Here is a 72089-nt window from a genome sequence, read left to right on the forward strand (position 1 = left end):
AAGCCATTAGTGTGTGCCTTTCAGAGGCACAGGTGGAGAAAAAAAAGGGGCCATTATCCTCGCTATTGACATTCTTTTGTAGAAAGCATCGCAAATACGACACACTCAAACTTGAAAACATATGATAACACTGTGGAGCTCTTAATTTATGATGTTTACTGAAATGCCTAATGAAATGACGAGAGTGACGTTTCACACCTTGCTTTGAATATTTGGTTTAATATCTAGTTTGTAGCTGCATTACAGCATTGGTTAAAATAAAATTTTATAGATGTACTAATATAAATATTTTCTGTCCACAGATCCAGTAAATAATAATTTTGTGATATACTTCCAAAAAAAATGAGGGAGCACAAAGAGACATTTCCCTTCACAGGAACTGCATACATAATTTTCTTTTCAAGTACTTGGTAATTTATTTCATAGAATAAGTTTTTGTGGTGCACCACTTTAATTACATAGACATTAAGACGTGAATAGACATTTCCCTTATCTGCATTGTTGTCTTTAGTGTAATATTTTTCTGCTTGAGCTTTGTCATGTTTAGGTATAAGTTATTGCATTTGCTGCTGCTGCTTGCCAGGCATAGTGCTACTAAAATCGACTTTGTATTACTCTGTTAAGCCAGTTTTACTAATGATTTATTTTTATTGTTTGCTGCACATTGCCTTATATTAGTTGTAATATTGCAATTGCTCTGCTGATTTAGACTTAATGCTGCTAGATTTGCCAATTTGCATTTTTTATCATTGCTGTTTGTGTTAATTGTTTTGCGCTGCTGCATTACCTCGTCCCTTAGTTTAGCATCTGAGCTCAGTAGATTTAAGTTAGCTTAAGGTGGGGTAGGATAAGAGAACGAGTTGTGATGAATGGAAAGAAATGAATTGAGAAGCTATAAGAAAATGGTTTGGCAAAAAAAGTATTTTGAAAGAGGATATGAAAAAAATAGGGTTTAGGGACAACAGGTTTAGGTAGGATTTTCTTGGAAATAAATATTGAGGTAAGAAATATGTGAACACGTAAATACAGAAAGCATGCTCGGATAGGATTTTTTTGGTGGAAACAAATGTTGAAATAAGACGAAAGATCTATGGAATGAAGTTTTGGGGTGAACTGCAGTACCAAATGTCACACTGAAAACAAACCCTGTCCTGTATTTTTGTGTTATTACACTATGTGAATTTGTCTTTTTCCTGTCTTTAAATGTTTAGCTAATAAGATTTATGTTGTAGAATTTTTCTAGTACTAAGCTACATTCACTATGATGAGGAATACTGTTATCCTCAAATATAATTTGCATTTATAATATCTTATTTTCTTTGTAAAGATGTTTAGACATTATTTATTCTGTTCTGTTTTAATGCTCATGTGTAAAGTTGATGTTTCAAAAGTTATTCTGATCTTTTATGTATTTACTTATGTCATAATTCCTGTAACACTGATGTATATGTTAGTTCGATTCTTTTGTAAAGCCCGTATTACTACAAATGTTATCTGTATTGTTATGTTCTTTAATGATATATATTGTACCTTTGTTATTGTATTCTCATGTTATAATATTGTAATTGACACCAGTTCAGCAAATTAAGTAACTTGTAAGTATTCATTTAACTGCACACATTTCTGTTGGTCATAGTATATGCACAATATGAAAAAAAAGAGGACTGTTAGTGCTCCCACGTGTGTTGATAAGTCAGCAAGGGACTGGTTTACAGCATTGCTGGTTCTAAGGACAATTCCAAAAACTTTGTGAGTACACAAGTGGCGGTTTATGGACTTGCTATATTCTCCGCAATACTCTTCGATGGTGATTGTGCACCTGCACAGTCGCAACAGTTGGCTGCTGGCCATCTCTACAAGGACTACAGTGGGTCTACATCTTTGATGACTCATCAAGACCATTATTTCTACAAGGACTACAGTGGGTCTACATCTTTGATGACTCACCAATACCATTATATCTACAAGGACTGCAGTGGGTCTGTACCTCTGGTGGCCCACCAATACCGTAATCTCTAAGAGGACTACAGTGGTCTGCTCTGTGATGACCTACCTACCAATATTCTTCAAAACTTCGACTGACTCTGCTGTGGGTTTGCTCTGTTGTGGCCCATTACCTGTGTGCATGTCAATAGTCAGCACTGTCTTTCCGTTGCAAGGACAACACTACTTCTTCAAGACTTCATGGAAATCCACTACTTCCATATGCATTTTCTTTTACTGCTCAGACTTTGAGGAAAAAGAAAACACTGCAATTTTACTGTGATGAATGATCAGGACTGTCTTTATGGCCTGTGAGAAAATTTTAGCTTCTGACCAACATTGTAACAATAAGTGTGTGCATTTGATTTCTTTGTTATTGTAATTGTGAAAAAAATTTTAACAAATATGTATTGGCCAGTGCCCAAAAAAATTTGTAAAATTTTTTGTGGAAAGCATGGGGGCTATGTAAGTAGGCTGTTTAGGTTTTCTTATTGGTAGCGCCACGTAGCGCTCTGTATGAAAATCACTGGCTGTGCTGTGTGCAGTCTGTGGCTAGTTTGCATTGTTGTCTGCCATTGTAGTGTTGGGCAGCTGGATGTTAACAGCGCATAGCGTTCGGCAGTTGGAGGTGAGCCGCCAGCAGTGGTGGATGTGGGGAGAGAGATGGCGGAATTTTGAAATTTGTAAGACTGGATGTCATGAACTGCTATATATATTATGACTTTTGAACACTATGGAGGTAAATACATTGTTTGTTCTCTATCAAAATCTTTCATTTGCTAACTATGCCTATCAGTACGTAGTGCCTTCAGTAGTTTGAATCTTTTATTTAGCTGGCAGTAGTGGCGCTCGCTGTATTGCAGTAGTTCGTGTAACGAAGATTTTTGTGAGGTAAGTGATTTGTGAAAGGTATAGGTTAATGTTAGTCAGGGCCATTCTTTTGTAGGGATTTTTGAAAGTCAGATTGCGTTGCGCTAAAAATATTGTGTGTCAGTTTAAGCACAGTCATGTACATTTGTTCAAAGGGGACGTTTCACACTCCGTCCATATCCTCCTCCTCTGTCCGTATACCTACTTCCCCCCCCCCCCCACTCTTTCTCCACCTCCTCCAACCACTGTATCTGTTCATTTGCTCCATGCTTCTCTCTCTGGCCGTCTGCTCCTCTCCCTCTCTCTGTTCATCTGCTCCTCCCCCCTCTCCCATATGCTTCTTCCCCCTCTTGCATCTCCTACTCATCATCAATCTCCTCCTCCCTCTCTCTCTGTTGATCTCCTGGTCGCCCATCTGTCTCTCCATCTGCTCTTCCCCACTGTCTCGGTCCATCTCCATCTCTTCGACTGTCAGTTCGAATGTTTGATCAAAAATCTAAATTTAATTTAATCACAACTTCCTCTTTGTGAGGAGTCTCGACATGTTGGAATCATGGGTTCTCCTGGCCCCTTGTATGTCAGAGAAAAGTCACGACTTCAAGGTAATCAAAGTAATGACAAACATACTATCAAACATTTTTAAATTCATCGATATACAGTAGACTCAGTAGTGTAACTGGAACATCAGTTGTGAGAAGCTGAAATGATTTTGAGTTCTGAATAAGTACACTACTGGCCATTAAACTTGCTACACCAAGAAGAAATGCAGATGATAAACGGGTATTCATTGGACAAATATATTATATTATCACGCAATTTGGGTGCATAGATTCTGAGAAATCAGTACCCAGAACAACCACCTCTGGCCGTACTAACGGCCTTGATACGCCTGGGCATTGAGTCAAACAGAGCTTGGATGGCGTGTACAGGTACAGCTGCCCATGCAGCTTCAACACGATACCACAGTTCATCAAGAGTAGTGACACGCATATTGTGACGAGCCAGTATCTCGGCCACCATTGACCAGACGTTTTCAATTGGTGAGAGGTCTGGAGAATGTTTAACCATACCATCACGCTGGGTGATACGCCAGTATGGTGATGACGACTACACGCTTCGAATGTGCGTTCACCGTGATGTCGCCAAACAGAAATGTGACCATCATGATGCTGTAAACAGAACCTGGATTCTCCGAAAAAATGACGTTTTGTCATTCGTGCACCCAGGTTCGTCGTTGAGTACACCTTCGCAGGTGTAGCACGTCTGCGATGCAGCGTCAAGGGTAACCGCAGCCATGGTCTCCGAGCTGATAGTCCATGCTGCTGCAAACGTAGTCGAACTGTTCGTGCAGATGGTTGTTATCTTGCAAACGTCCCCATTTGTTAGGGATCGAGGCATGGTTGCAAGATCCGTTAGAGCCATGCGGATAAGATGCCTGTCATCTCGACTGCTAGTGATACGAGGCCGTTGGGATCCAGCACGGCGTTCCGTATTACTCTCCTGAACCCACCGATTCCTTATTCTGCGAACAGTAATTGGATCTCGACCAACGCGAGCAGCAATGTCGCGATACGATAAACCGCAATCGCTATAGGCTACAATCCGACCCTTATCAAAGTCGGAAACGTAATGGTACGCATTTCTCCTCCTTACGCGAGGCATCAAAACAACGTTTCACCAGGCAATGCCGGTCAACTGCTGTTTGTGTATGAGAAATCGGTTGAAAACTTTCCTCATGTCAGCACGTTGTAGGTGTCGCCACCGGCGCCTACCTTGTGTGAATGATGTGAAAAGCTAATCATTTGCATATCACGGCATCTTCTTCCTGTCGGTTTAATTTCGCGTCTGTAGCACGTCATCTTCGTGGTGTAGCAATTTTAATGGCCAGTAGTTTAAAAAGATGTTACTGAGCGATAAGGAACTCTATGAAAGGCAACGTATCACCTGGTCTGAAAATAAAACTTTGTGTAACCGCTGCATGATGCCTATTTATTGCGTATGTACCTCGACCATACCTAACAAAGATGTTCACTATCTCCTTCCACACGAACACAGTCATCTTTTCCTCTTTTATTGCTATTTAATAACGAGTGAACATGCGCATTATTAAAACAGTGAACTGTATATTGGAGGACTGTGTTTCAAAGCTGTTTGAGGCAAATGCTGGTATGGTTCCTTTAAAAGTACAAGGCCGAGTTCCTTTCCCATAATTTACCAGTTCTGTCTTGCATTCAGTTTCCAAAGAAATCGTCGGCTGGTCGTTTAACGCTTCCATTTCCATTATTTCAGCTAAAAAATCGATTATAATTGAACTCTCACTCTCCGTCCCCCGTGGAAACACGTCATCGTTGCAATGAAACTTTGTGAAAACATTTAGAGGATAACGTTTGTGATTTGCGTACCATGTTTTCGTTCCAGGTTCCAAACGTTGTTCAAAGTTACGACTGTCTGCAACCACGACAACCGCTGTAGAGATACCGCTTTTCGAATGGTATGGACCATGCAATTTTCAACTGTCGTTACACAGCTCATGTGTTGGTTGAAGATCGCACATAGCATCCAGCATTCTCAGGCATGGCAACAGTAATTTGTGGCGCAAATTGGCCTTCGGCGTCTCCGAGGAGGAACTCTCAAATCGCTAGGTAATTCGAATCTGTGTATCATGTTCTTCAATCCCGGTGTGGAAAGAGGACCTCTCTGTGTTCCTTCAATGCTTCGACACTAGCGAAGAGCAGCAGCAGTATCGCTGTTGTTTGAAAAACAGTTTTACAAGTAAAGCCACGCTCACCTTGTCCAGACCCACGTTACTTTCTGCAGCTGTAATGCAAAAATGGTTCAAATGGCTCTGAGCACTATGGGACTCAACTGCTGAGGTCATTAGTCCCCTAGAACTTAGAACTAGTTAAACCTAACTAACCTAAGGACATCACACACATCCATGCCCGAGGCAGGATTCGAACCTGCGACCGTAGCAGTCTCGCGGTTCCAGACTGCAGCGCCAGAACCGCGCGGCCACTTCGGCCGGCCCTGTAATGCATACTAATGTGTTTCGACACTTTGTCGCCGTACCAGTACCGGTGCCTAAGCGCAAGTCATGTCGTTGACACTACTAACAACGCAAATCCAAACCATGCGGAAAATTGTTTCCTGTCTGCTCTGGCTTAAGCAATGAAATTTTAATTATAACCACCCAGTATATTGGACAAACAGGGAGAAGGTTTTCAATCGCATACAAGGAACATACAGGGTGTTACAAAAAGGTACGGCCAAACTTTCAGGAAACATTCCTCACACACAAAGAAAGAAAATATGTTATGTGGACATGTGTCCGGAAACGCTTACTTTCCATGTTAGAGCTTAGGCGTTTCCGGGTACATGTCCCCATAACATATCTTCTTTATTTGTGTGTGAGGAATGTTTCCTGAAAGTTTGGCCGTACCTTTTTGTAACACCCTGTAGAAATGCGTTCAGATTAACTAACGACGACAAATCAGCTTTTGTGGACCGAGTATACAAATGAAGCAATCCCCTTAAAGGAATAGGACTTAGGAATCTTGCACATAAAAAGGAAAGCCAGAAATCTCGTTTTGGTGCAAGATTTTGTTATCGCCATTAATGAAAAAAAACACACACACACACAAAGAAATCACGTGATGGCAGTATTCTGAACATGCAAGTGAAAGACAACGGAATGTGATTTCCTAACAGCTTTGACGAAGTAACTTCTAGCTGACGATTGCGAACTTGGTCAATTAGAAGAAGAAGACATCCAGTAGAATAGCATTATGGGTGAGCTAATAGCTGCGTTTACACAGCAATATCTCAGACATGACAGCTCATAGCAACTCTCGGATCTATGGAGAGGCGCCAACTTAACACTCTTGGAACCAATGGCAATCAGCAGAACATGAACAGGTGCAGAGTGCATAGTGATATGGGGTGGGTGCTGACAGACGTCAATGATTTTAATGAAAGTTAAGGACACACAGTTCAATGTGTTTCTATTCTGAAACTTCCTGGCAGATTAAAACTGTGTGCCCGACCGAGACTCGAACTAGGGACCTTTGCCTTTCGCGGGCAAATTTCATCTTACGACTTTTCAGTGTTTTAACCTCGTGAGCTAAGTTTTATAACCTGATGACGAGGGCATAGCCTTTCGAAACTCATAGTTGTTCAGTGTGAAGAACAGGAGTACAGTAGAATTCTACCAATTACAACTGTTAAAATATAACAACCGTTACCTGACCTCCTTCAGATGCACTATATTAAATCTTTGGCGTTGTTGGCCAGGAGGCTCCGCCCGGGGAAGTTCGGTCGCCGAGTGCAAGTCTTATTTCAGTCGAAGCCACTTTGGGCGTCTTGCTTGCCGGTGAGGAAGATGAAATGATGATGAGAACAACACAACATCCAGTCCACCAGCGGAGAAAACCTCCAACCCGGCTGGGAATCAAACTCGAGTCCACTGCATGGGAAGCAAGCACGCTACCATTTAACTAAGAGGGCGGACAGTGTAATCATGTAAAATCTATTATGTGATGATCATCCCCATGATGTCTGATAAATACCGGACCGGTCATTCATTGCGTGGCACTTCTATCTCCCTCTGACCAGTGAGTAGTTGACACATTTCCCAACATTATCGGGTTAGGAGTTTAACGTTTAGAGGTTATTCTGTTAAAATTCAATCTGATGTATCAAAAACAGTTTACTGGTATATTTTACGTGTATGTGTGAGGGTGGGTATCATTTTGCATTTTTTCTGGGAGTACTGATGATGAAGATGATGATGACGATATTTGGTTTGTGGGCGCTCAACTAACTGCGCGGTTATCAACATCTGTACTAAATCCCAATATTAGGGAATGTACAGTCTCGCCAATTTCCCTAATGATGATGAAATGATGACGACAACACAAACACCCAGCCCCGTCCGGAGAAAATTTCCGACCCAGCGGGGAATCAAACCCGGGACCCCACGATCCAGAGGTACCTATGCTAGCCACTATATCTGGCAGCACTGTTTTGTTGCCTTAGATGTTACAACATATGACGTACTGTGTAGAAACCCATTTCACAATTATTACAATCATTGAAATAAGTGGTACTTAATGTACGTGTGTGTTAAGTTTTGATAATTATCAAATACCTATTCTCCTCCTGTTTAAACTGCGCCATAATCCTGTTTGGTTTATTCATAAAAATGGTTCAAATGGCTCTGAGCACTATGTGGCTTAACATCTGAGGTCATCAGTCCCCTAGAATTTAGAATTACTTAAGTCTAACTAACCTAAGGACACCACACACATCCATGCCCGAGGCAGGATTCAAACCTGCGACCGTAGCGGTCGCGCGGTTCCAGACTGAAGCGCCTAGAACCACTCGGCCACAACGGCCGGCCTGTATTCATAACTTTAGCCTCTTACATTGGTATACTATGTAAAACACAGTTGAATGTTTGTTGGCCATGTTGTTGTTGTTGTTGTGGTCTTCAGTCCTGAGACTGGTTTGATGCAGCTCTCCATGCTACTCTGTCCTGTGCAAGCTTCTTCATCTCCCAGTACCTACTGCAACCTACATCCTTCTGAATCTGTTTAGTGTATTCATCTCTTGGTCTCCCTCTACGATTTTTACCCTCCACGCTGCCCTCCAATGCTAAATTTGTGATCCCTTGATGCCTCAAAACATGTCCTACCAACCGATCCCTTCTTTTAGTCAAGTTGTGCCACAAACTTCTCTTCTCCCCAATCCTATTCAATACCTCCTCATTAGTTACGTGATATACCCACCTTATCTTCAGCATTCTTCTGTAGCACCACATTTCGAAAGCTTCAATTCTCTTCTTGTCCATACTAGTTATCGTCCATGTTCCACTTCCATACATGGCTACACTCCATACAAATACTTTCAGAAACGACTTCCTGACACTTAAATCTACACTCGATGTAACAAATTTCTCTTCTTCAGAAACGATTTCCTTGCCATTGCCAGTCTACATTTTATATCCTCTCTACTTCGACCATCATCAGTTATTTTACTCCCTAAATAGCAAAACTCCCTTACTACTTTCAGTGTCTCATTTCCTAATCTAATTCCCTCAGCTTCACCCGATTTAATTTGACTACATTCCATTATCCTCGTTTTGCTTTTGTTGATGTTCATCTTATATCCTCCTTTCAAGACACTGTCCATTCCGTTCAACTGCTCTTCCAAGTCCTTTGCTGTCTCTGATAGAATTACAATGTCATCGGCGAACCTCAAAGTTTTTATTTCTTCTCCCTGGATGTTAATACCTAATCCGAATTTTTCTTTTGTTTCCTTTACTGCTTGCTCAATATACACATTGAATAACATCGGGGAGAGGCTACAACCCTGTCTCACTCCCTTCCTAACCACTGCTTCACCTTCATGCCCCTCGACTCTTATAACTGCCATCTGGTTTCTGTACAAATTGTAAATAGCCTTTCGCTCCCTGTATTTTACCCCTGCCACCTTTAGAATGTGAAAGAGAGTGTTCCAGTCAACATTGTCAAAAGCTTTCTCTAAGTCTACAAATGCTAGAAACGTAGGTTTGCCTTTTCTTAATCTTTATTCTAAGATAAGTCGTAAGGTTAGTATTGCCTCACGTGTTCCAATATTTCTGCGGAATCCAAACTGATCTTCCCCGAGGTCGGCTTCTACCAGTTTTTCCATTCGTCTGTAAAGAATTCGCGTTAGTATTTTGCAGCTGTGACTTATTGAACTGATAGTTCGGTAATTTTCACATCTGTCAACACCTGCTTTCTTTGGGATTGGAATTATTATATTCTTCTTGAAGTCTGAGGGTATTTCACCTGTCTCATACATCTTGCTCACCAGATGGTAGAGTTTTGTCAGGACTGGCTCTCCCAAGGCCGTCAGTAGTTCCAATGGAATGTTGTCTACTCCGGGGGCCTTGTTTCGACTCAGGTCTTTCAGTGCTCTGTCAAACTCTTCACGCAGTATCGTAGCTCCCATTTCATCTTCATCTACATCCTCTTCCATTTCCATAATTTTGTCGTCAAGTACATCGCCTTTGTATAAACCCTCTATATACTCCTTCCACCTTTCTGCTTTCCCTTCTTTGCTTAGAACCTGGTTGCCATCAGAGCTCTTGATATTCATACAAGTGGTTCTCTTCTCTCCAAAGGTCTCTTTAATTTTCCTGTAGGCAGTATCTATCTTACCCCTAGTGAGACAAGCCTCTACATCCTTACATTTGTCCTCTAGCCATCCCTGCTTAGCCATTTTGCACTTCCTGTCGATCTCATTTTTGAGACGTTTGTATTCCTTTTTGCCTGCTTCATTTACTGCATTTTTATATTTTCTCCTTTCATCAATTAAATTCAATATTTCTTCTGTTACCCAAGGATTTCTATTAGCCCTCGTCTTTTTACCTACTTGATCGTTTGCTGCTTTCACTACTTCATCCCTCAGAGCTTCCCATTATTCTTCTACTTGTTGGCCATAACATTTAAATAACAGTAATGAGAAGCGACACTCTGGCCTAACACCTACCAAAGAGAAATTTGTCTTCCTTGACTGTCCAGTTTCATTCCTTTCGGCTGTCTCATTTGCATATTGTAAATTATTTTCGTGTATTTTTACTGTATCGCTGCTTTTCTTGTATTATGAATACTCTGTCCATCTCATATTGCCGAAGATTTTCTCTTGGACCTTTACTTTGTTACAAAGTAAATAAATTAAAGCTATCGAATTGAATAACAAATTTTACGTATCATTTGTGAAACGTGAAGCAAAATATTGAAAAATCTAAGACTGGCCTGTGTTATCATCTTCAGATAAGGTCAAAAGCCCAACAGAAGACGCTTGAGCACGGTGTTAGACGCAGCTTTATATTACCTATATGTAGTCAAAGCAATGACAAACACATCTTCAAAACTGCTTAAATTATTCAATAAAACTTTGGGCTCGTTAGCACAACTGAGGTATTTCTTAGATTTGAGTAATATAAAAGCAGGTTTTGATCCATATAACGATCTGTATGAAACGCGACATGCCACAGTGTTTGCCACTACACGAAGGTCTATACCTCGGTCACATCTAACAATAAAATTCATTGTTTCTTTCCTTATGAGCAACAGAATCATTTCCTGTTTTATTCAGATTTCATACTGAGAGCGCAGGCGTAGTAGTAAAACAACTAGTCATGAATTCGGGAGAGCGGTGGCCTACATCCGGCTGGCCATCCAGATGTAGTGATTCCATGCTTTCCCAGAAACGCTCGAATCAAATGCTGGAATGGTGCTTTTAAAAGGGCGAGGCCGATTTCCTTCTCCATTCTTCACCAACCCGAGTTTGTGATCATTCTCCAATAACGTGGTCAAGGACTGGAGGCTAAAAACCTTCCAGTCCCCTTTCCAAATATAATATCACCAGTGATCGTCCAAGACCGTGCTGCAGCAGAATCTAAATTGCGTTGTCGGCTTCCTTACTTCTGACACTCCCCCACCCCGATATTTCGATTTCATCACACTGACTAACCTCTGTATTTTCGTCATTATACCGGGCGATTATAAGTGAGCTGCAGCTACCCACAGAGATCCATTGTGGATTGTAATCACTGTATCACAGTGAAACTTGGTAGACATTCTGATGCGTTAATGCGGAACCGAATTGCACTGGAAAACAGTTCTGCTGTTGACCACTAGATGAACATCTGTAGCCATGAATGCGAGATAGACATTTAGAAATATTTCCGTATGTAATGGATTAGGACCGTGACATGGACAGGAAAAGTCAAATTAGTGAGAAAGGTATAATGTTTATTTTACTACTAACTGCCGCTTATACAATTTGTTCAGTACGAGCACCGGAGACGTCGATGAGATGTGATCAACAGTTGCTCACAGCGGTTCCGATGAAATCTGATCAACTTGTTCCTGTGTACTGGCCTTCAGAGCAGATAGAGACTGAATGTGTCCCTGGTAAACGCGTACTTTTAGATATCCACAGAGGAAAAGTAATATGGATTCAGATCAAGTGGTCGTGCAGGCCGCGTATCGGGAAAACCTCAGGAGATAATACGTTCGTGGAAGGTTGCGTTAAGCAGAGTTTTCACTGGGCGACCGACATGAGGTACTGTCCCATCTTACATGAAAACGGGGGTTTCCTCACACTTACGCTCTTCCAAACCATGAAGCACGTGCTGTACAAGGATGTCTGCATGACGTGTAGACGTCACGGTATACTTCGCAGGCCCTCTAGGTGTATTCTCTTCAAAGAGATGACGATTGCAGTGGCTATTCGTGCACAGCAGGTGTTTTAACAGTACCCCAAATTCGGCAGTTATGTGCATTCACTGCCTCTTTAGTGTAAAATGTGCCTCGTCACTCCACAGAATATTGTCCGACCACAGGTTATCAGCCCGCCCGGCTAGCCGCGCGATCTTACGCGCTGCTTCCCGAGCGGGAAGGCGTGCCGGTCCCCGCCACGAATTAGTGTCGGGGTCCGGTGTGCCGGCCAGCCTGTGGATGGTTTTTAAGGCGGTTTTCCATCTGCCTCGGCGAATGCGAGCCCTTTCCCCTTATCCCGCCTCAGTTACACTATTTCGGCGATTGCTGCTCAAACACTGTCTCCACGTACGCGTACACCATAATTATTCTACCACGTAGATATATGGTATTACACTCGTCTATAACCATGGGTTCGGTGTGGGACGGCGGTGGGGTCGGTGGACTGCTGTGGTCTGCTGTGGGGCTGTCAACCACTGTGGGCTACGGCGGGACGAAGCCGCTCCGTCTTTTCTAGGTCCCCGGTACAATGCAGAATACACAGGTTATCAACTTACATTCATGTCAGAAAGTGAAGAGCAATTTCAGTATGTTGCTCGAATCATGAGGTTTCAGTTGTGGTACCGTCTAAATCTTGTATAGGAAACAGTGTAAAAATACCCTAAAACTTTCCGTACTATTGTCCACGTGATGGACAATTTTCCCGATACTGTACGAAAACTAGCACTATCCGGGCGACGTGCATGGTCAGTTACAGCAGTATCAGTCTCGTCAGTAACTTCCACTGGGATAGGACGCCACCTTCGTACAGGTTCGACACCAAGCTCACACTATTTTCGAATTTCACTCTTCTCCTTTAAATCATTTAATGATATCGGGCCTCTCCTCAGATTTTTCAGTCGGCGATACGCTCTTAATGCAGCAACGTGTTTGCTGCCGTTCACATAAAACAGTTTCACTAACAGCGCACGGTTTCTCTTCTCGATATCCATGCTGTTCGCTCACGTTATGGTTCGTTAAATAACTACATGAAAGTCATGATGTTATACAAAAAATGTACAGATTTGCACCTGGCGGCCACAATTAGAACTAATTTGTATTCCTGAGTAAATTGGTTCCTCATTAACGCATTAGAACATCTGCCATGATTCACTGCCATACGATAATTACAGATGACATTGGACCTCTGTAAGTAACTGGACTTCAGTTACAATCACCCGGTACCATATTAGTGCGTACCAGTACTTATTTGGTGAACTGTTTTGCCCTTTATATTAATATATGTTTAATTTTTAATAATTCCATTGGTATGCACATTGTTTGGGCGTGTTTCAATATCAGTATATGCAAAGTTTTGTGCACCTTTTTATAGTGAAACATGAACACATCAGCTAAACAAAGGATTTAGGGAGGCATTTGTGCTCATTTTTAGAGCCTTAGACATTCAGTAAATCATCATATATTATTTATTGTTTGAACCCAAGTCAGGTTGAACAATTGCAATGTTTGTGTTTTTCATGCACATGTACAACATTTAAAAGTCACATGTCTTCGGAAGTAGTAGTCTCTACACAGCTAGAAGCTCTTGATAATGCTGTACAGACTACCTTTCCAGTCTTAAGTTGTCTGATGATAGTCTAGAAAGCTAAAAACCGTCCACAACATAATATACAATTAATATTTTGTTAAACATTAATAAGTATACCGTAGTTTTTAAAATCTCCGTTATCCCGCCATTTTGTGGACAATGTTTATGGCTCTCTAAGCATTTACAGACCACAAGTAACACCGGATACTATGCAACGCGTTCCAGTATATTAAGGATAAACATGTGGTCTTGAAAATTGTGGAGTAGGTATTTAGAAAGCAGTGTTTTAACAAGTACGAGGGTATCAACATACTCTCTCCAGAGTAGGTGCAGCACGACACGGGTGGAAATATATTTCAGAAAATAATTGTGACAAGGGCAAAATAGTAATAAGCAGTCAGTATTCTTTCTTTCTCCAAATTTTCAGTGAAAACGAATTCACCCTTTGGAGATGAAAGGTTATTGCTGCAGCTGCTTCTGATGTAGATGAACCGACGCTTGTGAACGTAACAGCTATAGGGAATTAGCATAAATTCTGATGCATACGTAGAAACCCTAGAGAAATAAGACGCTCTCTTCTGAACTGTGTTAGATTACCTCTGCAGAAGCAGACGTTTCTATTCTATGCATAAATGTTCTCGGCCAAGGGGCCGAAGACATGATCAAAAAACATGGAAAATGAATGCTGCGGCGTGCTTCTTGCAGATGTAAAGCAATGTGGTGCGATTACCTTCACCTCGGTAAACTTAACGAATCTCTTTAAGTAATGGCGTGTAACATATGCCATATTTACCATATGTAGTAAGAAGAAAAACGAACACAGAGAATGCTGTTTATTGCAATAGTTTTTTCATTCGAAAAGTGCGAATGAGGAGTTTCAATGTAGGGATTAAAACAACGAAATGAGCACGTGGTCAAGAACTGGATAATGTGGCAGCCATGGATTTTGATATCGCTCTACTGAATGTGGGTCGATCATAAATGATGTAGCACGTCGACTCGTTGCACTTGTCCATTGCACATACAGTTACTCGTATTCCATTCTGCTGTATCTTAATCACTTAACTGAAACACCAAATTTGAGCTTGTTGGAGGAATAACTGAAAAATATATTACCAGGGTGAAACTTCTGTATTGGGAAATACTATATGACTGCAAGTATGAGCACGCATTCTTTCAAGCAAATATTTAGCTTATTACCAAACAACTCCTCTGAATACGCCGGCAATAGCTGTCTGTTACATTGTTCTGTTTCTCCAGCGAATTGCAACTGTATAGTCTTTAGATTCATTAGCATTCAAACATTTATTACTCAGTTGCTTAGCTTAACAGCGAAATGATCTTTCATGGTAGTAGAAAAGACATATCTCTTGTTTGTAATATGTTTTAAGGTATAAGATTCGAAACGAGTTAGTAGACTATGTTTCACCAGGGGAAGGGGCAGCTTTCCTCCTTCTGCAGGAGGTTGAAAGATAGGTTTGCAGCACATCATTCGTAAAAAACCAACGAAATGTAAATTTTCTCAACATATCCTCGGAAATGGACTGTCGAAAGTGTAAACGCAGATTGGCAAGAAAACGGACATATAACGGTGTACAAAAAGAAGAACGAGCCCAAGATGGAGTAAACCTAGCAGTTAAAACTAAATATAGAAAATGTAGAAAATCCTGGTACCGAATCAATCACAGACTTCTTGAAATTTTTATCGATGTGAAACGTCGTTGTTCGGTAATCACAGCAGCATATGCCCCATCGGATGATACCGTAATTGCTGCACGCTCGAGTTTTTATGTTAGTGTACCAACTACAGTTCTCTCATCTTGTTTGCGTAATAAAGTTTTTCTGACCGCTACGCGTTCACGAAGACGGCTTTGCACAGTTGAGACAGAGATTGGAGCTGCTCACATATTATTTACTTCCTTGCGAATTTCAGGTATAGTACGAGACCTCTAACGTTTAGCCTGTAGAAATATGAACTGATCCGTCCTGTTTGGTGTTATTCGTGGACTTCCGGATGGCAAAACACTTGCGTTTGCATTAGCTTGCTTGGAATTCCACTAGAATAGCTTTCTTGATCCAGACGACCAGTTGCAGCCCATTTTTCATCCCCTGCTTCCCTCCCATTAGGAGATAATATGAATCTGATCAGGTATACAAGCACACTGCTAGATACACAGATTGTGCTTTAAACTTTAAATATTTGTATTTATTTCAATGTCAGAACGGGGACATGATACAATATTCAATAGGAAATGCCCGTTTTAACCACAAGTCCACTGTTGTGATAAGCGTTCGAAAAATTCTGACCGGTAGTGAATAAATACTACAGAAAAGGTAACAGCCTCAAGAAATGCTTTCAGCGGTACCAGTATGCAAGTGCGTACTGAATGGTTGTAGTTCAAAGTTGTGGACGTGTCTGAAAAGATACAGACACTAGATTCTTAGGTAGTGAGAAATAAGCTCTGATAGCGTGAAGATATGCAGAATGCCATGTATAACGCACAGGAGAATAAAGTTAGCAAAAAAGAGATCTGACTCGAAAGTTGTATAAAATAATCAGGCTGCATATACCGTAGTAAATTCGCTGTAGTAAATGAATGAATTATTTCGTAAATGGTAGTGAGCACTTTGAACATGTGTTAACATTCTGCCTGTAGAGTCCAGGTGTGTAACGGGCCCTTCTTCCCAGCTGTGTGATCATAAATACGAAACACAAAAAATTGGTAACTAACAGGACAATGATTTAACGAATCGATGACTTCCAGTCGAACATTTTTTTTTTGTCGCGGTTAGGTGTGACAGCGCAGCCACATATCTCATAACTGTATTCAGCGACACTGCATCTGTAGTCACACCCTAATCGGTCTCTGTAAGCTAACCAGCAGGCAAACAATTTCTGTTTACAACCAGTGCGCCTCAGTCATGGCTCAGTACCTGTAGATTATATCATCAGAGTGGCTATCACTTCAGCAGTTACTTAATATCAGACCAAACAAATAAATGGCTGTCATCCACAATGAATGATGGGTTTCTACGTAAAATAAAATCGTGAGAACTGAGTTTAACCAACACTATAGTATTAATAGCATACGGAAGTAAATTTACAAACCCGAAAGGATTTCAAACAAAGATTCTACTGGGTTCACAAGCAGATGCAACATCATTAATTAAGTATGTAGTTTCAATGGTATGAGAAGATTAGTCTTCTGAAGACGTAACAGCTTGAATTTATGATAACACGAAGTGAATTACGAGATATGTATATTACACTGACCAAGTTTTAAGCACTTTTGAATTAGCCACCTATCTGATCCTATTTCACAGAGCGGAATCGCACGTGACTAGACTTACACAGATTGATAACCATAACCATTTCTGAGCTAATCTCAAGCGCCAGACTTAAGTTCGTCGCAGGATATAAATAGGATTGCTCTTACCAGCTTCTTGTGCATGGCAATGTCTGCTCAGCAGTATGTATCTCCATTAGGCAAAGTAATATTCCTTCAGAACAGTTCATATAACTCTGCAACACAGATCAAAAAATGGTTCAAATGTCTCTGAGCACTATGGGACTTAACATCTATGGTCATCAGTCCCATAGAGCTTAGAACTACTTAAACCTAACTAACCTAAGGACAGCACACAACACTCAGTCATCACGAGGCAGAGAAAATCCCTGACCCCGCCGGGAATCGAACCCGGGAACCCGGGCGTGGGAAGCGAGAAACACAGATCAAACACTACATCAGACCAGCGTGAAGGAAATAGTAGGACAGAAATGGCTAACTCTCTTAGAACAAAGAAGTCACATCACTGCAATATGCGAAGGAGAGGGAAAAGACTCACCATAATATTTCATATTTACACAGTGGCTAAAGAGTTTGCAAAATAGCTATACTCGATAGTGAAAACAATCGATAGTGAAACTGGTTCGAGCGAGATCTCATTGATTACAATCAAATGAGTATCGTGATTCACAAAAAAGTTACGAGAAAATGAAAGTTCTGAGAAACGGCCACATTCCACAGTTTTGGTGCAGCCTTTCAGATGTCGCTCAAGAGGCGTGTTTGTGCGGCTTCTGTTTTGACCTTGTAGGGAATAATTATGCTGTGTTTAGAGATGAACAGTATTACCAATATTCACTGTAAGGTACAACCAAGGTCCACCACTCCCCTTCCTCCCTCCTTCCTCTACTCCTGCTGAACAATTTCACCCATTTGATCGTGGTCACATTGTGGGCTTCCTTCAGCTGGATGGGCGTGCAGGAGGCACGCCGCACATATTTGGCACAGTCTATCGGTGGTTTCTTGTTGCTTTCAGGAGTGGTCTGTAGGACACTTTCACACTCGTGAAAAAGATTCTGGACATAGTACACATGAACCTCAAGATCAATGCATTGTTTGAGCAGCGGTATCCGAGCGAACGTCATCCAGGGAAATAATCCAGGCACGTGTTCCACGTACTGTGTCGCACTGAGTACCGTGTGCTTCCAGCAGAACTAAGACCGAGTATGCCTCTGGCCATGATAACGCTGGTACCAGCTCTGTTACTGTCGTGTCTCCCACATTTAAAACAAGGTGCAGGTGGCGACTGAGGACAGTGCGCACTAGGGCTCACGAAACTATATTGCGTACATCTGACTGGGTGTATACCTGCATACATATCTCTAGCGTTCCCTCTGAAATTGCTCAAATCTCTACCAGCGTCACTTTTCACAAACTGCATCTTCAGTTCAATTCCCCAGTCTAACTAGCCAGATATATCGGCCCATTCGAACAACAAACTGACAAAACCTTCCGTCGCCAATCACCATGCCGTGGCACTGACGCCGTATGATGATCCGTGAAACTGCTCGTGGGCACTGGCTTTCTTGACAGCAGCTATTACTGCTGCCACACTTCTGGTAGCAGTTATTATGACAGCCTCATGAACCTGTGGATGGTCCAAGTGACACCGCTACATTTCAGGATGACGAACCAAGCTTGTCTTCGGGGTAATGGGTGCAAAGCAACAGTTCTCTAGTGGCCTGCTAACTGCTGAACGCAACGACACTCCACTGATACAATGAGCCATGATATAAATACCATTACTTACGAAGAATCGTACAGTAGCGGTTAACGGAGCCTACTATGTGCATCGACCGCCCGCGGCTTTCTCTATTTCGGCGTAACACGAGACTGTGTTGGCATCTTACGGATGCCAGGAGGCAACGAGATAGCCTTGGCAAAGAAACTGCACCTGCAAAGGAACGAGCGCGTTGCTATGCCTAGCTTTCCACCAAGAGCAAGCGCCAGACAGGGAACAACTCCCACCAGTAGGTGGAGGATGAAGTCAGATGTGGGCTGAGAACCAGATAACCCTCGGAGACATTGATAACAGCCAGGAGGAGATCCCAGCCACCTGGCACCCGCTCAGGAACTAGCCCATAAACCAACAGCTGTCAGATGCGGTTGCTCGTTGTGGATTGGGCTAGGGGTATCGTGGAGTAGTTCTCGGTGTAGGCAGCGACAGACGACAGATACTGCTAGGCCGGAGCAGCTAGTGTTTATACTTGCTCGCCCCGATTTTATTACGACAAGGTACCGCTTTTGGACATGTAAAGGCGCCGAGACAGCGCGTGGTGAGGTAAGTCGGCTCGCCGGTGCTGCTCTGGTTGAGTGTCTTAGGCCACGTCGCCTCGGCAGCATTCCGGGCCTGGCAGCCGTAGTTTTCCAGGAAACATTCGGGTTCTGACGTCTGTCACGGTAGGTGTGTACACTACACTAGTATTAAGTCATTCTTGCTTCGTCCGTCAAACATAGCAAGGTAGCTGAATCCCTTCATTTCATCTACTTAGTGGTCATACCTTCCAAGTAATCTCATGTCAGCTACTCTTAATTTCTTTCATCTTCTTTGGGTTTACTCTCAGTCCATAGTGAGTGTTCTCTTCTACATGACCCGCAGTTCTTCCTCACTTTTACTGAGGATACCGAAGTCATCAGAGAATATTATCGTTAATATTAGTTCATAATAAATTACAGTCCCACTCGTAAATCTATATTTTATTTGCGTCATTGCTTCGTCGATGAACAGATTTCCATCTGTTAGAAAGACTTCATCGAAGAGCAGCTGAGCGCTTCGTCCTCGGACTTACAATCTTCTTGTTACTTCTTGAGTCTTATACACATTGTATATTACTCTTCTTTTCCTATGGCCTACATCTTTTTCGTTTGAATTTCGAATACAATGCGTACTTCACATTGTCTTGTGAAGATTTGTTTTAATTATGTCTGCCTCCATTATCGAGCGCTACATGGCAGCTGCCTCCCTGGTGCATTTATCTTTTCAGAAGTTAAACTTGGTTGTATACCCTTCCGGCCAAATATCACAATAAGTGAATAACAATAGAGCCAAACGTTACCTAAGAGACTTTCAGTTTTCTTTCCTATTCTTCGGGATATTTTTATTCTCAGCAGCTCGGTTGATGAACTCTTAGGCTGATTGTGCGATGATTCTCGCTTTTATCTACCCTTGCTTTCTTTCTTCTGAATTGCATAGGTGACATTTTTCAGAAAGTGTGATGGTATGTCTGTAGTCAAATATATTCTCCCTGCCAAGACGAAAAGTTGTTTGATCGCTTTTTAACCCGACAGTTTCAGAAATTCCGGGTGAAATTTATCGATGTCTTCCGTCTTATTTGATGGCAAGTCTTCTAATCTCTGACAGACTCTAATGCTGGATCCTTCATCTTTCACGTCAGAAGACTGTTCCTCCCCCTAGTAGAGAATTTCAGTGCTTTCTTTTCACCTACCTACTCTCTCTCTCTTCTGTGGGCTTTATGGCGGAATTTCTACTTTCTCTTAATGTGGTCGTACGTGATTTCGCTTTTAATTTCACAGAAGGATTTTTGACTTTTCCTAATGATGACTCTGTCGTTTCGACGACATTTTACGACCTTTTATTTTTCGACATCTTCATTGTTTTCTTGTAGCTATTTCGCCTTAGCTACTGTACAGTTCCTACTTCTTTCATTACTGAGTAACTAATACTGTTGTATTACTATCTTTTATACTGTCTTTTTTCGTTGAGCAGTTGAAGTATTCCTTCGGTTGCCAAAGGTTTTTTTTTCAGTTACCTTCGTTCTAGCTACATTTGTCTATTTCCGTAATGACTATTCTACTGTGCCTTTATCCTCAGGCAAAGGATACCATTCATCTGTGATTTTTGTTTTGTAAAGGTACTCCGGTAAGAAATACCTCCCCTGGCAATTACCTCCCCTGCGAATTACCTCCCCTGCATTCGTGAAAGTTAACTATGAATCGAAGATTAAAGAATGACTCAAATAAGTAGGGATTCATTCTAGAATATCAGGTACCTCTTGGACATAAATCTGTCTCTAGGCAGCATGCAGTGCAATCGATCCGTATTAGTACTGGAAATTAAGGTAAACACCCGTATTTTTAACGAAGAGAGACACCCTCTAGATTCCTTGGTATTTTCACATGGGCGAGCTTTGTTCTGTGATAAGTAGGTTGAATTACTTTATGATGCTTCATATTTTATTTGTGCACTGCCGTTGTTTGCAGTTTTATTTTATATTATGAGCAGATTTGTGTTATTGTACATTTTTCCTTTTTATTATATGCGAGGATCTAAAGATGAAACTGTTTACCCCAGTAAACAGATCGAATGACGAATACGGTGTCATTCTTCCTTATAATTGCAAGTGCTCATGGCTTCGCGAAAAGTTATGTCCATAAATGTGGCATCAATATTTATGAGTAGTTGAAAGTTTGTGCCTCATACTATGACACAAATCCGGTTCATACCTATGCATGGAGAGACTCAAAACTTTTACTTGTCCTTTATTTCTCTCCACGCCTCAAAAGTTACAAAGAGGCTGTCCTCCTATGCTGAAAGATCAACACCTCAGAGAACTAACCACAATATCAAGGGTTTCCTGAGGTAACTCTATCGTTAGTGTAATTTGCGGTGAACATTAGTACATGTTAGGACCAAAACTTGTACCCCATCGCTCCCTTAGACAGAGATTACGTTAGCCATTCTGTACCACTACAATACCCTGCAGAAGTTTACAAAAAAATGGCTCTGAGCACTATGGGACTCAACGTCTGAGGTCATTAGTCCCCTAGAATTTAGAACAAGTTAAACCTAACTAACCTAAGGATATGACACACATCCATGCCCGAGGCAGGATTCGAACCTGCGACCGTAGCGGTCTCGCGGTTCCAGACTGCAGCGCCTAGAACCGCACGGCCACTTCGGCCGGCGCAGAAGTTTACAGTTTGTCACAAATATTCGCCGCAGCATATAGGAAAGAGAAGAAATATACACGCCTCAAGTTATTCATCCACATTCTGCCAAAAGCCTCATGAAACGAGGACGGAAGAATGAACAGAATTAAGAGCACCCTCTTGCTATTAGGGGTGGGAAAATTCGCCTAAAATTGGAAGTATCATCAACGATTGACTGCATGAGAATTCAGAAGGTGATGGAGACCGCTGCATTAACAATACGTCAGTTTTACTCAAATATAATCTGACGATGACTACAGCCTCTGGAAAATATTCAAGAGGCAAACAAGTCCCCAGTTACAACCTCCGGATGGGGACAGAGAGAGGGTTATCAGAAGGACGAAGAATAGGGCAAAATTCTATCAATCGGAGCGTATTGCGTTAGACACCTGAAAATTGTAGAGAAACTGAATCTGGAAGGAGAGGTGATCACTATCATGTTAAATTTGCTAGGGATTAGTGAAATGAGGTAGAAAGAGTACAAAAATTTGTGATCGTATATCATATAAGATATTAACGACAGCGTCAGTGAATGGCGAAACACTTGTAGGAACCGTTCTGAATAAAAAGCTAGGTAACAGGATGAGTTACTCCGGGGAATATAATGATTAAATTATTGATCAGAAGATTGAAACTAAGCAAACACCAACAACCATTATAGAATCTGCAGTCCCACATCACAACCTCACGATGAGAAAATAGATTATGTGAAGAAATAGAGGAACTGGTTAAATATGTGAAACAGGGAGGGGAGTTTATAGTTCTTAGTGTGTGGAACTCTACTGTAGGAGAGGGAATGAAAGGTGGAGGCTACAGGAGCATATGAGCTGGAAAAAACGAACAAAAAGGTAAAGTCCTGCCGTAGATTTAAACTGATTGTTTGCAAATACAATCAACCCAAATCATATTTTGAAAAGATCGTGGCACACAGAGAGATATCAAGAGAATTACAGAATTGTCAGACAAAAATTTTGAAATGAAATTCTGCACGTGGAAACCATATCCAACTGCAGACATAGAATCGTTCTGCATCCCAGTAGTGATGAACAGAAGGTTTAAATTCAAGAGGATAAAGCATAGGAGTACGTAATGAAGTGAAGATAATGATGGAGCTTGTGAATGGAAGAATATTAAGAATCTTAAGAATTAGATAACAATGGTTCAAATGGTTCAAATGGCTCTGAGCAGTATGGGACTTAACATCTATGGTCATCAGTCCCCTAGAACTTAGAACTACTTAAATCTAACTAACCTAAGGACATCACACAACACCCAGTCATCACGAGATAACAATGAATTTATAAGGATTGCTAAGGAACAAAATTAAAGGGAAATCGAAATATCAGAATGGAAGACAGGAGCATGTTAAGATCTAGAGAATGGTATGATAATACGAAGCAGTATGTAAAGATAGTAGCCAGCAAGATGCTGATAGGTAACCTCTCTTAAACGAAGAAGTTAGGCGTTACATCAGAAATCTATGCGGTGTAGAAGAACTGTCAGCAAGTGTGATAGAATAGGAGGAGCAAGTTGATATGAAATATGATTACAACTTCGACATACCTCCAAATGATGTGAGCTGAAAGAAGGCAGAAATATGCGACTTCAAAGTTACTGAAGTCTGTGGGAGTTGAGGGTATGCTAGGTTAATGGCGTTGGTGGGATTGTGTCATAATACCCCTTCGCCCCTCACCCGCAGGCCACCATGTTGTAAACAGCTCGCCCCAGACTTCTCCGGTCGCAGCAACTGGCGCCGTCTTTTAGAGAGGAAATTTTCAGCAGTAAAGAGTTTATTTTTTGTAAGTTACTCTACCTGGACAGTGGATGCCAGTAGACTTCATCACTACTTACAAGTGGTGGTAATTCTTTAAGAGTCAGGGAAAGTGGAAAGGAAGTTCAACATTAATAAAGCTGATTAAAGATTATCAACGATATATATTCTATAAGAAATCGCCAACAAAGAGCGGAAAGCAGCCTTCACTGACATTCTAATATTATTCACATAAAAGGAAGTCAAAGGCAGAGGCAAAGTTGAATGTATATGACAATCTTATGTACACAGACTGAAGTGGTGAGTGGAAATTTGTACCATGCCGGGAATCGAATCCGAGTCTCCTACTAAGAGCCATGCCGACTCAAGTGCCGTGGCCAGCTGCGCTAGGATTCTTGGCTGAGTATCCATGGCACGAATAGCCCTATCGAGGTGGTTCCACATATTCTCGTTCGGGTTTACATTCAGGGAGTTTGGTGGCCAGGGGAGTAAATTGATCCTAGTGCTCTTCGAACCTCGCAAGCAGCCAATTATTATTATTATTATTATTATTATTATTATTATTACTTATACTTTAATGCGTGTGATGCAATTGTTTCTTTATTTTCTGTACGGACTGTTAGTTTTTATTCTGTGAAATTACAAATATACTCTATAAATTCACTACTTTCAAATAAACGAAACGAAATCGGACTGCCAGTAGAACATCGTTATAGACTCCGAACAGTCATTTCACATGTAAGAACATGTCTCTTATCACAGTTTCATACCTAGTGTAGTACAAAAACTGAAAACAACGGAGCCGGCCGCGGTGGCCGAGCGGCTCAAAGCGCTTCAGTCCGGAACCGCGCGACTACTACGGTCGCAGGTTCGAATCCTGCCTCGGGCATGGATGTGTGTGATGTCCTTAGGTTAGTTAAGTTTCTGTAGTTCTAAGTTCGAGGGGACTGATGACCTCAGATGTTAAGTTCCATAGTGCTCAGAGCCATTTGAACCACTTTTTTGAAAACACCGGAGCTCGAACCCAGGTCCCTTGGTACGCCAACTAACGCTATACCAGCTTACCCACTCTTTAGATATATTTATTTTTTTTTATTCCCTCGTGAAAAAAAGAATCTTTTCCTCTGGACATTATAGGGAAATTTAACTTATCTGCACGAAAGAAGTTTTTTGTTTTTCTAGGGAAATAAAACTTAACATTTTTTTAAAAGAAGTTTCTTTGGTCCGTGTACTAGTCTCACACCTGTATCACTTACATGAAACAGTTGTAGCATTGTAAGAGATTCACCTGTAGTGTCTGCTTTCGCAACGCGTCGATATCTTTTGACTGGCGTAATGGAGAGCACTGGCGGAGATTCAGTGCTCATGATATGCAGTGTGTTTCCAAATATTTTCCGATGATTGTCATCCTGCCCAGTTAGAAAATATTTCCATTTAATGTAGGCAAATATTCGGAGCAAGTAGCATCGTCGTTTTCAGTAACGTAGGCGGCTGTATGTCCGATCATTCGTAGCGCTGCATTTTGATTCGTAACTGGGTATCGCAAGCGGTCATGCCACATCAGTTCACGAACGTTCAGATAGGGGCACGTTCGTCCTGTGAATCATGGCTAGTGAGAAAAAAAAAACTAGGAAACATGGAAATTATAGCAGAACCTTCAACGAAAATACTTTAAGTAATCCTGCTACTTTATAGTACTTGGTAACTGATGGAGGGAAAGTCTTCGAAGAATGACCCAACACTGTGTTTCAAGAATCGTGCTACACAGTACTTCAAATTAAGTCGGTGCAAAGGATGCAACACTACAAAACCATCATCAAATATAACCGTTAAAGCTGTTCAGCATAGATAACTGAGATTGGTGTAGGAAAATACGAGGTTGTTCAATAAATAATGCAACACTTTTTCTCCATGGCCACTTTCGGTTGAAAAAATGCAGAATCTGGTATGGGACATTGACGAATATTCCCGCTTCAGCCGCTATAGTTTGGTATAGTTTCGATAAGTAATGGCGACGGTGTTCTTGGACTCTGAAGGGGTTATTTTGTTTTACATCCTCCCTCAATGGTTCAACGATGGTCTGTGAATTATGTTGTGCTGTTGTGCTACCTTTAGAAAACTGAACAAACGACTTCAGCGTATTCGTCGCCACAAAAATAAAAACGAACTTCTCCTTTCTCATGACAACGCAAGGCCTGACTCAAGTCTGCGGTCTCGAGAGTAGCTTATAAAATTTCAGTGGACTGTTTTTCCTCATCCATCCTGCAGCCTGGATCTCGCATCTTCCGACTTCCGTCTGTTTTGCCCAACGAAGGAAGCATCCCGCAGATGATGGTGAAGTTATTGATGCGGCAAGACTCTGGCTCCGACGTCGACCAATGGTACCATGCGTGCATACAGGCCCTCCTAGTGCGATGCGTAAGGCTGTCGCATTGATGGAAAAATTATTTCCAGTTTCCTTACGTTAACAGGGCCCTCTGAATGGAACCATTTACATACGGTGATCATAGTGACATTCTCGTTTTGGCCGCCATAGCCGTCTGCAGTGTTTTGAAGCCAATAGCCTGGGGAATACAATGGTATTTTCGAATCCTGAATAAAACCAAGCTACTTCCAGAAAAAAGTGTGTTGCATTTCTTATTGAAAGCCCTACGTGTATAACAAGGAAAGGCAAAACTGTATCAGATATCAGACCACCTCCCGCAAAAGCAAATCATATGAAACTGAATCTAAAAAAAAGTGTCAGAGGGCGGAAAGTTGTTGATAATACATTTTGTCAGTAATTGGAGGCATACTGACAATCTGTAGTGCTGTCTTTCCCGAAGGGGTCTGATGATGCTTAAAGTGATAAATACTGCTATTCTGAGAATACAAAAGCTATCCCACTGTTGATAGTATAATTAAAGGGGGCATGTCAGCCTGCAAATAAGCCAAAAAAAGGAATTCTGTATTCCTTTCATTGTTGTCCAAAGGTTATGTAACGAATTTCAAAATCCTCCATTTCCACCTGCCCAGCAGAAAGTGGGATTCAAAACCCCTTACGCCAATAAGTGAGGTTCAAAACTTTCCACGTGCACATTTCATAGTAATGTAGTTGGTGTTACACTGCTATTTTAAGCATTTCTGTTACGTTTCCTTCTGCGTAAGACCTCTGTGTATGTTCCTGACATTACTAGCATGAAGTTCTGTTAATGGAAGCCATATAAAACAAAAACATTTTTTTTCCAACAATTTATGAAAATTGCTTATAAAGCCTTTCTGAATCTAGAGGTTGCAATTAAGCTGTTCCACCTTCAACAATTACACACTTAAGGCATCAAAAATAGCAAAAACTGGTTTTTTAAACATAAAAGTAAACATAGATGCGGAAAATAAGTAACAATATTTTTTGAGTATTAGTAAAAGAAGGAACTTCTAATCTCTAATTAAATTTTTGTTTACAAAAAATGTTTACGAACAGAATCGCAAGGTCACTGATTTTGGAGATACAATTTTTTTTTCAATGAGTGAAAATGGTGGTAACAACATCTCTATAGGCTGCACTTACTTTGTTAATTCCTACATCTACGGACTTCGCTAAACACAGTCCCTAGTTAGTCTACCACACTCTGTAAGGTATCCAAGTTACGTTTTTCCTAGTGTCTAAGTAAACTATTCGTACGTGTAACACCTCTTTCAGAGCCATGAGAACTTTCTTCGCGCCAGCCAGCAATGCACACACAATGTTCCAACATCGGAAAGCTTACGGCGAGCGACGGAGGACACGTATTTCTGCTTGGATGACCTACCAACACCGTGCCGTGCAAGTGCCGCCCTAGATGCGTATGCAGTTGGTGGAAGGACATTTTCACCGAGCACCCGTGCGGTGCGACCCCTGGAACCAATGCCGTGCCGGCGCCTCATAACATTTAACTGGAAGTCGGAATTGCGTGTCGAGATAAATTCTGAAAATAACACGAGCCAAACAACAGGAAACAGTTACGGTGCCCGCGGCAGATAGTGCGCCCGTGTAGGGCGAAAGGCCGGCGTATTATGCAAAAGCACAGAGCTCTGCGTCGCCTGAAAAAGCGACACAGCACGGAGGCACGGGCGTGATGGCGTGCGCGCCCCACGGACCGCGCGCTGCTATGTGCCATGCTCAGAGTGTATTGTGTGGAACGAATTCTTGCAAGCCTCTTTTGGCAACATGACACTCCCTGTAAACGTTTCCACTTCACAAGTACATAACGCTGAGGCCAAAACAAGTTTCTTGCCTTCAAAGGTACACTGCGACAGAGTGACCTTCTCGGAATGGGGCAATACTGCGTTTGAAATGCTCCCGTAATGAGAAAATATTGCGTTCGAAATGTAATTCGAAGAATTCCACCGTTTGTTCTTTCAACGAGATGACATTTAGGCAAATAAAGTCTCATGCCGCGTTTATCTGTACGTATGCGAAGTCTGATCTCAGAAATTACTGTAAGGATTTTGATAGGGGTTCGCTAATAGACTGATTTACGAGGAAATTTTGTGTATATAATTCATTACTGCTACGGAAGACATGTCGTCCGACAGCAGACGCTTACAATGGGGCCCGTATTCGTCACAACCGGTATCGTTCAAATATACACTTGAAACATCCTCTTAGAAAAATTAATGAATTACTGTGCTGATAAACCTCTTACGTTATTTTATTTTCAAATAGCTGAGCAAAACTGAACGTACTCGGACATACCTCTCTTTACGTATTCTGATCATTACTAAACTGACACTTAATATTTTTAGCGCAACGCAATCTGACTCTCAATAATCCCTACTAAAGAATCGCCCTGACTAACAATAACCTATACCTTTCATGAATCACTTACCTCACAAAAAGCTTCGTTACTGGAACTACTGAAATACAACGAGCGCCAATACTGCCAGCTAAATAAAAGATTCTAACTACTGAAGGCACTAACTATTGATCAGCATAGTTAGCAAATGAAAGATTTTTATAAAGGACAAAAATGTATTTACCTTAATAATGTACAAAAGTCATCATGATATCCAGTATTACAAATATACTTTATCTGATGGACACACGTCCAGATCGTCCGCTCTCAAAATTCTGCCATCTCTCTCCCCACATCCACCACTGCAGGCGGCTCACCTCCAATTGCGCACTGCTACGCGCTGTTCACATCCAACTGCTCAACACTACAATAGCGAATATTCCAACAATGCAAACAATCCACATACTGCACACAGCACAGTCAGTGATTTTCATACAGAGCGCTACGTGGCGTTACCAACATAAAAACCTAAACAGCCTACTTACACACTGTGGTGGCCAAGTCATTGGTTAGTGATATGCACATATGCCGGCAATGTCGCGTACATAAGTTATAAAACGGTAGTACAATCAACTATACTCAGATGACTCATATGAAAAGGTTCTCTGTATGATAATGGCCTCACGATGGGATTTAACAGAGTTTGATCGCGGTATGGTAGCTGAAGCTAGACGCATGGAACTGGTACTTGGAGCTACACGTATTTCGTATTTCGGAAATCGTTAGCGACTTCAATATTACGAGATCCACAGTCTCAAGAATTGCCAAGAATACCGACTTTCAGGCTTTACCTCTGCCCGCGGACAACATAGCGGCTGATGGCCTTCACGTAACGACTGAGAGCAGCGGCCTATGCGTAGTGTTGTCAGTGATAACAGACAAGTAACACTGCATCAAATAACCGCATAAATCAATGTAGGTCACACAACGAATGTATCTCTTACGATAGTGCGGCTAAATCTGGCGTTAGTGGACTGTGGCAGCAGGCGAACGAAGCCAAGTGCCTTTGCTAACATCACGACATCGCCTGCAGCGCGCAGAGCCTCTGATGGTAACGTGACCATATCGGTTGAACCCTAGACGACTGGGAAACCGTGGCCTGGTCAAATGAGTACCGATTTAAGTTGGTAAGTGCTGATGGTAGGGTTCGAGTGTGGCGCATCCCTTACCAAACCATGGACCCAAGTTGTCAACAAGGTACTGCGCAAGCATGACTCCATAATGGCGTGGGCTGTGTTTACGTGGGTCAATGACTGTAACGATTATGTTCGGCTACATGTAGTCTATTTGCAGCCATTCATGGACATCATGTTTCGAAACAACGATGGAATTCTTATGGATGATAATGCACCATGTTACTGCGCCACAATTGTTCAAGAATGCTTTGAAGATCATTCTGGACACTCCAAGCGGCAGATGTCGCCACCCAGATCACGTGCCATGAGTCGGGTTACTCCTATACACCGGAGAAAAGGACGTATGTAGAAGTGAAAGTTTCAGATGGACAACCGTTTAGGAAAAGTAGCATTTTTGGAACGACTCGGGTACGGCGTCAGTTGTTCATGTTTAGGACAGTTTACAATCAGCGGTTGTCGCTGCAGAATCTTTTGCAGTGGTAGTTGGTTCAAATGGCTCTGAGCACTATGGGACTCAACTGCTAAGGTCATAAGTCCCCTAGAACTTAGAACTACTTAAACCTAACTAACCTAAGGACAACACACACATCCATGCCCGAGGCAGGATTCGAACCTGCAACCGTAGCGGTCGCGCGGTTCCAGACTGTAGCGCCAGAACCGCTCGGCCACCAGCGGCCGGCTTGCAGTGGTAGTGTAATGGTTCTAGAGTCGAGTTCTATGAAGAAAGTTATTTTCTTATTACCAAATTTACTTGACACTATAAATAATGCTCTATATATTTTATTTGTCAATATTTTCATAAAAGTTGTGGAAAGGAAAGGGGAAGGAGAAGGAAAATTTGGGATTCCAAATAAACCACCAGAAAGACACTGTAAGTTATACACGGGAACTTCATACGTTAAGTTAGATTCTTTTATCATTTACACTGGCCGGCCCCGGTGGTCTCGCGGTTCTAGGCGCGCAGTCCGGAACCGTGCGACTGCTACGGTCGCAGGTTCGAATCCTGCCTCGGGCATGGATGTGTGTGATGTCCTTAGGTTAGTTAGGTTTAAGTAGTTCTAAGTTCTAGGGGACTGATGACCACAGCAGTTGAGTCCCATAGTGCTCAGAGCCATTTGAACCATTTGAATCATTGACACTGAATGATGTGCACGTGGTGGGGTTATTTTCATCGTAAAACCAGAGCAATCAATAATTTTCCCGGCATCTAGCACAAACTGAAAACTACGCAATTTTACAAATACTTGGTTTGCTGTAAAGTTTCTATAGAAAAACGAACATGGTTTACATTAGTAAGAGGTTCTCTTTCATCTCACAGTTTGGCCGTAGACTGTGGGTGACATCATTTCTCCAAACGTTGGTGACGATAGCTATTGGCGGCCGCGGTGGTCTAGCGGTTCTAGGCGCTCATTCAGGAACCGCGCGACTGCTACGGTCGCAGGTTCGAATCCTGCCTCGGGCATGGATGTGAGTGATGTCCTTAGGTTAGTTAGGTTTAAGTAGTTCTAAGTTCTAGGGGACTTATGACCACAGATGTTGAGTCCCATAGTGCTCAGAGCCATTTGAACCATTTGACGATAGCTATTGATGTATTTCGTTGTAGTCTTTTCAGAATAATGCGATTCCTTTTTTACTCTCTACCTTTTTTTCTCTCTATGAGATTGAAGCATTTTGATTACGTCCTTTACCTGACGATAAAGTAGACTTCACAGGGTAGTACTAGCGGAGTATATTTCGCTGAAATCACTTTAATAGCGCTCGGAGGCAATTCTTCTTCGTCTTGAAAAATCTCGTCGTGAAGTTATGGATTTGTTTGCACTCGCTACGAGCCAGTTAACACAATATTTTTTCCCCCTATAAGTAGGGCTTCACCACGTCAGTCACTGAATTTTTGTATGAGGCTGTTGTAAGTTTTCCATGAGCATGGAGATGAAGTAATTACGTATAAGTAGTGGCATACCTATTTTTCGTCGTACTCGTCCACCGATTGTTTGAATCCTCCGTCCAAAAATTTCCTTCGCCTTTCCTTTTCGTGCCTTCTATGAAAATATTAATAAATGCGGTATATTGGGTACTTTTCGGTTAGTTTGCAGGCTAAATAAGGAAAAATTGAAAACAGGAAAAGTTCCCGCATAGCGAGTCGCCCCCAAAACTCTGTGATTTTAGTCCTGCACTCTTTCCGCTACGCCGAACGCTGTCGGTGAACTGCACTAACATAAATGTCTCATATCTCACTCGACCCGCGCCAAAAATGTTACTTTTTGTAAACGCCTAGCCATCTAGAGATCCCACTCCTGTCACCTTCAATTTTGCGCATTTCCTGCGTATCCCACAAATTTGGAGGAAATCGATGATGGTGAGTAGGCGCAGTTCAAATCAAATGGTTCAAATGGCTATGATCACTATGGGACTTAACTTCTGAGGTCATCAGTCTCCTAGAACGTGGAACTACTTGAACCTAACCAACCTAAGAGCGTCACACACATCCATGCCCGAGGCAGGATTCGAACCTGCGACCGTAACGGTCGCGCGGTTCCAGACTGTAGCACCTAGAACCGCTCGTGCGTAGGCACGGTACCTTTCTTAGTGCTACGCCTGTGAATCCGGGGCAGGTTGTTAATCCTATACATACATTTCCTGTAAATAAAGCTAATTCCTTTTCTTCCTAGCCCCTCGTATCTTAAAACATGAAAATTAATCCTGCTCATAAAAGGAAAAGCAGGAAAATATTTTCTTCTTGCGATCGTCGATTTTCTACTAATGTGCAGATTGCCTCAGAGTTATGCCGAAGGTATTCTGAGATAAGGAGCCAAAAGTTAGAAATAAATATCCCTGGCAGGTGGAAACTCTAAATGAATAATGCGTGTGACATGTTAGCTAACTGCTTACATTTCATGATAACCATTAACTACCCACTTCAAAGTTGATGGAGCTACTTCAAATAATAACTTTAAAAAAACCGTATGTAAATGTCTTTAATGGGCGTGCAGTAGATAATGTTCATGTAGCAGATAAAACATGAGTCACGATAAAAGAAAGTGAAGAATGTTCTAACAAGCTGTTCAGCAGGTGCAGAGGATATGAGTTTATAGCTCCATAATGTATCTGAAATAAATGCTTATATATAAGAGTATTCCAAATGGTTTTATAGATACTTATTACATTTGATTTACGATAATAAGAAAGAGCAAGGACAATGCATTATATAATATCATATCTGTAATTACAATACTATTTTCAGTCGACGCCATTCAGCTGCGTGCGAAGACAGTGATGTTCTCACTTGAAAGGCAATTCAGCCCGTGGGAGATCTCACACATTATTTTATGATGTAAGACCAACCACGAGTCCAATGCCTCCCCGTGCACTCAGTAGCTCTGAAGTGTCACTCGTTGATTGTTGTCAGCATACAGCAAGTAAGAAATTCTACAGTACTTACGAAAAACAGGTTCCTATCAGTTGGTCTTGTTCTTAGCGTAAATTGTAGCCACAGATTGGACGTTTCGCTATGAAGGATTGGCAGACGTTCATGCAATGTATGATTCATCATTATGTACCACCCCGAAAACTAAAAGACTGTTCAGAGAAAAGATTCGAAACGGGTTCCGTAGAAACCAAAATAGAATGAAATTTTTACCTTGCGGAGGAGTATGCACTGATACGAAACTTCCTGGCGGATTAAGACTGCTTGACGGATCCGAGTTCGAGTCTTGGTCCGGCATATAGTTACATTGTGCCAGGAAGCACCATATCACCGCACACTTCGTTGCCGGGTGAAAATCTTTATCTGGAAACATTCCTCAGACCGTGGCTAAGCCATGTATCCATTCTTCCCAGAATGCTAGTCCCGCAAGTTTCGCAGCAGAAGTTACGTGAAATTAGAAAGGTAAGAAATGAGGTACTGGCGGAAATAAAGCTCTGAGAACGGGTCGTGAACCTTGTATGGGTAGCATAGTTGAGTGAACACTTCCTCAGGCAAGGGTGCCGATTTCGAGTCTCGGTCTAGCACGTGTTTCAGTCTGCCATCAACTTATGAATTAATCGCAGTGCATACAAACGTTATCCTTAAAGTCGCAGAGAGAGACTGTCAAGGTTCTCGAGAAAAAGAACTGTTTGCATGGTAGCTCCTTTTTTAAAAGCTGTTCGCCACAACTTACCGTCTTGAGTTCATCCTGGCGTGGAATAGCAGGCGGTTTCATTTCTGAAAACCTAGCTTTTTTTTTTTTTTAAATGGAAATGCAGGGTAGTATCGTACAGACGATTCCTTCGGACAAGAGCTGCTACAAAACTCGAGCGTTAGCGGAAACGCCTAACGCTCCACAGCAGTGAGAACTACGGAGGGAAAAGACCCCTCATCTGATCTGTAATCAAAACAACAATTCGTTTCAGAGGAGCAACAAGTAATCTTTTTCTTGTGAGTTTTTCAGTGTACAGATGTGGACTGTTGTGTTTTGTTTGCAACTAAGTAATACAATATTTTTATTGTGTTTCAGATGCAGCTGATATTACTTGCTACATTTTAGGCTGTGACAATATCTAGGCCAAGTAATAACGATGGGGACGTCAAACTACCACAGTGGTACGCTCATATTGTATCGCGCAAGTAATCTGACATTGCATCGGATCAGACAGACACCATTAAATTTTTAACGATTTGTTCTTTTCGACAGGGAATGATGGAGAAGTTATGACAGAAATGTGGTGAAACTAATTTGCAGGAAGCTGTAGAAAAAGTCAGACTTCTCAAAACAACGATCAGGGACGTTAGGCAGAATCATTCAATTTCAAGAAGTACATAAGGTTACTTAAGGCGTTACGGACCAGCAAAGAGGTGGCCATGAAACTCGTTTCAGGAAATAACACGTTTTCTTTCCGACAACACTCAATGGTGAGTGGGGAACTATATTGTACTATCAATGTAACGTTAGAAGAAGACTGATTTCAGAACCACGTTTGTCAGATGAGAATTGTGTCCATGTACAGCTGAACAAACCTTAGTATACGTATAATAAAGATTTAGCTAAAACCTTGGCATAGACCTCTTCTGCTCATAACTCTAAATTATTAACATTATTATGAATTTTCGCTTATTTGGGTATATTTCCCTCGACATGGAATCTCAGTAAGCGACAGTGTTGTACCTTCGGACACTTTTAAACCTCTAGCAAGCCCTGGAGAACAATTTTAATGCATTTCCTTTTTCCGTTTTGAAATTATAGTATTCATTTTAAGTGTGCTGTAGCATTTTTCTGAAATTGCAAAAATTACTACGGAAATGTGAAAACTGTTCCAAGATACAACAGTGTCATCTTGTCCGAAGACTGGATTTATGCAGATCCCTATGCTACTCTATCCTTTTCAAGCCTCTTCATCTACGAATAACTACTGCAAACTACAACCTTATGCCTCTGCTTACAGTCTTCATCTCTTGGTCTCCATCGGCGACTTTTACCTCGTCCCCCACCCCCCATATAAATTTCCCTTCAGTACTAAACTGGTGATCCTTGCATGTCTCGGAATGTGTCCTGTCACCTGATATCTTCTTTTAGTCAAGTTGTGCCACAAATGTTTTGTGTCCCCAATTCTATTAAGTACGTCCTCATCAGTTATGTGAACTACCCATCCAGTTTTCAGCATTGTTCTGTAGCAACACATTTCAAAGGCTTCTACTCTCTTTTTATCTAAACTGATTATCGTCCGTGTTTCATTTCCATACATAGTTACACTCCATACAAATACTTCCAGGAAAGACTTCCTAACTCTTCGATGTTAACTAATTTCCTATCTTCAGGAATGTTTTTCTTGCCATTGCCAGTCTACATTTTACATTCTTTCTACTTCGGACATCGTCAGTAATTTTGTTGCCAAAGTAGCAAAACTCACCCACTGCTGTAAGTGTTTTGTTTCCTAACCTAATTCCCTCAGCATCACCTAATTTATTTAGACTACATTCCATTATCCTTGTTCCGCTTTGTTGATCTTCATCTTATATCCTCCTTTCCAGAGACGAGACGTTCCGCTTCCAGGTACAAAACGGTTCACAGCTGACGAGTTATGGCTTAACTGTCTACGCGTAATGTAACTAGTTTCAAAAAATATGCGCAGATTTACTCACCACAATACACTGTACCTGAGGAATTAACAATCTCCTCGAAATAAAAATATATTTTTCCGTAATTAAATGTGGAGGACTCGTAAAATATTTACAAAAGCTAAACTGCTTATGATCGCTTATACTGCACGTTCCTCCATGGTATTCTAAGCCGGGAAACATTATGTGTTCCATGATACACTATCATCCAGGTACAACACTCTCCCCTACGTACTGGAAGATGTATAACGTGTACTTACTTAGTTGAATGTTTACAACCGTTTATGGTTCTTTGTAATAAAAATGACTTTTTCACACGTTCAACTTTCATGTCCGATAGAAATCTTTAAAAATTTCAACTACCAAAATGCAAGGGATTGAAAAGTGTATTGTCCGCGTTGGCTGTATTGTCTGCACAAATTTTTGCTGTTTCTCTGTAACATAATTTTTATACGGTTCGTACATTGCAACACCTAAGATTTCACACTAATTAAAGCCACAGAAGCATAGTCTTTTCCAAATATACTTCTGAACAAAAAGCAGTTGTGATTGCTTGTGTTGTGAATTGGCAGGAGCCAATTCACGGGGTTTGGAGGAAGCCGAAAGGCACGAGTTAAGCTCACGCAGACTGGCGTGAGGTCTGGAACAGTTAAGGGAATTTTTAGTAGCAAATAAAGTACGTAGTTGATGTAATACTTAACTTTAATCCATAATTGTAGAACATCGGTCTGATGGTACAGGCATCACAAGTTAAATATCTATTGATAATGGCGCCTTGCTAGGTCGTAGCAAATGACGTAGCTGAAGGCTATGCTAACTATCGTCTCGGCAAATGAGAGCGTAATTTGTCAGTGAACCATGGGTAGCAACGTCGGCTGTACAACTGGGGCGAGTGCTAGAAAGTCTCTCTAGACCTGCCGTGTGGTGGCGCTCGGTCTGCAATCACTGACAGTGGCGACACGCGGGTCCGACGTATACTAACGGACCGCGGCCGATTTGAAGGCTACCACCTAGCAAGTGTGGTGTCTGGCGGTGACACCACAGCTTGTGTCCAAGGTTTTTGTTAATCATGCCTTCTACGTTCTTGTGATGACATTTCCATACAAATTTCATCCGCTAACGCATATTCCTTTATATCTAATCGAGAAGTGAATTACCAATTTTCGTAGCTTCAAAATTTTTTTAGTACAACTAAATATTTCCTTAAAAATTTTCTTCCTCTACTTCACCCCCTTGGGGTTTGAATTTCGAAAAATAGTGAAATACGTTTTTTTCTTATTTCCAACAGAGAAGACAAATACAAATGCTCATAGATTTAGTTTGAGAAAACATTTTCATAATTAAATAATTTTATAGAACAATTGACCCCCTATTTAACTCCCTTAGAACACTAAAATTCAAAAAACACAGAACTTTGTATCTTGTTTATTTCTAACTTGCAAAGTCAAATATAATTTCAGAGATGTAGCTTACAAAATGCTTTAGTAGCTCTTTAATAATGATTTATTTTATAAAATACTTCAGTCATATTTCAGCCTCTTAGTGGTTCCATTTAAAAACAAGTGAAACGTAATTGTTTTGTTTTTAACAGAGCGCCAAGTTCAAATTTTCATGTATTCCGCTTAAAAAATGCTTGCATAGTCAAATATTTCCATAAAAAGCTTTCGTCGACTATTTCATCCCAGTGGAGGTAGAATTTCCAAAAACAGTGAAATATACTTTCAATTTCCAACCGAGAAGATGATTTAGCTTTAAAAACGCTTTCATAATGAATTATTTTCATAAAACATTTTACTCTCCTTTGCATCTCATTAGGGGCTGAATTTCCAAAAAACACTAGAGCACGTATTTTTTTATTTGTAACAGTGAAGTGAGATATGGATTTTCGTAGATGTAGCATTAAAAGTCTTAAATAACTCTTTCATAATGATTTATATTAAAAACAATTTCACCTAATATTTCACGCCCATAGAGGATAAGTTTCCAGATGTACTGAAACATTTATTCCTTTATTTATAATAAAGAAAACAAATACCAATTGTTGTAGGTCTTCCTTAAATTGCGTTAATAGCGGCTACTTTAAAAAAAACGGTTCACTCTCTATTTCATCCGCTTTTTTTATTTTGACTATTTTGCTATGGCCTGCCACGAATTCCTCTGCTCTGCCAACCCCTTCATCTCAGAGTAGCACTGGCAACATACGTCCTCAGTTATTTGCTGGATGTATTCCTATCTCTGTCTCTGTCTACAGTTTTTGCCCTTTACAGCTCCCTCTAGTACCATGAAAGTCTCTCCCTGATGTCTTAACAGATGTCTATTCATCTTGTGCCTTCTCCCTGTCAGTGTTCTCCACATATTCCTTTCCTCTCCGATTCTGTGCAGAACCTTCTCCTTCCTTACCTTATCAGTCCACCTAATTTTCAACATTTGTCTCTAGCACCACATGTCAAATGCTTCGATTCTCTTCTTTCCCACTGTCCATGTTCCACTACAATACAACGCTGCGCTCCAGACGTACATTCTCAGAAATTTCTTCCTCAAATTAAGGCCTGTACTTGATACTAGTAGACTTCTCTTGGAGAAGAATGCCATTTTGTCAGTGATAGTCTCCTTCTGATTACCTCCTTGTTCCGTCCGTCATTGGTTATTTTCCTACGCAGGAAGCAGAACTCCTCAACGTCAACTAATTCGTTGTCAGAAATCCTGATGTTAAGTTTCTCGCTGTTCTCATTTCTGATACATCTCATTACTTTCGTCTTTCTTCGATTTACTCTCAATCCTTATTTCCGTACTCATTTGACTGTTCATTCCCTTTAGGAGATCACGTAATACTTCTTCACTTGCACTCAGGATAGCAATGTCATCAACGAATTATATAATTGATATCCGTTCATCTTGAACTATAATTCCACTCGTGAACCTTTCTTTTATTTACATTTCTTTTTAATCCGAGCATTTCGTTCTTGGTCATCCACTCTTATTTTTCCCTCTTGGCTCTTGTACATATTGTACATTACCTATCCCTCCCTATAGCTTACCCATATTTTTCTAAGAATTTCGAACATCTTGCACCATTTTACATTGTCGAACGCTTTTTCCAGGTCGACAAGTCCTATGAACAAGACTTGATTTTCCTTTACTTTTGCTTCCATTATCAACCAAACTGTCAGAATTGCTTCTCTCGTGCCTTTACCTTTCCTAAAGGCAAACTGATTGCCATCTAACACATCCTCAATTTTATTTTCCAGTCTTCTGTATATTATTATTGTCAGTAATTTCGATGCATGAGCTGATAAGCTGATTCTGCAATAGTTCTCGCACTTGCCAGCTCTTGCAGCCCTCGGAATTGTGTGGATGATATTTTTCCGAGAGTCACATGGCATGTCACCAGACTGATACATTCTACACACCAACGTGAACAGTCGTTTTGTAGCCACTTCCCCAATGATTTTAGGAAATATGATGAAATGTTATCTATCGCTTCTGCCTTATTTGATCTTAAGCCCTTCAAAGCTCTCTTAAATTCTGATTCTAATACTCTGTTTCTCCTAAATCGTCTCTTGTTTTTGCTTCTATCACATCAGACATACCTTCTCCCTCATAGAGGCCTTCAATGTACTTTTTCCATCTATCCGCTCTCTGCTCTGCATTTAACAGTGGAATACCCGTTGCGCTCTTAACGTTAGCATCCTTGTTTTTAATGTCATCGTAGGTTCTTTTGAGTTTCGTATATTCCGAGTCAGTCCATCCGACAATCATTTTCTTTTCGATTTCTTCACATATTACATGCAGCCCTCTCGTCTTAGCACTTCCTATTTATTTCGTTCATAAGTGACTTGTATCTCTGTATTCCTGAATTTCCCTGAAAATATTTTTACTTCCTTCTTTCAACGATTAGCCGAAGTATTTTTTCGCAGTTACCTTCTTTGTACCTATGTTTTTCTTTCCATCTCCTGTGATTACCCTTTTCAGAGATGTCCATTCTCCTTCAACCGTATGGCCGACTCGACTATTCTTTATTGCTGTATCTTCAAGCGTACCTCGTCATTCCTTAGTAGTTCCATATCCCACTTCTTTCCATATTCATTCTTCCTGACGAATTTCTTAAACTTCAGGATACTCTTTATCACTACTATTTGTGATCTGATTCTATATCTGCTCCTGGGTACGCCTTACAATCCACAATCTAATTTCGGAATCTCTGTCTGACCATCATATAATCTAACTGAAATCTTTCCGTATCACACCGCCTTTTCGAAGTGTACCTCCTCCTCTTATTATTACTGAACAGAGTATTCGCTATTACTACCTGCAATTTATTGCAGAACTCAATTAGTCTTTCTCCTCTCTCATTCCTTGTCCTAAGCCTATTGTCTGCTGTAACCTTTTCTTCTGCCCCTTCTCCTACAACTGCATTCCAGTCCCCCATTACTATTAGATTTTTATCTCCCTGCACGTACTGTATTACCCTTTCAGTATCATCATATAGTTCCTCTATCTCTTAATCTTCATCTTGCGACGTCGGCATGTGTACCTGAACAATCGTAGTCGGTGTTAGTTTGCTGTCGATTCTGATAAGAACAACCCTGTTACTGTATTGTTCACACACTCTCTGCCCTATCTTCCTATTCATAAGAAATCCTGCTCCCATATACCAGTGTCTGCTGCCGTTGATATTAGCCTATACTCATCTGACCAGAAATCGTTGTCTTCTTTCCATTTCTCTTCACTGACCTCTACTATAACTGTATTGAGTCTTTGCATTTCCCTTTCAGATTTTCTAGCTTCACCAACACAGTCAAGCTTCTGACATTCCACGTCCCGACTTCCGTTGGTTATTCAATCTTTTTCACGTGGTCACAGCCCCCTTGCGGAGAACCGAGTGGGGGACTATACCGGAATCCTTTGAGAGACCATCATGACACTGTTTCGCGTACAAGCCACATGTCTTGTGGATACACTTTCTTTGTTTTTAACGCAGTGGTTTCCATTACCTTCTGCATCTGCATGTCGTTGATCATTGCTGATTCTTCCGCCTGTAGGGGCAGTTTCCCACCTCCTGGACAAGAGAGTGCCCTGAACCTCTGACCCCTCCTCCACACTCTTTGACAAGGCCGTTGGCAGAATGAGGGTGACTTCTTATGCCGGAAGTCTTCGGCCTTTTGTATATAGAGATGAGGTTAAGTTTTAAGGTTGTTTTAAGTAACGTGTAATGGTATTGTCCAATGTGAAAAACGTTGCAGTGAAACCTTTATAATAAGTTACAATTTTGAACAGGGTTACCTGTTTGATGTGTATACCCAAAAGCAGTCGTTATTTATATGGAACTTGCCTGTGAGGTATTCAGTGTTTCAAAATATGACTTGTAATTGACCTATTTATTTGAATTCTTTTAACTACTGTATACTGTTTGTGTTGTGTGTTAAAGCTGTTGGAATTATTAAAATATTTCTTTTCGAGCGAGACTTACAAATGGACACACTTCACCGTATACAAAGAAGTAAGAGCAATCTTACCTACAGGGTCATAAGTTCGGCCAGCCAAAGTAACAGAACTGTTGTCAACACTGATATGAATGTGCAATTCATACACTCCGATGGAAACGCGCGCCATTACACGTACTACGTACTGTCTGCAACAAAGCGTAAAGGCATTTTTCGATAATGGTTGTCGTCAACACGATGATGGGATATAATATCGCCTTTACAAGACGTCGGGGTATTGGAGGAGATATGCCCTCACCTCCCTTCGATATTTGAATTGACTAATACAGCCAGTTCAGAGGTTACCTCTCACTTAACGTGGACTCAGAACCTCAGTGCGATTTATTACTTTTCACATTATCAGATCACTGATAGAGACTGAGGATCCAACTCGGGATCTTGGTATTTGCGGTCTGCAGTTACTAACTGTTATTCGTATTTATCGAAAATGTATGTGTCTCATTGATGCTGACTTGTAGGAACGCCATAACTCCAATGAGAGGTGAAAGTTGTCATCTTGGCGAGGTCTGAGACCTGTCTCACGAACATGGCCGAACGGACTTGAGTCTACATTCAGAATGGCAACACGTGCACCAGTTCACGCCAGTAACATTAAATGTCAGCCGTTGAACGTCTAAGTCACGCAAGCAGTGTCCAAGTCCAGTCATTAACTCTGTACTAGCTTATCTTCTGAATTAATTAACATTTAGCCAAGTTTAAGTTTTCTTGGGAAAGGCGTGTAAATGTAAGTTATACCCCGCTGATTGCACTTATCATAATAAATGGTGGTCATTTCTGGCGCACGATTTGATTCATGTTAATATAGCGAAATTCATTGTGCCACTAGCAAGATTTGTGCCACTAGCAAGATTACACAGTAGGAGGAGAATCGTTCAATTGCCACCCTCAAATAAGGACGATAGCCGGCCGGTGTGGCCGTGCGGTTAAAGGCGCTTCAGTCTGGAACCGCGTGACCGCTACGGTCGCAGTTTCGAATCCTGCCTCGGGCATGGATGTGTGTGATGTCCTTAGGTTAGTTAGGTTTAATTCTAGGCGAATGATGACCTCAGAAGTTGAGTCGCATAGTGCTCAGAGCCATTTGAACCATAAGGACGATATTTCGAGACAACGTGGAAGTGCCTTTAAGTAAGGGCATACGAGTGTATCTCTCTCCACCGCCCTAGATCTTCATCAGCGGCGTTCTTTTCACCTCATCGTGATTTCAGTGATAGGACGAGATTTTCGAAATGCCCACGTGATTAAATTCCCTGTCTATCAAAACCAATTGAGGGCAGCACATGTCTTTCTACCCTTTAAATCCCAGTTGTCCGCAAAGTTATGTGAATAATACACTACGGCCCTAGGCGTAGGTCCGTAAGTAGGGATTAAGCATAAAGCTGAATCTGATTGACGCTCTCTGACTGGAACAATAACTATTTCCATATGATTTAATGTGATTCAAGGTATCTACCAGAACACTGGTTGACTGCAGGTGACAGGGTGACTAGGTTAACGTCCCCATTTGACGGACGGGTCACCATCTACAGTTCACATCCCCTCACTTCATGAAACACTGTCGATAGGTTTGGAATTCAATCCAGAACAGCAGCGCAGAGACTGGGAGAGTAGAAACTTTATCCTACGACCTCTCCTTCCCTTGCTCGCCAATACTGGCAGTGAAAATTTCATCCACCACCAGGACTTGAACCGCCCTACCTCTGGGTCGGGTGCCGTTGCACAGATGTTCGTTAGATACGGAGTCGGTCAGCCAACAGTTCATATCCACCCAGGACACACGTTCGTTATTGCTCACTGCGAAGATAATTTACTGTGTTTTTGAATAGGAGTGATTACCGGGAGCTTCAACGACGGTCGAAGAAGCATTTTTTGCTCGGGGCGGATGTCCAATAACGCTTGTTCAAGTTCATCGTTGATCCATTAACTCAGTTTTGTTTAATACAGAGGTCAGCTAACTAACTCTCTGACCGAACACGATGAGCTACCGTGCCAGAGTGCAGGTTGATATACTGGCGGTGCCCGACAGCTGATACTATTTTATGATATTCACCTGCTTCGTATAACCTTGCACCTCGATTCCTCGGAAACGCTGGTGAAGCGTTTCGTGTTGCAGCACCATATGTTACAACTGAGTATGTACTGCGAACGTGGCAAACAGGAGCACGTTCTGTTACCAATAACATGTAAGCAACCCCTTGTAAGTGTATTTCATATTTTGGAGAGAGGGTGGAACTCTATTTACGTAGAGACCTGCCCATTATCTTAGTGTGTCGAAACATTCACAATTTTGAGTGTTGTCTGGATTTCACTTAAGCTGTGAGGTCAGAGGTTTCAGACCGTTCCAGAGAGGCTGGATCGTCCACTTTTAGTGATCATCTAAGTGGACACGGTTTCTGGGGATTTGCTCAACATTTTATCGCCTTACGACCTATAACACAATCGTATCGTAAGAGATTTTAGTAGGGGAGCTAGAGGCTTCCTTCCCATTTGTCAGAAACAACGTTCCTTCATCATAAGTATCATTATTTCGTAAGAAATTTCTTGCTTAATTGCTCGTCCTCTCCCTGCCAGCCGGCCGGTGTGGCCGTGCGGTTCTAAGCGTGTCAGTTTGGAACCTCGTGACCGCTACGGTCGCAGGTTCGAATCCTGCCTCGGGCATGGATGTGTGTGATGTCCTTAGGTTAGTTAGGTTTAAGTAGTTCTAAGTTCTAGGGGACTGATTACCTCAGTAGTTAAGTCCCATAGTGCTCAGAGTCATTTGAACTATTTCTCCCTGCCATATTTTTCTGAACGGCTTCTCGCTCCTTGCAATACACTATAAAATCCATAAAATGAAAAGCACTTTGCTACTCAAAACAGCAAAGTGTTCAACGGAGGTCAGTGGAGACGTGAAATGCCTATTGATGAGATTATGCACCGTCTCAAAAACGCATTGCACTAACATATAAAACGTAACAGACGCAGTGGAAGGGTTATAAATATGTCAAATAATTGACAGTTACCGCATTCACAAAAAGTCAGTACCTCATCGATTAATTTGGGGAACGAATTCAGCAAGATCCAAATGTGGAGCAAGGTCAACAAACGTACTTCTCATATCATCCTCAATCGTTTTACAAAGGTAAGTGCACTCGGCTTGTACGAGGACATTTCTGTTTACGTCAGACTCATTACCAGTGATTAAAGCGAAACGGCCCTTGTTTGTGAGCATCCTAATGACAACCCCGTTGCGAATCCACTTTATGCAAGAGCTGTGCGCAGCAGGGCTTCCAACATTGAGTGATTGTGTCGCTCGTCCATCAACACGTTCCAAACCAAAAGTAGAGTACGTCAACGTCATTGCATTAATTATACTTATTACTAGACTGATGTAATGTAATGAATTTTCATACGTCAACTAGTTCTCTTCCTCTAACCTCCACTTTAATGGTGACAGCTAATTGACAACATGAATGATGTCTGTAAATTACCGTTCCATCCTCGGAAACCACCTTCTGTGGCAGTGGACATCTACAGCTACGTCAGATAAATCGCCACTATATCAATGAAATCAGAAACAGGTACAAAGTAGGGAGAAAACAGGAGTTGAAAATTTTTTGTGGAAATATGGAATGCCTGCTGTCAATCATAATAATAACTTCCAGTAATTGTTTTATAGTAATATCTCTGATAGAATCCGCGCCTCAGTATAACGATTCTCTTCAGAAATTATCTTGACAACTCACTGATCAAATAATAACTAAACGTAAAAACATATTAAAATCAAAGTTGAGAAGTCTGTCGAATATTTCATAAGATTTTGACAACCTTTCTTTGGTTTAAGATCAAGAAAGATATTGCTGGTACATGACTGAATGCAAGGTGATTTTCCTATGATACTTGAGTATGGTGAGCGCATTCGAACAAACTACAAATTTATCAGGACTAATACTAGAGCAAGAAATTAAATAGTTTTCACAGTATTGATTCGTCGTTATGAAAAAAAATTATCTGTTACTTTTACACGAACTAACACAAAGAAATATTTCATTCAAATTAACAATGGGCTTAGAAACCTACGCAGATTTGTAAATAATACAGTATTTTATTCTGGATGTTGGATAGATTGCAACAGTGGTTTTGTATGTTTGCCAAAAAGTTTAAAATTCCTCCACTGATCGAAATCATACAAATCCAGGGCATTCGACCATGATGACATGTCGGTTTTTGGATTTAAGCCATAGTCTCAATTTCATGACGATTGTTTTTTATCTTTTTCGGTTTAAACCGTTGAATATTTCCATGACAGACTAATTCCCTCACAAGGAGTCACCACTTTTAGCTGAGAATGACAAAAGACCGAAATCTGCAGGTAAAACCTGCTAAAAATCATTAGTTATTTGCCGGCCGGTGTGGCCGTGCGGTTCTAGGCGCTTCAGTCTGGAACCGCGTGACCGCTACGGTCGCTGGTTCGAATGCTGCCTCGGGCTTGGATGTGTGTGATGTCCTTAGGTTAGTTAGGTTTAATTAGTTCTAAGTTCTAGGCGACTGATGACCTCAGAAGTTAAGTCGCATAGTACTCAGAGCCATTAGTTATTTGCATTTCATGCGGCTATCAAAGTACTGAGAAAGACTGTCGACACTGTCTCTGATTATTACACACATGTCTACATGAGTTGAAAAATGTGGTATCATTTCTTGACGAGATTATAAACTGACATTAATTCGCAATAAATAACGGCTTCTTACGTTGCTATCTACTTCACGTAACCGTTTCTGATATCTCAGAGTAGGTGTAACTACTGTATGGTTCGTACTGCCACCTTAGGTATGTCATTTTTCTCTTAATACACCCCTTTGCTCAATAAAACACCGTAAACTGAAGTGGAATATTAGCAAAAACGGAACCATGGCAAGCAAATAATTAGGCTAGCTCACCAAGAGTAATTGTATCATTCTATAATTATTGTAGAACAAGATATACACTGTAGGCAAACTTTTCCCTATTAACTAATGAAACAGTCAAGTAGAAAGGAGGAAGACATTGCAGAACTAAATATATTTAGGGAAGATCAGTGGAACGAATTTTATAAAATATGTGGCAAACAGAAGATATAGAATTGGAGGAGAAGGAGAGGGCCACTTTACTTAGTAGTGCGGTGAATTCTGTCGTAATAGAAGAACGGCAAGTAGTTTTCAAAAATGGTTCAAATGGCTCTGAGCACTATGGGACTCAACTTCTGAGGTCATTAGTCCCCTAGAACTTAGAACTAGTTAAACCTAACTAACCTAAGGACATCACAAACATCCATGCCCGAGGCAGGATTCGAACCTGCGACCGTAGCGGTCTTGCGGTTCCAGACTGCAGCGCCTTTAACCGTACGGCCACTTCGGCCGGCCCAAGTAGTTTTAAAAAGTATGAAAAACAGTAAATCATATCGACCAGATAGTATTAATATGGAATTTTTTAAATATGCTGGTCCCTTTGGATTGTAACATATACGTAATGAAAATATGAGAAGCTGTATCAGTTTTTAAGAAAAGTCAAGGAAATAACTGTGAAAATTTTAGACGAATTAGTCTCACAAACCAAGCCTATAAAAAAATTAAAACAAATCAACAGTCCCTTAAGAACCATAACAGATATTCTCCTATTAGAACAAAAATGTAAATACCAGAAAAGTTGTTCATGCATTCATAGTATATTTACCATAATAAAGAATTTTCGAGAAACGACAGAAATTCAATTTAGAGACAGATGTAGCATTTATTGACCTCGATAAAGGGTTTCCCAATGTGAACAGGAAGAAACTATGGAATCTAATGATTAAAGCTGGATATCCTAGACATTTTACTGAGGCTATAAAAAGTTTAAACATGGAAAAAATAATAAAACTTCGTATTAATGAAATTGTAGAAATCGCTACCAATAAAAGACTGTTGTCTGTCACCAACCTTATTTAATATATACAGGGTCAGTCACTAGCTATTACCACCAAGAATAACTCCGGAACTATGATAGGAGCTGCAAAGTTTGCAGGGCAAAAGTTGCATGGGACAATGGGGGCCATAATATGAAGTTGGTTTTTTGTTGCTAGGTGGAGTCGCTTCAGAGATATGAAGGTCAACTTTGTTTTTTTTTAAATGGGATGCTGTAGTCTGGTACTTATTTTCTCATAGCGGCTATAGAGACGAATCAAATGAAGTGTAACAATAAGGTCATTGAAGATCAACGAAGGTCACAAAGGTGGCATGAACGTCCATTTACAGAAGGTGTTCGAAGTTATGACCATTGGTGTCGATGCAGTGCTGCAATCTTCTTATCATGGACTGAGTGGTATTCATTATCACATCGGCACTTATCGAAGCACATGATCGAACAGTTCTCTCTCGAATATCTTCAGGTGTAGTTGGAACGTCTTTATAAACAACGTCTTTTGCGAATCCCCACAAGAAAAAATCCAGAAACATCAAGTCTGGTGAGCGAGCCAGCCCCGACACATCTCCTCCTCGTCCAATCCAGCAATTCGGGAATTATCTCTGCAACCCATTTCTAGCTATGAGCGAAAAATGTGCCGGACACCCATTGTGTTGATACCACATTCTGGTCTTGTTCCTAAAGGTATTTCTTCCAATAACAGACCTAATGTTTCTTGCAGGAATGTGGTGTACTTCCTATCATTAAGATTTCCATCGACGAAATAGGGGCCTATAATTCTGTCCTCCATAACTCCACACCATACTTTGCTGACCACGGTTTTTGGTGTGCAACTTGCCGCAGCCAACATGGACTCCAGTTGGCCAATAATGTATTTTATGCAAATTAACATTTCCGTGGTTCGTGAATGTAACCTCGACAGTAAATAAAATCAAAATAAAAAATGTGCCATCCCTCTGAGTCTGAAGTTGAGTCAATCGGCAGAATTCAATGCGACGCATACAATCCATACCAGCTGATTCTTCGTGGAGACTGATATGGTAAGGATGATATTTAGGGCGATTCAGAACACGAACAACACTACTCTGGCTCATGCCAGATTCCCTTGCGATTTGACGCGAACTAACACAAGGATCTCGAACCACAGTGCCAATAGTACCAATTTCCGTATCCTAATTAGTAACTTTCCTTTGTCGGATATGTTTCCGATGCCTTAAAGATCCAGTTGCTCATACACATATTTAAATGTACGACGTGTAGCGTGAGTACGTTGAGGATATCTTTCAGCTTATAAATCTCTAGCACTCACTGAATGTCGTTGGCATTCGCTGTAAATGAGAAGCATGTCGACTTGTTATTCGAAGGAATATATTATTCACGTCTTACCGTTCCTATTAGTGTTGTATTGCACAACCATCGAATGGTGTTCACATGTCAGTGGCACATTAGATGAACGCCGTATTCGGCGAATATTTACTATTTGCGCGATATACAAGAGAGAATTGTCAGAGCATGTGCTTCGATAAGTGCCGATGTGATAAGGAATACCACTCAATACATGATAAGAAGACTGCAGCACTGCATTGATACCAATGGTCATCACTTCGAACACATTCTATAAATGGACGTTCATGGGCCCCTGTTGACTTTCGTTGACCTTCAAAGACTTTACGGTTACGCATCATTGGATTCGTCTCGATAGCCGCTATGAGAAAATAAGTACCAAAGTATTGCATCCCATTTCAAAAAACAAAGTTGATCTTCATATCTCTGACGCGACCCCACCTAGCAGCAAAAAACCCACGTCATATTATGTCCCTCGTTGTACCATGCAACATTTGTCCCACAAACTTTTCAGCTACTATCATACTTTCGCAGTTATTCTATGTGGTAATAGTTAGTGACTCACCCTGTATATCAATGATCTGATCAAAAACGGAGATAGGAAATAAATTCAGATTTTGGAATATTAACAGAGAAAACTAATATCAGTCTCATCACGAGAAACGTTTACACGCTTGAAGATAAAAATATATAATACGCCAGTACAGGTCTCCAACTTCACCTTTTTAGACCAAGGTGGTAGAAAATGAGATTAACAAATAACAGTCAATATGTGGAATGATAAACTAAACATTACAAAACGAAATACGGATAGAAAAATCTTACGAAGCTATGGCTACCGTATGGAAGTGAGTCATGGAGTCCTTAAAAAAAAACTGTAAAAGCAATGAGATTTCTTAGGAAAGGAGAGGTGTTACCAGAAGAGACCGTATAACGTATAAGAAATAAAGATATTAGAGATCAGGTAGATACTTGTAATATTAATGAAAATATTAAAAAAATAAAACGTTACGGGTGAATCCCAAGTGTGGTTATGCTGTATCAGCCAGAAGAAGAAGGACGTTGGGAGATCCCGGATGAGGTGGCAGTGAAAAGTGAAGACGAAACAGGCATAGGTGCCTAAGCCTTAAATTGCAGAAGAAGAAGAAAAGAAGAACAATGTTTTAACATCCTACACCACCACTTAAAACCTTTACTTTTATTACGAACAGCTGGAGGGTAATCATTCTACTGACGCTGTGTTAATAATTTAATGGTATTTGAATACAAGTACCCGCGTTAGTTATGTAACTCCGCAAGATGATTTATTTTTCTGCTCAAAAATGGTTCAAATGGCTCTGAGCAGTGTGGGACTTAACATCTGTGGTCATCAGCCCCCTAGAACTTAGAACTACTTAAACCTAACTAACCTAAGGACATCACAAACATCCATGCCCGAGGCAGGATTCGTACCTGCGACTGTAGCGGTCACGAGGTTCCAGACTGAAGCGCCTAGAAACGCACGGCCACACCGGCCGGTAATTTTTCTGTCTTCGACCTGGTAATATGTGAAACATTTATACACACACTGATGTGTCTACAGCTGATATGGGGCCTTCAGATGCTGCCAAAGGCTGACATAATCTGCTTTGGAGATCATCCGGAACTAAGTATTATAAATGAATTAGAAATCCGCTACGGTTGTAATAACGTATGATTTTATTGCACGAGTAGTTTCGGAGGATTTATAACTCTTTCATAATGAGAACAAGACCGGGAAGGAATAGTACAAAATGGGATAAATATCCTAACAAACGCATGTAAAGCCACCATTATTGGCACTACTCACATGAATTATTAAGTGATGTGTGTACGGGGGCGGGTCAGTTAATTACGAGGGGTCAAACACTTGCCTGTGTGACACATGGGAGTGGAACAGAAAACGTTAGGCGATCAAAAAACGAATTAGAATATAAATAGGACAATCTTGCACGCGTCTGTACGGCGAACGGTGCGGCGCTTCCCTCGCCAGCGAACAAGGAACTAACTGGCGCAAGGGAATGGTTCACTAGTTGGGCGCGGCGGTGCATAATGGGTCTTGCGAAACTATTCGTTGAAATTAACAGAGCAGGCAGAGAACATCAAAACAGACTTACTTCGGTATGGAACATATGGACTCTGAAGACAAAATGGCAAATGGCTCTGAGCACTATGGGACTTAACATCTGTGGTCATCAGTCCCCTAGAACTTAGAACTACTTAAACCTAACTAACCTAAGGACAGCACACAACACCCAGCCATCACGAGGCAGAGAAAATCCCTGACCCCGCCGGGAATCGAACCCGGGAACCCGGGCGTGGGAAGCGAGAACGCTACCGCACGACCACGAGATGGGGGCGACTCTGAAGACAGCTTGTAATGTTAGGGAGCATTTTGTTGGTGGTGCTGATGTAAGCTGTTGTGTTGGTGCCGATGACTAGGAATGTGTGCCGGCCGAAGTGGCCGTGCGGTTAAAGGCGCTGCAGTCTGGATCCGCAAGACCGCTACGGTCGCAGGTTCGAATCCTGCCTCGGGCATGGATGTTTGTGATGTCCTTACGTTAGTTAGGTTTAACTAGTTCTAAGTTCTAGGGGACTAATGACCTCAGCAGTTGAGTCCCATAGTGCTCAGAGCCATTTGAACCATTTAAACTAGGGATGTGTACTGACGTTCAGAACCGCTCTGTGTACGTGTGGTTGGCTCTGTTGTCTGCTTGGGAGCACAGCGATTAATTAGCAAGCGTCATCACCTTGTGACAACTGTGACTTCCTTTTAAACACACACACTAAGTCCCAGTCATTATCGCCTTGTGATAAAATGGTTCAAATGGCTCTGAGCACTATGGGATTTAACATCTGAGGTCTAACTAACCTAAGGGCATCACACACAACCATGCCCGAGGCAGGATTCGAACCAGCGACCGTAGCAGCAGCGCGGTTCAGGACTGAAGCACCTAGAACCGCTCGGCCACAGTGGCCGGCGCCTTGTGATGACAACAATCAACGTGTATCAGTTTACGTATGCTGAAATGCTTGAAATCCATTTGGTATATGTTCCTGTGAATGAAAGTGGGCGCGCTGTAGCGACAGAGTACCGACGGCGCTTTTCCAACCGTCGGATTGTACAACACCAGATATTTGGACGTCTGCATCGCTTGCTGCTTGAAACAGGCACTTTCCGTTCCAGCATGGATGATACAGGTCGGAAACGAACAGTGCGAACCTCCGAAACGAATGACGAGATCGAATTTCCGAAATGAATGACGAAATTCTGCGACATGCTCAAGACACTCCGCCTACAAGTACACGACGTATTGCACACATCTTTGGTGTCAGACGTAGACTTGTGCGGAATGTGTTACATAACCAGCAGCTTCATCCTTTCCATCTTCAGCGCGTGGCATCACCAGCATCTAAAGATTTTCCCCAACGCATGCATCTCGCACAGTGGCACAGACTGCCCTGCACCCGTTACTTCCGACCGAAGTCCGGTGTACCGCCGAGGCTTTGTTGGCTGGTGTAGGCTGTTCCAACATCCACAATTCGGATACTTGGGCACGCTTAAACCTACGAGGTCCTCGACTTAGTCCTCTCAACATCGATCCGATGTTAATGTGTGGGCAGGCTTTCTTGGTGATAAGTTAAATGGACCACACATGTTTCCATTCCGCTTCAACGGACGGAGGTATCGCATCTTCGTGCAACATGCGTTGCTAAAAGTGCAGTAGGATGTGCCTCTGAATATTGAACTTAGGATATACACTATGTGATCAGAAGTATCCTGACGCCCCAAAAAACATACGTTTTTCATATTAGGTGCATTGTGCTGCCACCTAATGCCATGTACTCTATGTCAGCGACCTCAGTAGTCATTAGACATCGTGAAAGAGCAGAATCGGGCTCTCCGCGGAACTTACGGGCTTCGAAGGTGGTCAGGTGATTAGGTGTCACTTGTGTCATACTTTGAACATAGCTGCTAAAGTTCAGTGACCATGTCAGTATTATATTGTAATAAATAAGCCCTCGGTCACAAATATTAAGTCAAAATTGACCTGGTTTCGACGCTACTATGAGCGTCGTCTTCAGAATTAGACTAACTGTACTAAAACATTAGGTATATAGTACATTAATAAAATTAAAGTTTCTACTGACTCGAAAAGATGCAGTACTTACAAGTCACATATTAAAAAACATCTAAGCCGGAAAGGCGACGTCATGAACATTTGTGAGATGGCGAGCCGCTAAGGGCTGCTCGTACTATGAACAAGGGCCGCAACAAGAATGAGGTGCCCACTTTAGAAAGTGTGGGCAAGTAAACATGGTGTTGCTACGAGCGCCATCTAGTAGCCGCAGAAGCAACTAGGCTACTGTACATTCAAAATTAGACACATGAAATTGTGATGCAGCTGATTCAGGCATAACGTAAGCATTAATAATAACAGGATGAAGTTACATATTTATCTGCTTTAAATAGAGATACATTTTGTAACGTAAAAACGTTAGTTATGACATACAAGAAAACAGCAAAGATGTGACAGGAAAACAACATTTCGGTAAACTGCATGAGGAAATCTGAATCAAAGATCAAGCAATGGCTTTATACAGACAAAAAAGTTTTTATTTCGCAGCTGCAGCTTTTCGTTGAGAATGACGAGTGAGATGTTTGAAAATCTCCAATTCCTCTAAGACATCTAACCTACGCCCCTTCTTTTCGGTATGCAGAATATTGTTATCGCCTATGGCTTTAGGCACGTGTCCAGTAATTAAGAGATGATCGGCAAAGGACGAATTTATGGAACTGGTGCCGTTCTTTCTCAAAAGATGTTCTTTATATCTGATGGTGAAAACACGTCCGGTTTGCCCTATACACTCCTAGAAATGGAAAAAAGAACGCATTGACACCGGTGTGTCAGACCCACCATACTTGCTCCTGACACTGCGAGAGGGCTGTACAAGCAATGATCACACGCACGGCACAGCGGACATACCAGGAACCGCGGTGTTGGCCGTCGAATGGCGCTAGCTGCGCAGCATTTGTGCACCGCCGCCGTCAGTGTCAGCCAGTTTGCCGTGGCATACGGAGCTCCATCGCAGTCTTTAACACTGGTAGCATGCCGCGACAGCGTGGACGTGAACCGTATGTGCAGTTGACGGACTTTGAGCGAGGGCGTATAGTGGGCATGCGGGAGGCCAGGTGGACGTACCGCCGAATTGCTCAACACGTGGGGCGTGAGGTCTCCACAGTACATCGATGTTGTCGCCAGTGGTCGGCGGAAGGTGCACGTGCCCGTCGACCTGGGACCGGACCGCAGCGACGCACGGATGCACGCCAAGACCGTAGGATCCTACGCAGTGCCGTAGGGGACCGCACCGCCACTTCCCAGCAAATTAGAGACACTGTTGCTCCTGGGGTATCGGCGAGGACCATTCGCAACCGTCTCCATGAAGCTGGGCTACGGTCCCGCACACCGTTAGGCCGTCTTCCGCTCACGCCCCAACATCGTGCAGCCCGCCTCCAGTGGTGTCGCGACAGGCGTGAATGGAGGGACGAATGGAGACGTGTCGTCTTCAGCGATGAGAGTCGCTTCTGCCTTGGTGCCAATGATGGTCGTATGCGTGTTTGGCGCCGTGCAGGTGAGCGCCACAATCAGGACTGCATACGACCGAGGCACACAGGGCCAACACCCGGCATCATGGTGTGGGGAGTAATCTCCTACACTGGCCGTACACCACTGGTGATCGTCGAGGGGACACTGAATAGTGCACGGTACATCCAAACCGTCATCGAACCCATCGTTCTACCATTCCTAGACCGGCAAGGGAACTTGCTGTTCCAACAGGACAATGCACGTCCGCATGTATCCCGTGCCACCCAACGTGCTCTAGAAGGTGTAAGTCAACTACCCTGGCCAGCAAGATCTCCGGATCTGTCCCCCATTGAGCATGTTTGGGACTGGATGAAGCGTCGTCTCTCGCGGTCTGCACGTCCAGCACGAACGCTGGTCCAACTGAGGCGCCAGGTGGAAATGGCATGGCAAGCCGTTCCACAGGACTACATCCAGCATCTCTACGATCGTCTCCATGGGAGAATAGCAGCCTGCATTGCTGCGAAAGGTGGATATACACTGTACTAGTGCCGACATTGTGCATGCTCTGTTGCCTGTGTCTATGTGCCTGTGGTTCTGTCAGTGTGATCATGTGATGTATCTGACCCCAGGAATGTGTCAATAAAGTTTCCCCTTCCTGGGACAATGAATTCACGGTGTTCTTATTTCAATTTCCAGGATTGTATAATAGGAGGAGCAGGTATCGCAGATGATCTTATAAACGCCATAACTTTCTGTAGGGGAGCGAATGGATTTCAAATTATGAATGAAGTTTCTCTTTAGATTATTATTAGTAGAGAAGGCAACATTGCAGTTGTATTTGTTGCGAAGCATGCACTAAATCTGATAGGAAATGGGTCCTATTAAAGGAATAGAAAAACGTTTTATTTGGGTTAATTTCAGTGCATGAGGTGTTGAGCGTGGTAGTTCTTGCAGTTTTCTTTTTTTAGGGTATCGTCTACTATGTTAGGTGTATATTCATTATTGACTGCTATGGTTTTAAGTAAATTACTCTCCTCATTAATCTTTTCTGTTGAAACTGGTATGGAGGTGGCTCTGTGGACGGCAGACTGAAAAAAGGCCATTTTTTGAGAATGTGGATGAAAAGAGGAAGCACGCACAATTTGGTCAGTATACGTTTCGTTTCGGAAAAGATTGTAAGTGATGTTATTGTCTTCTATTATAACCGTCAAGTCTAAATAATTTAATTGGCGGTTATCGTTTTCGAGTTCAATAGTGAAAGAAATTTTTTAATGGAGGCCGTTAAAAAGTTTAAATATATGATCAATTCTATCGGCGGGTCCGTTATAGATGACTAGAATATCATCAACGTATCTTGTGTAAGAAAGGATACCTAGTGAAGCGGCTGACACACGGTTAAACAGCTTTTTTTCCAAGGAATTGATAAAGATGTCGGCAAGGATGCCGGCTAAAGGGTTGCCCATAGCCAGCCCATCAGACTGCTGGTACAGTTGTCCGTTGAATTCAAAGTAGTTGTACTTGACAACGACATTAATGAGATTCATAAAATCAGTAATCTGGTCATCTGATAGATCTTTTTTAAATTGACGTAAATTTACTTCCAAAATGATGAGCGTCTCATGTACCGGGACATTGGTATAAATGTTTTTAATACTTAAGGAAAACAGCTTGGTGTCTGAACTGCATACTAAATTTTTAATATTTTGGACCAAAACGTGGCTGTTAAGAACGGAATAATCATTTTCAAAAACGAAGGGTTTTTTCAAAGTTTCGTGTAGAAATCGGGCCAAATCGTGATATGTGCTATTCATGCTATTGGTGATTGGACGTACTGGATGATTAGGTTTATGAATTTTGAACTGGGACCGAAGTTTAGGGGGCTGGGGGTTCATATTCATGAGTAGTTTCTCTTGGAAAGGTTTTATAAGAAATTTTGCATTGTTAATGGCTGACCTTACTTCTTTCTGTAATTTAGGAGTCGGCTCATCATGCAGCTCCGATATGTTGTTTTCACTGAAAAAATTTTCAGTTTTAGAAATATACTCAGAAATATAAGCAATGACTAGACAACAACCTTCTCGGATTTAGTTATTAAAGCATTTGCTGTTTTAAGTTTATTATTAATGGAAGTTTCTAAAATTCTGTCGTTATGCGCAGCATTAGACAAAGTAGCTGCATTTTTCTCTAGCATGCGGGTTACATCATACGCAATTCTGGCTTGAGAAGCATTATCTATCTTACTATAATCGAGACCGATTTTTAAATCAACAAACATATTTTCTCTCACATTTCTGTCAGACAGGTTAGGCCTGACATTGTATTTTAGTCCTTTTCCTAACAGGACTTTTTCATTCTCAGTAAAGACGATGTTGGTTTTATTTAAAATTCTTTCATGAAAGACGTGACTGCTTTTTTGAAATGTATTCTGAGGGCATTTTTCATTAGAAAGCAGACAAAAAAGTTTCCTGTGCGTCTTCTCGTGTTTCTGCATTATACCTATTTTACAAATCTCTAGATGTTCATTAATTTGCGTCCACGTGTCGTCAATATTAAAATTATAGTTAACACGATAAGTTTTTGTGATATTTAAGTACAAATGGTATGCTTCTTCGTTAAGACGGTCTTTTTTAGCGTACAGCTCTTTTATCATGTTACAAATAATATTCTTAATGATAGGTCTAAAGGACTTTGGATTTTTGTTACATACAGAAAAATTGATGTAGGCTTTTGTATAAGTCGGGACAAGTCCCCTTTTTTCACACTGCTTGTTAAAATAGATAGCCATACTTGTATTTAAAATTTTCTTTTTTAATTCTTTATACACTCCTGGAAATGGAAAAAAGAACACATTGACACCGGTGTGTCAGACCAACCATACTTGCTCCGGACACTGCGAGAGGGCTGTACAAGCAATGATCACACGCACGGCACAGCGGACACACCAGGAACCGCGGTGTTGGCCGTCGAATGGCGCTAGCTGCGCAGCATTTCTGCACCGCCGCCGTCAGTGTCAGCCAGTTTGCCGTGGCATACGGAGCTCCATCGCAGTCTTTAACACTGGTAGTATGCCGCCACAGCGTGGACGTGAACCGTATGTGCAGTTGACGGACTTTGAGCGAGGGCGTATAGTGGGCATGCGGGAGGCCAGGTGGACGTACCGCCGAATTGCTCAACACGTGGGGCGTGAGGTCTCCACAGTACATCGATGTTGTCGCCAGTGGTCGGCGGAAGGTGCACGTGCCCGTCGACCTGGGACCGGACCGCAGCGACGCACGGATGCACGCCAAGACCGTAGGATCCTACGCAGTGCCGTAGGGGACCGCACCGCCACTTCCCAGCAAATTAGGGACACTGTTGCTCCTGGGGTATCGGCGAGGACCATTCGCAACCGTCTCCATGAAGCTGGGCTACGGTCCCGCACACCGTTAGGCCGTCTTCCGCTCACGCCCCAACATCGTGCAGCCCGCCTCCAGTGGTGTCGCGACACGCGTGAATGGAGGGACGAATGGAGACGTGTCGTCTTCAGCGATGAGAGTCGCTTCTGCCTTGGTGCCAATGATGGTCGTATGCGTGTTTGGCGCCGTGCAGGTGAGCGCCACAATCAGGACTGCATACGACCGAGGCACACAGGGCCAACACCCGGCATCATGGTGTGGGGAGCGATCTCCTACACTGGCCGTACACCACTGGTGATCGTCGAGGGGACACTGAATAGTGCACGGTACATCCAAACCGTCATCGAACCCATCGTTCTACCATTCCTAGACCGGCAAGGGAACTTGCTGTTCCAACAGGACAATGCACGTCCGCATGTATCCCGTGCCACCCAACGTGCTCTAGAAGGTGTAAGTCAACTACCCTGGCCAGCAAGATCTCCGGATCTGTCCCCCATTGAGCATGTTTGGGACTGGATGAAGCGTCGTCTCACGCGGTCTGCACGTCCAGCACGAACGCTGGTCCAACTGAGGCGCCAGGTGGAAATGGCATGGCAAGCCGTTCCACAGGACTACATCCAGCATCTCTACGATCGTCTCCATGGGAGAATAGCAGCCTGCATTGCTGCGAAAGGTGGATATACACTGTACTAGTGCCGACATTGTGCATGCTCTGTTGCCTGTGTCTATGTGCCTGTGGTTCTGTCAGTGTGATCATGTGATGTATCTGACCCCAGGAATGTGTCAATAAAGTTTCCCCTTCCTGGGACAATGAATTCACGGTGTTCTTATTTCAATTTCCAGGAGTGTATTTAGAAGCAGCCTTAGATACCAGGGCATGTAAGAAACGTAAAACATTGAACATAGCTGCTAAGGTTCAGTGACCGTGTCAGAATTATATTGTAACAAATAAGCCCTCGGTCACAAATATTAAGTAAAAATTGACCTGGTTTCGACGCTACTATGAGCGTCGTCTTCAGAATTAGACTAACTGTACTAAAACATTAGGTATATAGTACATTAATAAAATTAAAGTTTCTACTGACTCGAAAAGATGCAGTACTTACAAGTCACATATAAAAAGAGATCTAAGACGGAAAGGTGACGTCATGAACACTTGTGAGATGGCGAGCCGCCAAGGGCTGCTCGTACTATGAACAAGGGTTGCAACAAGACTGTCATACGAGAGCCGCCACCGGGAATCGATGGATCGGCTGAGATGATCCTATGGCCTGGACTTCTTCCTCCGGGTGCATGTGAAGCAGATGTATGAAACCATTGTGGAAGCAGAAGGAGACCACGTCGGAAGAATTGCCGTCACTGCTGGTACAATTGCGGACATGCAAAGAACGTATACGACACAGTCTATGGTCCGACAGTATACTGTGCGCATATAGGTCAATGGTCGCGCTTTCGAGGAGTTCCTGTAGATGCAACTCCCATCTGGCGTCAGAAATTGTAATTAGGGACATATGTACCATTAGAAAAACATTTGTTTTGATGTTCTCAATCTTATGTATTAATCTGAACGAATAGTTTCGGAACACCCTTAAATGTCCACATACATTTTTTAGAATGTTTAAGCAATTTTTTACTGTTTCCTCCCCACTATCAGTGGATGGCACCTGATGCTGAAGCTGTGAAACCTCCGAAACTAGTAGTGCAATAAAAAGATACATTCGCTACAACTGAAGCGGATCCGTAATTCAGTTGCCCCTGGTTCCGTGGAAGCCCAGGTAAGAGTCCCCCACAGCATAGTACTGCACCCTTTGACTTCCGTCCGTGGTGTGGTGCGGTGCTCGATAAGAGCAGTCGTTCTACTGGATGACGGCATGTCCGACGTGACCATAGGTGTGACACGAAATGTCATTCAGCCGACAAGGTGACCAGTAATATATGACGAAGAAACAGTCAGTCTTGGTTATATGTATGTATTTATTATTTATTCACCAACGGCGCGTTGCATCTGATTCAGGCAACTACAGGCTGGCTGAATACTGGATGGTGTTAGGTACATGAGATACCGAGGATACAGAACGTCCTAGCAAATAACTTCCCTCTTCAAATATTTGGAAACATTGCGCGGTGTCCTTGTTGAAGCATGCGACGTAGCCCAGTGAATTCAAAACAGGATTAGACCTATATAGGTGATCGTGCAAACATGTTGGAAGTGCAGTTGCTCATTTCCAGGTTATCCACATAGAGCACGTGTATACCGTGTGCAAATTTTGGAAATTTGTGGTAAGGTCTTACGGGACCAAACTGCTGAGGTCATCGGTCCCTAAGCTTTCACACTACGTAACCTAACTTAAATTAACTTACGCTAAGGAAGACACAAACACCCATGCTAGAGGGAGGACTCGAACTTCCGACGGGGGAAATAATGTGTGCATATGCGAATATGAGCAAGTACACCTCCGACATGTTTGTACGGTCACTGATCTTTGTAGGTTTGTTCTTTTTCATTTGCCACCATCACGATAGATAAATGCGAATCTCGATTACTACGACACTCCTTTATAATTTCCAAGGACCTTTGAATGTTGTTATAGCCATGTTCCACTGTATGTTGGTTGTCCTTTTTGTACCTTGCTCGCCGGAATGGTGAACTTACTTTTTCCCAGAGCTTACGTTCTGACTTGCAAGTGTTATAGGAAATGATGATGCGGCCCACGCTCGTCACTTCCTTCGCTATCCAACCCCTTGGAAGAAATTTTGTAACCTCTGCTCTAGATAGATAATCTTGCGAAACTCCCCCATTCCCTCTAGGAGTGATGGCATCACAATGCACTTCTTTCACTCGAGCACTGTTACCTGCAGAAATTATAACTTTCTTCGGATCTTCTATGCATATCCGATATACTACGCTATCATCTCCAGAACCTTCGAGCAGCAGAAATGATTCACCTGCTTTGTTCTTGAGTCAGCAGAGAATGAAGACTAGAATTTATGCAGGCAGTGAATGAAAGTGAACGTGATGAAAAACTTGGCAGTCAAAGCGGCGTTTCCAGCAGAAAGTCTTTTTCGAGAGATTGCTTCCAGAATGACAAACGGTAATATCTTTCGCCCTCTGTGAGAGTTCCGCCATCCAGTGACTGCAACGGCGCCGGAATGGCTTCCTGCGGCCGTTACGAGCGGAAGATTCTCTTTCGTGGTAGGAAGAACGGTGGCCAGTCGACCGACCTAACAGGCCATGTAAGCTGTGCAGGATATTAATCTGAGAAACAGCTGTCGTCGGCCGCATTGTAACGGACCGACTGTGGCCAGTAAGGAAATAATAAAGCTGCCTGCTTCCACGTACTCTGTGATACTCTCTGGTACTGTCACAAGCGAGCTGAAAAGTGGCGTTTCACCCAGTGTATAGTTGGGATTTATAGTAGATGCTCCTCTAGTCGTTTGTTGGCCTCCTCTCTTTATGTCAGTAAACTCACTATACAAAAGTGTGCAGCAGGTAGCAACTATGTGGTAAAAACGGCAGTATGAAATTTTCTTCCGGCAATAAGAATGTCTGACTCTAAAGTTATACTGCATAATTTGGTTTTTCAAATTGACAGTGGTCAGTATTACATATACAACAAATTCATGTCCAAAATGTTGACTAAAAGACGCTAATGAGGGTTTTGGACCAATGGTACGTCACAGCTCGTGAAGAAGTACCTGTTTCCTTTTTAATAACATTTTTTTAAGAAAATCATTCGAGATTTTCTATTTTAACGACAATGTTTCAAAGGCAGAAAGTCCTCAATAATATTAGCAAGACCAAAGGAACTACAGCTACTGAATTTTCCTAATTTCACTTGTAACATAGACTAGCCACCTATTATAAAATTTAAACAGCCTTTTCTCTCTCCTCTCCGTCTATAATGACGTCGTAATAGGTTACATTTACCTTAATCTTCCTTACATCTTTCCCTTTAATACATACGGTGCTCAGAAACATTCTTAAACCTTCTTGGCCAGCCGGAGTGGCCGAGCGGTTCTAGGCGCTACAGTCTGGAGCAGCGCGACCGCTACGGTCGCAGGTTCGAATCCTGCCTCGGGCATGGATGTGTGTGATGTCCTTAGGTTAGTTAGGTTTAAGTAGTTCTAAGTTCTAGGGGACTGATGACCTCAGCAGTTAAGTCCCATAGTGCTCAGAGCCATTTTAACCAGTTTTTTTTTTTTGAAAGTTTGTTAGTGTGTTTCAGGATAAGTTGTGCTGACTCCTAATTGATAAGAAAAAAGTTTGATACGTTGTACCTTTTCTGAATAAACTAGCATTGAAGTTAATCAATCAGGCCGTTGCTCGCGTAAATTTAAGCGGCTCGTCAGAAACGGTGTCGCCAAACTTGCACTTCATTTGGTTTCATAAAATCTAACAAGAGAGGGATGCAAAAATTGGACATGAGACGATACTAAGGAACGAACTCGAGGAGAAGGCTGACCGGGGGTATTAAGTTTTAGATGATCCATCATTGAATCAGACATGGGGCTGCACTTACTCATAAACTTTGAGAAGTAATTAACACTAACAGCCGTACTTATTATAAACAATATTAACCAAGCGACTAACTTCGACACTATATGAGTGTCTTCTTCTGGCCTGATTTCATTGCTAGGTGAAATTTCAAATCAAAATGTCAGAATCTGTGGATGAGATTAGAAATAAGAAATCTGTCTAGGGCCTGAAGATGACTGTAAAATAATGTAGATACTGGTCACGTAATTAATACCTGTATATCGTATCAAAAGCAAGGCTATTGGCTTTCTTTATTTCTATAAAGAAAAAAACATACTGAGCCGTCGTGCGCTATCGTCTACACTGTGAGAACGGCTGATACTGACTGTATCTGGCGGCCGCTTAAATTTGGGCGCGCAGTGGCCTAATGGCTAACTTCAATGTTAATTAATTTTGAAACGGCGCAACGCCTCGAATTTTTGTAACGACAACCATTTTTCGGCACAACCTATCCTGCAAAGCCATTACATGCTTTTAAGGCTGTTTCTGACCACCCTGTATGCGACATATTTAATAAAATGTTCATCTTGTGTGTACTGCACCTAACAACATCACCAGGCAGAATGAGATTTTCACTCTGCAACGGAGTGTGCGCTGATATGAAACTTCCTGGCAGATTAATACTGTGTGCCAGGCCAAGACTCGAACTGGGATCCTTCGCAGGAGAGCTTCTGTAAAGTTTGGAAGGTAGGAGACGAGGTACTGGCAGAAGTAAGGCTGTGAGGACGGGGCGTGAGTCGTGCGTGGGTAGCTCAGTTTGTAGACCACTTGACCGCGAAAGGTAAAGGTCCCGAGTTCGAGTCTCGGCTTGGCACACAGTTTTAATCTGCTAGGAAGTTTCATCACAAGGCATTTTTCAGAGCACTAGATGAACGGAGCAGTAAGATATTATTTAACTACTTTGTAAATTACAATAACTTAATCATCCACCTGGATGGCTGAGTGCCTTAAGTCACTGTTTCTGGAATACCGGTAGATGAGCCTGCCGCGGATCGAGACCGCCTCGACGATTAACGACGAGGGCTGACGAGCTGAGTCGAGCTCTGTGGCCCAGAGGTAGAGAGTCTGGCTACTATCTGGAGGACCTGGGTTCGATTCCTGGAATTACCGGGGTGTCCCCTTCATGAGAGGACCAGCGCGGGTGCACTCAGCATAGTGATATCAGTTGAGAAGCTATGTGATTGAAAGGCCATAAAGACCGGGATAGTGGAATGCTGACCCCATGCACCTCCGTACCGCATCCGAATGTCGTCATTGGCAGAGGATGACACGGCTCTCTACGGTCCAGATTTGCCCATCTGAGCCAGAATGCCTAGCTTTTCTCCCTTCTAATTCCGTCCCGTGGAAAGTAATGGTTTCAGGTACGGCACCCAGACACCAACTGCCACTAAAATTGCCACATTCCATCTAACAATGCCGACGCTGCAGACAAAAGGGAAAAGGGAAGGAAGAGAAGACTTAAAATATTTTAGTTTCGATTCATTCCACTGCCGAAACAGATTTCCGAACGATAACAGTCTGCTGCACTGCTTGGTTTAGAATGTCCATTAATTTTTTATTCGCCTCTACTGCGTAGTTTCGACTATGTAGCCATTTTCAGTAATTCTGCCGGTAACTTACACCAACTGATGAGAGTGGCGTTGTCTCCTAGTATCCGCCCGAAATAGCAATCCAGTCTCTTTTTTTGCCCACAATTTTTAGTGGACCCACCACGTAACGCATCGTCCATAGAGTCTGGATGTAACTAACTGATGAGGATTTCAGAACTTGAACGTCAACAGTTTTGCGAATTCACGTACAGCAGTCGTGCTTCATCAGGAAAAGAGTGTATTTCAGGTTATCTTCTCCTTCACGCACCGACTGCGATTGGCTGTTGCCGTACTGACGTGTAGCAGCAGCATCTTGTTGGTGGTGTCCAACCGTTACTCTGTAAGGTTTCATTGTGTGGACAGCCCTGTGCGCTGATGCTGCTGTCACGCTATTCTGCTGTAGTAAAATGAATGGCGCAACTACACTGTTTGTTCAAAAGTATCCCGAAACTATTAGTGGACACTAGTATGGAGTGTTCCACCCTTCGTCGTTGGGACGAAATCCTCAGGGAATACTTTCAGCGAGGTGCCTGAATGTCTGTGGAGGAATGGCAGCACATTTTTCCTCAAGAGCAGAAGCCACAGACGGTAGGGACGTTGTACGATGGGATCTGGAGCGAAGTTGTCGTGTTAACCCATCTCAAAGGTGTTCCACTGGGTTTAGATTGAAACCTTGGGCAAGACAGTCCATTTAAGGAACTAAGATTGTAGATTAGCCGCAAGTCTCATGTACATTTTCCTTTCCTTTTTTCTGTTCCTTACGACCAATTTTCAGAAATTACGTAGCCGAGGAACACACGTTACAAATATCGGGCTGCCTATAGCGTCACCGTCATACCTAAAATAGATTCCATTTATGTACGACGGCGGTGCCATATACCGCCCATTATTTGTAACGTGTAACCCCCCTCCCTCCACTACGTGACTCCTGAAGAGTCTCTCGTTGTTATAATGAAACATGTCAAATAAAAAACAATTGCATCTGACTTGCCACCCAAATGTATGTGCTCGCTGCATTGCAACAATGCTATTGTCCAGAAACCTTACCTCACAGACCATGCTTTATGATAGGGCACATTGTCATGCTGATACAATCAATCGAGTGCGAAATGTTCTTCAAATGTACGCGGTTCAAAATGCTGTAACATAACATAGTCCAGTCACATTAATACGACCACCTGTCAAAACACTCAGTTACCACCTTTTCCAGTGCGGATCGCTACGAGAGGTGCAAGAAGAGAGTCAATGAGACCTTGGAAAGTACCGACAAGTATGTGAAGCCATGCCGACTCGGTTGTCGTGGCCAGCTGCGGTAGGTTCCTCGAATGAGGACCCATGACACGGACAGCCCGATGAATGTGGTTCCACAGATTCTCCACTGACTTTAAATCCAGGAAGTTTGGTTCCCAGGAGAGTACGGTAATCTCATGCTGGAGCTCTTCAAACCACGCACATACACTGAGAACTGTGTGACACGTTGCCTTGTGTATAGTATGTATATAGAACTTTAAACATATCCTAGCCAAGGCTAGACATACGTTACGTACCAAGAATAATGGAGATGTAACCCTTGAGCGCAATTTCTTGTTAAGCCACCTCACAAGGAAAATTGTAAATTTAAAAATAACAGGGTCGCCACCAACCCAAGCCCTTCCTAACAATTAAGAATCGACTGAACTGGAAATTATCTGTATCAATAAATTAAGAATGTAATTACAAGAATGCAATTTTTTCAAAGAAACTAAAAAGATAAACAGCATTGTATGTCGTACATCAATGAGCTTGTTCAATTAAATGTAAATTCCTTAATTTTGAGACAGTACACCGTTCACTTTGATTTTTCCTCCCATTTTTGTTCACCACAAGCCAAGAGATTAACTTTTAAAAAAGTCAGGGAATAGAATATTAACTTGAGAAGTGTCATCAATGAGAAAGGTAAAGGACGCTGAATTTATCTTTGACGTAGCACATTCATATCATGACTGAATTTGATGCACATCCTGTGAATACACATGACTGGTGTCTGAATAAAAAATTTTAACTAGACTACTGGCCATTAAAAATGCTACACCACGAAGATGACGTCCTACAGACGCGAAATTTAACCGACAGGAGGAAGATGTTGTGATATGCAAATGATTAGCTTTTCAGAGCATTCGCACAAGTTTGGCGCCGGTGGCGACGCCTACAACGTGCTGACATGAGCAAAGTTTACAAACGATTTCTCATACACAAACAGCAGTTGACCGGCGTTGTCTGGTGAAACGTTGTTGTGATGCCTCGTGTAAGGAGGAGGAATGCGTACCATCACGTTTCCGACTTTGATAAAGGTTGGATTGTAGCCTATCGCCATTGCGGTTTATCGTATGGCGACATTTCTGCTCGCATTGGTCGAGATCCAATTACTGTTAACAGAATATGGAATTAGTGGGTTCAGGGGGGTAATACGGAACGCCGTGCCGGATCACAACGGCCTCGTATCACTAGCAGTCGGGATGACAGGCATCTTATCCGCATGGCTGCAACGGATCGTGCAGCCACGTCTCGATCGCTGAGTCAACAGATGGGGCCGTTTGCAAGACAACAACCATCTGCACGAACAGTTCGACGACGTTCGCAGCAGTATGAACTATCAGCTCGGAGACCATGGCTGCGGTTACCCTTGACGCTGTATCACAGACAGGAGCGCCTGAGATGGTGTACTCAATGACGAACCTGGGTGCACGAATGGCAAAACGTCATTTTTTTCGAATGAATCTAGGTTCTCTTCACAGCATCATCATGGTCGCATCCGTGTTTGGCAAAATCGCGGTGAACGCACATTGGAAGCGTGTATTCGTCATCGTCATACTGGCGTATCACCCCGGCGTGATTGTATGGGGTGCCATTGGTTTCACGTCTCGGTCACCTCTTGTTCGCATTGACGGCACTTTAAACAGTCGACGTTACATTTCAGATGTGTTACGACGCGTGGCCCTACCCTTCATTCGATCCCTGCGAAACCCTACATTTCAACAGGATAGTGCACGACCGCATGTTGCAGGTCCTGTACGGGCGTTTCTGGATACAGAAAATGATCGACTGCTGCCCTGGCCAGCACATTCTCTAGATCTCTCACCAACTGAAAACGTCTGGTCAATGGTGGCCGAGCAACTGGCTCATCACAATACGCCAGTCACTACTCTTGATGAACTGTGGTATCGTGTTGAAGCTGCATGGGCAGCTGTACCTGTACACAACATCCAAGCTCTGTTTGACTCAATACCCAGGCGTATCAAGGCCGTTATTACGGCCAGAGATAGTTGTTCAGGGTACTGATTTCTCAGCATCTATGCACCCAAATTGCGTGAAAATGTAATGACATGTCAGTTCTAGTATAATATATCTGTCCAATGAATACCCGTTTATCACCTGCATTTCTTCTTGGTGTAGCAATTATAACGGCCAGTAGTGTAAATAATTCCCAAGAATGGTACGATTTGCGCAATGAAAAAGGCAAAAACACACTATAGGGAAGTGGAACACAATAATTCAATCATTCCATCTACTTACCCACGACAGAAATAGTTCAGAGAGATACCTATCACCATTATGCTCATGCAATAGCTTGGAAAGAGGTTCATCCGATTCGCAAGGTTTTTTACAGTAGAAATACGACGTAAAAACCGCCCCTGCCGCTTACGAAAGGCCGACCTTCAGCACGTGGTAGACTTGATTACGAGTTAACTTCTCAGAAATTAGACATTAAAGCAAGCACAAATGTAATAAATTTTAATGGTACAATACCAGAATGATTTTTGCCACCCCGAAATAAAATTAACTCAGCAAGGCAGAAACTCCCCCCAACTGTTTCAACTTACACGTAGTCTGTTCATGAAAAAAGAAAAGAAAAATCACAAGCATCTCCTCTATGCGCACGAAAAGCTGATATTTTACTGAAATTATAACACACGAAACAATTAAACTGGCAAACTGGTAATATGAAAACCTATTGCGGTGCAGTATTATACCAGAAGGATCATCGGTTACCAAACACGAGGTACGAGACGAACAAAAAGAGACAATAGCATCTTCCACGAAAACATAGCAAATAAGAACAATAAAAATCACCCTCGCTCGAAAACACTATTATTCTCACGTTCACCCGAAGTTATACTGACTAGCTTTTCCTAAACATATTCACTGCTAGAAATTCCACACCATGATGTCCGAAAGGAACAAAGCAACTTCCGCAATTTTAATTTCAACCACCATCTTCGCCGATTTTTTAACAAAATAATTATGCCACATTCCGAAAATACATAACTACACACGCTTCAGTTAAGCTGAAGTACTTAACTATTTCATGAGTTTAACATAGGGAAGTTCTAATTCGACCTTCTTCCTATCAGCAGACATCCTCTCTAGGAGCTAAGAACTGTACTCACCAAGCGCTAGCTGCAGAGTGTCCTTTCTCCACCTAACTTCGCCTAACTACCGGTACAACGGAAGTTACCAGAGGGGTAGGCTTCCGCCACGAACCTGACAGACAAACCAACCTCAGACTAAAACGGGTAAACTTCTCTGTCCAGGTGCTGGGATCCTAAGTTGGTCATCGTGTGCTCCAAACGAGAAGCAAACGTCACCTGCTCCTAGCAGACGACAACCAGCTCAGCGTCCCCCACAAAAGAAACCCGAAACCACATGTAAAAACACTCGTTCGGTCACATTCACGCACACTTAAGGTAGGGTGAAGGGAAAACGTAATAAATACAGGTCATGATTTCCTATGGAACATAAAAATGTCAAACATAATATCATTTAATAAGCTTTAGTTTGTTTGCTCCGTCTTTCTGGGAGAGTTAATATATTAAACCGCAATCAGGCGGTGGACAGAATAGGATGCACAGAATCCAGTGAGACAAGCGTCTTATGAAAGGTTTGCACAGAGACGTTTCACTTGTCCTATTAGATGTCATCATGCCGAGGAAAACTGCATATAGGGGTGGACATGGCCGCGAAGGATAGGTGTCTAGTGGTGGTGGTCCATTACGCCTTTCATTTAAGGCCCATGGTGCACCCCAGCTGTGACGCCATCAGTTTTGGGTGGCGCCATTTTGCCATGCACGGTATACTTTAAGCACAGCAGCATGCCTAAAGTTTAGAAACTTAAGCTTTTCGGAAATGCTTCCACCCTTGGGCTGAAAGCCAATGATGAAGCCCTTTCAGACGTCGGATAAATCGCTCTGTCTCCGCGTTAAGAGAATTATTGCACCTTTTTCCGCCCTCCCCCTCCTCCCCGATGGAAATTATATATTGCTAGTGCTGCCACCTGCCGCTTGTGGATGGCTATTGCTCGTTGACGTTGAATACAGGTGGTGTCACATAATTTTACTGCACTGTGTGTGTTCATAACCTTCTGCATTTACCGGTTTCTTAATTGGAGTCTAACCACACTGAACCGTGAATTTACTTTAAATTTTTTTTTCTTCAAGATTATACTTTATTTGCTGGCGATTCATCAAGAACATTGACACATGTAATCACATTAGGTGAGCGTGGAAGTAATTGCCAGGAAGTAACTGATGGAAAATTACTTTTAACAAATGTGAATTTTATTAGTGAAAACTTTTCAAAACAGATTTAAAATTATAAGCAGAAAGACACCCTCGAAATATCAAGTAACAATTTAACAAATGAGAATTTTATTCCTAAAAGCCTTTTCAAAACAGATTCAAAATTATAAGCAGAAAAGCTCCCTCGAAATATCAAGTTACAGTTTACAAAATTGTTGAGGCTTTCGTGGCCACTTGTTGACAAACTGCCTATTGGCTTCTGTCTCGGGTTCTTCGGCCGACGTTCATCTAATGATTTTTCTGACGTTTCGCCAGCACGAGTGGCTGGCATTGTCAAAGCTTCACCCTCCATTGCCGGTGGTGAACTGGAGCCGAGCTCGCGGGCGCAGACTATATGTACCTGGCGCGCCAACGTCCGAGGGCTTCTCCGCGGTCATTTCCGGTGCGGTTCTCCTCTTGCTACCTGCGACGGTCGTTCGCTGCAGTACGGGAAGCCAGGATCCGTTGACCTTAAGGCTTTCCTCTTTCTTGTTCAAACTGTTCGCGTGTTTTTGTATTTCTACAGCTTCTCTGAACAAGCGCGTGTGATAGTGGTTCTCTACAGCCAGAACTTCCGTGTCGGCGAATTTTATTACGTGGTCGGTCTCATTCAGTGCGTGTTCACACGGACCGATACCTGCACAAACTGTCAAACCACCACCCGAGCCAGAAAAGGGGCATGATTAGTACGCTCGTAACGAGAGCAGGACGAATATGTGAGCCGCAACACCTCAAACGAGAAATGCAACACCTGGAAACAGTCCTGAGGAGCAATGGGTACTCCACAAATTATATTAGAAGTGTAACTGAGCCAAACACTCGGCGAAGTAAGGAACCAGAAAAAGAAATGTCGGGTACGGCCTTTCTGCCATACATTCCCAGAGTGACGGACAGAATCGGCCGTATATTGCGCAAACATGGCGTAAAGACGATCTTCAAACCGACAAGGAAGATCAAAGAGTGTCTTAGATCGGCGAAGGAGAAAAGAGACCCACTTTCAATGTCGGGAATATACCGCATACCATGCACATGCGGAAAAGTTTATGTCGGGATGACTGGACGATCCATTAACACCAGGATCAAGGAGCATAAGCGACATTGCAGGTTGGGGCAGGTGGAGAAATCGGCCGTGGCAGAACACGCACTGAATGAGACCGACCACGTAATAAAATTCGCCGACACGGAAGTTCTGGCTGTAGAGAACCACTATCACACGCGCTTGTTCAGAGAAGCTGTAGAAATACAAAAACACGCGAACAGTTTGAACAAGAAAGAGGAAAGCCTTAAGGTCAACGGATCCTGGCTTCCCGTACTGCAGCGAACGACCGTCGCAGGTAGCAAGAGGAGAACCGCACCGGAAATGACCGCGGAGAAGCCCTCGGACGTTGGCGCGCCAGGTACATATAGTCTGCGCCCGCGAGCTCGGCTCCAGTTCACCACCGGCAATGGAGGGTGAAGCTTTGACAATGCCAGCCACTCGTGCTGGCGAAACGTCAGAAAAATCATTAGATGAACGTCGGCCGAAGAACCCGAGACAGAAGCCAATAGGCAGTTTGTCAAGTTACAGTTTTATTTAAAGAATAATATTAGCAGTAGGAGCCTTCGGGCCGAGAAGCTTGCCTGCTCCCTTTCAACACGGCCGTAGTCATGGCCGCTCACAACAACCTCTGAAAGAGTTGTTGTTGTTGTGGTCTTCAGTCCTGAGACTGGTTTGATGCAGCTCTCCACGCTACTCTATCATGTGCAAGCTTCTTCATCTCCCAGTACCTACTGCAACCTACATCCTTCTGAATTTGTTTAGTGTATTCATCTCTTGGTCTCCCACTACGATTTTTACCCTCCACGCTGCCCTCCAATGCTAAATTTGTGATCCCTTGATGCCTCAGGACATGTCCTACCAACCTATCCCTTCTTCTAGTCAAGTTGTGCCACAAACTTCTCTTCTCCCCAATCCTATTCAGTACCTCCTCATTAGTTACGTGATCTACCCACCTTATCTTCAGCATTCTTCTGTAGCACCACATTTCGAAAGCTTCTGAAAGAGTACACTGGTGCAAATCTGCAACACGCAAGATTACTTTAAACAAACAAATTTTAACAACTCACACAAACATGCAAACTATGCACCCCGTAAGAGGAATGGAAATGGTATAACCCTTAAATTACTTGCCACCGAAAGTGCAATTTTTTTTAAGACTCTTACGGTGGAAGGGTGGCAAGTTTATAACCTAAAATTACTATTTAAATAAAACCCGTACAATGCAGACTTACATAAAATGTACAACATGCTCTACATTACACATATACCACCTCGCAAGGTGATAGGCAGAATAGAAACGTATTTCAAGAATTCGGCTTTTAAGCAATAAATTCGTCAACACCGAATCCGACAAACATGACAAAGGCAGCTATTAACGTACGGCAGACTGACAGACAGACACTGACTGCCCGACACTGAGCCGGCAGACCAACTGACTAGACTCAGACTGACTGACTCCGGAGCTCAGAGCGCCCCTTAAATACACGTGAACAGGCTACCTTTCCCCTTTCCCACCAGAGGGAGACACCAAAGCTGCGATTGCCACAGGGGCGCCACCGCTAGAAACGGAAGGCGACTGCTTTACACTACTCGCTGCGGCGCGTTCTTCAAAACAGCAAATTTTACTACGGCTCACACATCCTAACCACGGAAAACATCTCCAGACGTCCGCCTCCTAGAGACGTGCGTGCCTCCCGTGCAACGGCGCCCGGATTCGCTTCCTGGCCGGGTTGCAGATTTTCTCCGCATGT

Source organism: Schistocerca nitens, chromosome 7 (genome assembly GCF_023898315.1).
Source record: "Schistocerca nitens isolate TAMUIC-IGC-003100 chromosome 7, iqSchNite1.1, whole genome shotgun sequence".
NCBI lineage: Eukaryota > Metazoa > Arthropoda > Insecta > Orthoptera > Acrididae > Schistocerca > Schistocerca nitens.